A 72,089-nucleotide genomic window follows, 5' to 3' on the forward strand; every position below is an offset into this window, starting at 1 on the left:
ATACACAGGCTACTTGAATTCTGTAGTTTCCTTTACCTGTATCAAGAGGCAGTATTAGATCACTATAGGGACTATCCAACATTTTAAGTAATTGATTGCTCTTTGAATTACTGCGGGAACCATATGTAAAGATGTCACCAAAGGCATAACTAGAGACATACTCTGACTCAAATTATTGCAAAACATTACAAGAATTGGGTGAGGCTTCTAAGGAGGAGGGCTTCTAGGAAGTTAATTATGCAAAATTTACTGTGTTCTCGCTGCATGAGACACAGCACGCCAAGTAAACAAGAACAACATAAGAAGGAAACCCCTGAATCCCAGAGATGCTGTTGATGAGGCAGGTGCTCTGAACTGGGTCTCTGGAGAGAACACCTCCATTAAGTTTTATTCTGTGGACAGCGTCGAGGCATTAGCGTGAAAGATCTTACAGTGGAAATAATTTGCGATATTGAATAAAATGTCTAGGTTTCAGTCATGTCTGAGCTATGCAGCCCTGGATAAATGATTGGCACCTTGGTCTGGAGGGACAGTAGTATTTAAGCACATGCAATTGCAGGGAGTGATAAGTGGAGCCCAGACGGGGAAACTATAAAAGAGGAAATGGTATTGATTTGTAGCCCCTGCGGTCCTTGGCGGGACACGGTACTTCATTCCCTTTCATGGTGGGTGCGCGCAGGTTTCTCTTCAACAGGATACATGCTGTTTCCTGAACATGTCGACTTGACTTACTTCCTCTCCCTGCTCGCTGCAAACGAACACTTTAGTAAGTCTCTTAATGATAGTGCGCTTGGACCCAAACAGCTATTAGAACTCTTGACAGGAAATAACATTGGCTGTCATTCCCATGCAGCTGTCAGACCGACACTGCCTGAAGACATTTCTGTTCATGTCATGTCACTGTTCAAATGCGCTCAATAATTTCTCACTTTCTAATGATTAAAGTCTTAACTCCCAGTTAAACTCCAAGTCCTGGCTAAGCAAAGTGTAGCTTTCAGACAAGTAGCTCTCCTCTTATCTGGGTGTGTGTAAGAAGTACAGATTCTCTGGTCCACTCAGGCCCACGGAACTAGTAACTCAATTTAGTAAGATTTCTATCTTCTTCCTGTGCCAGCTTTGATAACATCTTTACTTTTTTTGTAAACTTGAAGCTTTAGTAGTAGAGTTGCCAGATTTGGCAAATAAAAATAAGAGACATCCAGTAAAAATGGAAAAGAATGAATAATGTTTTTAGAAGGTCTCAAATCCTTCATGGGGTATTTACCTTCACTTAAAAATTACCTGTATGCAATTGAAAATTTTCCTAGGTGGCCTGAATGCATTCTGGTTCGTCAGTTCATGAGGATAGAGTGTCAAAACAACAACGTTTTATTTCCTTCCAAGAGTACATTGCCTGCCCTAAGTCAGTGTTTAATTAATAGAGTTGAGCTTAAAGAGTATCTTCTCTGAGTTTTTGTTTTGTGTTTTTTCTACGTTATTTATTCCTATGAACTAGCGCAGAGGTCTTCCTACCATAAAAGACCAATAAACATTTGTTGGACGAATAAATGAAAATATCAAAAGTCATCTTCCAATTGTGGACTGGATTGTGTAAGCCTATTTTAATTAACAGACTTGGTTTTTTTTTCCTAATATTTAAAAATGTTTCGCTGGTACAGCTTTTCACAATTCCGCTGGCAGCGTTCAGGATTTGGTGGGAACAAAGTCATGGGCTCAGAGTGTACTCGTCGCCAACTGGGTCCATATGGTCATCGTTGATTGGGTAGAAAAAGGCACCAAAGAAGGATAGAAGACACCATAGCAATCCGGCTTCGGAGGCGCAGCGCAGGCGCACAGCCGGGCTCCGTCCTGCGCTCAAGAGCGGGAGGCGGAGCTCCGGGGCGCGTGCGCGGTGGCCTAGGCTGGGGAGGCGGAGCTCCCGGGCGTGTGCGCAGTGGCCTGAATCCGGAGGGGGCGGAGCCGAGGGGCGCGTGCGCGGCGGCCTGGGCGGCGGGCCCCTCCCTTGGCGGGGGCGCGCGGCGCGGAAGACCGCACGGAAAGGGGGAAGTCAGGTGGCCGCCGCCGCCACCAGCGCCACAGTTTGTCGCCAGAAGGAAGATGGCGGATCTGGAGGAGCAGCTGTCCGATGAGGAGAAGGTAGACGCCGCGGCGGGGAGGAGCAGGGCAGCCGGAAGCGAGGGCCGCGGCGCGAGGGCTGGAGTGAGCCCCGGGCGGGCTCCGGTGGTGGGCCGCACGCCTCCGCTTCCCGAGCGGGGGTCCGCCCGCCCGCCGAGCGAGGCCCGGCCGCTCCGCTCCTTGTAGGGTGTGTGCTCCGAAAATAGGAAGCGGAGCCTTGCGGGCGGGGGCGGGGCGGGGGCGGCGGGAGCCGGGCCTGGGGGTCCCGGTGCGGGGCCGGTCGAGGGCGGTGTGGCGCCGCCTGGCCTGGGGCTGTCACCGGGAGGCGGGCGGGCGGGAGGGGGGAAACGGCTCAGCCGACCCTCACTTTTCCCTGCAGTTTCTCCTCCCCAACGCGAAGTGCTTCCTGGTTCTTCAGGGTGTTTCCTTTCCTCTGGAGGACGCAGTCTCCACATCCCGCCCCTTTGCCGTCCCCTCTCTGTGCCGTCTTTTTCTTTATTAATTTTCTCATTATTACCTTTTTTTTTAATTGCTGTTCCCATGTTCCCCGGAAGGCAGTATTGTTCACAAAGACACCTCCCCCCATAGTTGTTTTCTGCTCAACTTGGCTGCTGCTCCCCTTGGGGCAGATTTGGTGACATCCCGTCTTCCTGATAGGACCAACTCTGTAGAGGGAGAGCAGAGCGGGTGCAACTCCTTTGACTGTGTGAAACGCTGTGACAGCAATGGGACCAGATGCACGGCTCAAGTTCTCGCATTTGTAATGCAAAATCCGATCACTGAACTAAGACTTTTGCCCATTTTTTTCTGTTGTTTTTTGGTTTTGTTTTGTTTGGCGACTGTGGAAACTTCATACCTGGGGCAAGGAATGTGAGAACTCTGTTAATTTCGAGTATTTCCTGGAAAAGCCTCATGACGGTTTTTCAAACTTGACTGACATCTGAGTGTGGTGCACTTTGGAAATGTCCGCTCTTAGTGCCTGGTTTTGTAAGTCGGCACGTCCATGTGGGACACATACTCAGTTCTAGCTGGGTGGCAATGGAACTCTAAGGGATATTTTCAGTTGGGACCCTCTATTTTTAGACTGTGGTGTTGCACCAAAATTAGAGTTCTGTCTCCTTATCCTTACGATTGTCCAGAAGTCAGCCTCATTTTGATTTTGAAAATGTTTTTTCTTTTGTGCTCCCTGGTGAAAGTGATGATAAATGAACAAAGTTGGGACAGCAGCATCCTTTGCCGTAAGCCCTAAAAGTTGCTGTGCAGTGTTTACATGTGCAACATTGACTAGTTGTAAGTTGCTAATTGAAAATATAACAGTGCAGTGCATGCAAAATTAAATGTTAGTTTTTAAAGGGATTTCTTAAATGTTTTGTTTACTTTTGTATGATTATTGGTAGCTCTGATGGCTAGTAAGATAGCCAAGGAGAGAATACTCCGGGTGGAGTTGATAGAGGTACCATGTTGTTGGAAATGCCCCAAAACTTCAAATGAAGCCATAAGATTCCCTGTTCTTGATACTCAGGGCACCAAGTTCCACAGAATACTGTGTAAGTTCATCTACTGGTATAATCTTGGGACAAATGAATGATAATTCTAATTTTAAATTTAGCATCATTTTTGTGGCTTGAGTAAGAATTTTCTGTTGTAATTTTACATACAGGATTTATAACAATATTTTTTAATCTAATAAAACAGAGGCCAAACTTTTAGGTTAAATTTAAATAACAAATAATTTGAAAATTTAGCATTCTTGTCCCTTTAGTTTCCCACTACACTTTACTATCTTAGGAAGAGGATGTTTCATGTGGGATCAGAAATAGAGAACTTAAAGGTGATATTTGAAGACTGGTACTTAAATCATGTTTCTTTGTCGTTGTTTCTTTGCCTGTGAGTTCAGGAGGGAGTTTTAAATACTTTTTACACTTTAGTTGTTTGTATTCTAGGCTTCTGGTCCTAAAGAAGAGGTGGTACTATGATGTATATAATACTGTACTTTGTATGTGCATACTACGTAAGATAAATATGTTGCATTTTCTGTTTTAACTTAAGTTTGAGGTAGTTTTATTATTACTGTTTACTTGTAAGTAAATTAAGGTTCTAAAAGCTTTTTGTAGCTTACATGGGGAGGGAGTGGCAGAGGTGAAATTTAAACCTAAGTTTGTCAGAATCCAAGGTTTGCCTGCATTAAATAGCATTATGTTCCCTTGAAGTTGGTTTTGAATTTGTTGACAGTTTATTTTTTTAAAGAAAGCAGTGGATCTTTGTAGTGTCAGGTTCTAAATTTGTGTTTATTATACTTGGTGTAAAGGCTAACTGGTAGACCTGGGGTTTCGTCATTTTTAATCAAGCTTGTTTTTATTTAACATGTGAACATTTTTATGCTACTGCTGTGTAGTTTCTTATTTGCCCCATGAAAGGAGGCATTTTAGAAATGAATCAAAGCTGGGTGTGGTAGAACAGATTTGTAATCTAAGTACTGAGGAGGCTCAGGCTGGAGGATCTCTCTAGTTCTGAGGCCAGCCTACAAAAAGCAGCAACAAAAAGAGATTAGCGGCTGTTGTGCATACCTGTAATCCCAGAACCCTAGAAGTTGGGCATGAGGAACAGGAGTACCCCAAGTTTCAGTAGCCTGATCTGAGTTCCAGGATAGTCACCCTGTCTCAAAAAAACAAACAAAGGGAAAAATATCTAGGACATTAGGTTTCCTTTTAAAATCATGTACAGTTGCTTTTCTTGTATGTATTGTGATTTTATGACCTTATTTCTTTCGGCTACAGTATTAATAGGAAGTAAATGTAGCTGAAAAAAGTGAAGTCCCTTAAAGCTATTCGTTTGTTGTAGTGTGACCCTGTAAATTTTACATAGTTAAAGAAACTCCAAGCCAAAACGTTTTTATGTTTTTCTTTCTTGGATCATTTGTTGTATAGTAAAGCACTTTTGTGAATTTGAAATTATATGAAATTATATGATACTGTGATGGAGAGCGCAATAAAGAGAACCATCCCAAACTCTCCTGAAGGAAGAAGTAATTGTTGAGGGTATTCTTCCTGGACCTCCAGCTTCACCAGTGATAACAGTAGTCCACTTCTCTAGCTTCAGCTTTTGGTACTGGGCTTTGGGTAGCCTGGAACTGTGCAGGAGAATGAGGATGACCTTGAATTTCTGCTCCTTCTCCTTCACCTTACTGCTAGGGTTGCAAGCATGCAGTCTACTGCTGGGTTTAGTGCTGGGGATGAAGGCAGGACTTTGTGTATGCTGGCCAAGCAGTTCTACCATCTAAGTCACATCTTCAGCCATCTCCAATTTAATTCTCTTTTTCTATTGTTATAGTCACTTAGGTCCTGTATTTCTATATTTCAGGGGTTTGTTTTGCTAATTTTTTTCTGCTTGCCCTGTATCTTTTTTTTTTTTTTTTTTTTTTGGTTTTTTTTTTTTTTTGGTTTTTCGAGACAGGGTTTCTCTGCAGCTTTAGAGCCTGTCCTGGAGCTAGCTCTTGTAGACCAGGCTGGTCTCGAACTCACAGAGATCCGCCTGCCTCTGCTTCCCCAGTGCTGGGATTAAAGGCGTGCGCCACCACCGCCCGGCTAGCTTGCCCTGTATCTTAAGCCAAAATTTTCTCACCTCTGTGGTCATGATCAAAAATGCCTTATACAATAATTTATTTCTTGTTCATAAAACATAATTTATTTTAGTATTTAGTTTACAATCTGTGGGTTGACCAGATTATCAGTTTGTAACAAAATTTCACTATTTAAGCAGTACAGTTAGGTCAGTAACAACAGTTAGGAAAGAAATAAAAGTTAAAGTTAAAAGAGCTAGAAATTGTGTCTTAGCTGGTCTTTCCCTTCTGCTATATTTGCTATGGGCAAGCTCTTCTTGTAGTTTCTAGATTGACCCCTCTGGTTGATTGTATCTAAACTACGCTTTTCTGTATTCTCTAAAAATACCAGTGCTTAAAGCTTGGTGTGGTGATATGCCTCTCTGACCCTGGCACTCAGACTCTAAGCCATCCTGGACTAACTAGAGGCCTTGTCGTTTTCCCTTTGAGTGACTGTGACACTTCTCCTGTGTACTGTTTAACCGTGCTCTGGTCTTTTTCTAACATCTAACATCTGACACCCTCAACACAGGCTTACATGTAGGCAAAACAACAATGAACATAAAAATAAGATTGAGGAATTTTACTCTTTGCTCAGTAAGTTTATCTCTTGGCCTTAGTTCCCCTGAACTTTGAGGACATAGTTGAAAATATGAATAGTACATGGCATACAGTTAAAACATACCTATGGCTTTTTATTCTCTTTAATGATTGGAGCTACTCCCAGGTCTTTACCATGTTTTAAAAGATAAAAATTGTATAGAGGGCTTGAGAAATGGCTCAGTGGTTAAGAGCACTGAGTGCTGTACCAGAGGACCTGTGTTCAATTCCCAGCACCTACATGGCAGCTCACAACTGCCCCAATTCCAGGATAGCTGACACCTTCAACACAGGCTTACATGTAGGCAAAACAACAATGAACATAAAAATAAGATTGAATCATTTGAGAAAAAAGGAATTTTACTCTTTGCTCAGATCATCTGGCTCATTTAATTTTTCTTGAACTCAGTAACACATTGTTGGTATTAAGTACACTTTTATTCAATCCTTTGTCTTTTCTTCCCTTTTCTATTAGAATCCCTTAGTACAGAAATGTCATCTCAAGCATCTGTCAGTACACTGCTTGTGATTAGTAAACTGTTCAGTGGGTGAATGAATGAATAATCCATACATCACATAATTGAGGGGAAGCCTGTATCGTGAAGAGTAAAAGCATATAACCCCAGGCTTTGCCGTGGAAAGCTAGCTATCCAAATTTTCATTCCTAAGTATTGCCATTGGTTTTTAAAGACTTAAGGTACAGGTGTCTGAAGTTCAAATGCTAAATATAATTTATATATAAGCAACTAAAATATTTTCCCCTCCTACAATTGGAACTGGTTTCATAAGTCTTGTGTTTATACAAATAACATGGGCTGCTATATCTTATCATAGTGTAAAGTTAATAACTGGCTTAACCAGTAAGCTATTTTGGAAAGTATTCATTCTTAATTTCATTCTGTGGAACTAATTTCTACTTCAAGCAGGAATTTTTCATATCAGCTATAATAGGGATTTTTTACAGTTCATACAATGAGAAAAGTTTATAGTATATTTCAGGGCATTTAGTATATTTCAGGGCATTTGGGAGCCATTTTAAATAAAAAATAGAATCTTGCATTTCAGTGTAAAATCACAGGTCCAAAAATAGATTGCAAATTCTTTTAAGATTAAAAAGCATGATAACAGAACTTGACCTGTGGTTCATACTTAGGATTCATACTTTGATTTAAAGCCGGATCAATTACTGACGCTGTACTTACCACAAGAGATTCATGCTTATCAAAGAAAATGGCATCTTACTTTCTTGGGACCACTCATAACTTGTTCTGCAGTTGTCTTAGATGTAAAACAAAGAATTTTGCAAACTTATTATAATGTTTGTTTTGTATATTGATTTAGGGTTTTTTTTAGATTTACTTTATGTAGATGAATGTTTTGTCTTGTGTATGTATGTACACCAGGAGTGTGCCTGAATCTCAAAGAGGTTAGAAGAAGGCTTCAGATCCCAGCAACTGGAGTTATGTATTGTTGTGAATTACCTTGTGGGTGTTGGGAATTAAATCCAGGATCTCTGCTAGATCAAAAGTGATCTTAACCTTGGGTTTTTGTTTTGTTTTGTTTTTTGTTTTTTTTTTTTTGCTTTTCGAGACAGGGTTTCTCTGAAGCGTTGGAGCCTGTCCTGGAACTAGCTCTTGTAGACCAGGCTGGCCTCGAACTCACAGAGATCCACCTGCCTCTGCCTCCCGAGTGCTGGGATTAAAGGCATGCACCACCACTGCCTGGCTTAACCATGGTTTTAAACTTAGCTATCTCCAGCCTTGGCCCTCAGTTTCACAAATTTATTTTGAAAGATATATGATTTTTATTTTTATTTAACCATTAATGTAATAGCTAAGAACTTTGTTTTGTTGACATCTTTTTCTTTTATTAAAAATAGACCCCCCCCACACTCACATAATATCTCCTGATTTCCAGTTTCCCCTTCCTCTACTCCTCCCAGATCCTTCCTACCTCCCCTCCCACCTGGGTTCCCTCCCTTTCTCTCATTAGTAAACAAACAGGTTTCTAAGGAATAATAATAAAATAAAACAAAAGCTTACTCATCAGAACTGGGCAGACCAAATAAGGAAAAGAACCCTAGAGAAGGCACAAGAAACAGACCCACTCGTTTGCATCCTCAGGAATCACATAAAAACACTGAACTAGAAGCCGTAATATGTATATGAAGGACTTAGTACAGACCTTTGTAGGTTCTTCAGTCTCTGAGTTCATTGGAGTTTTGGTCATGTTGATTTAGAGGGCTTTGTTTTCTTGGTGTCCTCCATTTCTTCTGGCTGGTATACTTTTTCTGCCTCCTCTTCCTCAGGGTTCCTTGATCTCTGAGGAGAGGGATTCGATGAGATATCTAGGGCTGTTTTAAGGTCTCTCTCTGGGCAATGTCTGGCTGTGGGTCTCTAAATTTGTACCCATCTGTTGCAGAAGAAAGCGTCTCTGATGGTGGCTTTTATTGCATATTTTAGTTCACAGTGTTTCTGTTGGAAATTCACAAAAATAACTTTTGAAAGCTATCTTCATATTCATTTATTCATCAAATACAGGTTCATTGTCCCTTACCCAAAATGCATAGGACCAGAGGAGCTTAGATTTCAGTTTCCTAGATTTTGGAGTATTTGTACATAGATAATGAGGTATCTTCATTTACGAATCCAGTTCTGATAATGAAATGCATTTGTTTGATTGTACCTCGTCCATATAGCTTGAAATTAATTTTATACATATATACATACATAATTATGTGTGTGTGCACACGTGTGCCCAAGAAATAAATCTAGGGTGTCATTCATTCCTTAAGAGACATCAATCTTGTTTTCAGATAGGGTTTTTCACTGATACTTGTGCTGTGCTTTCTGACCAGGAATTCTCAGAGCCCTCTGTCTCTGCCTTCCCAGTGCTGCATCATAAAGCCTGGCTTTTTATATGGGTCCTAGAGATGGAACCCATGTCCTGTTTTACAGAGTATCTCTCCAGCCTCTTATATAATACATATTTTAAAAATATTGTGTCTATGTATGTGTGTCTGCATGAGTTTATATGCACCATGTACATGCAAGTGCCCATGGAGGTTGGTGGGAGTCAGACCCTTGAGAAGTGGAGTTACACTTGTAAGCAGTAAGCCACCTGATGTGTGTGCAGGAGACTGATCTGTTGACTGAGTTTTCTATCCTGCCCTGTTCCTGCAGTCATTAAGTCCCAAAGAAATCACACAGAGGTCTACATTAGTTATAAACTGATCGGCCATTAGCTCAGGCTTCTTATTAACTCTTATAGCTTATATTCGACCATTATTCTTGTCTGTGTTAGCCACGTGGCTCAGTGCCTTATTCAGTGAGGCAGTCACATCTTGCTGCTTCTGTGGCTAGGTCAGGACTGCAGATGAATGGGCTTCCTTCTCCCCAGAATTCTCCTGTTCTTGTTGACCCACCTCTACTTCCTGTCTGGTTGTCCTGCCTATACTTCCTGCCTGGCTACTGGCCAGTCAGCATTTATTTAAAATATAATTGACAGAATACAGAGCCTTGTCCCACAGCACTCTGATCTGCTGCAAGGGCAGTAACGTGCTCTTAACTGTTCAACTTACTATCTCTCCGCCCCTGTTAGACAATGTTTTTAACAAGTTTGTACATGAAATATAATTTTATGGTGTAAAATTTTCCATTGTGTTGTTAGTACTCAAAAAATACTATGTTAGAACATTTAAATTTTGGACTTTTGGATTAGGAATGATGAACCTGTATTTGGTTTGAAGGATAAGAGGAAGAGAAAACAGAAAAGGTGAAGTGCAGTCCTTGAAATCATGTTCTGTAGCCAGCAGAGTGTTCATATCAGATGTAAAGTAACTTTAGAAAGAGCTGTGCCCAGTGTTGTAGCAAGAAACAATTGAATTATCTGAGTGGGCGGTAGTGGTGCACGCCTTTAATCCTAGCAGCACCCAGGAGGCAGAGGCAGGTAGATTTCTGTGAGTTCCAGGATAGCCGGGGCTACAGAGAAACCGTGTCTCAAAAAAACAAAAAAGGAAAGAAAAGGAAAAAATGAATCTCTATATTCCAGGCACTTTACCATATATGGTCTCAATTATTATTAAGGAAAATTTAAAAATACAGTACTCTCCTTAACTATGCTCATTAAAATGAATTAGTTCATAAACATACAGTGATAATCATTTGGTTTTATGCCATTTAAATGACTTGAAGTTCAGAAAAGTTTTTTATTAGTATTTTACTCATAGCTGTCAATAAAGTATAGACAACTTTTAGAGACAACTTTAAATAGTGGCAAAATGCATTAAGGCCTAAAATTGAGTCCTTACCATTTGTGTCATGAACAGGGTAAACTAGTCTCCTTACTCTGCTCCCACAGAAGTCTGAGCCAAACTTCTGCCTTAATCACAGAAAAAAACACGCTTCCTGTGTATCTCTAAATAATGGGCTTCAGTTACCTACCAAACATCAGAGTTATTGAACAAGACAATTCTCCCTCCTGAACCAGGCATCACTCCCAGAGCCCCTGCTTAACCTTTGTGTGGCCCCCCCTACCTGGTGTGGTGGTCTTTTTGTGTGTTTATGTGTTCACAAGCCTACATGCATTGCTTCCTATGTTTAGCAGGAAATGGAGTTCTCATCAAAAGGACTAAAGTTAGCTGTCAAAAGTAAGTAAAACAAATCTTGATCAAGTGCAAAAGAAAGAAGTATAAAAATAAAAAAATGTACACAGTAATACATAGATCTTATTTTAAAAGTCAAATTTGCCACCTTGAAAAAAATGAACCTTTCATGTTACCCTAAGAACTTGATTTTCATTTATTGAAAGTGGACCCATTCATTGATTTTTTTTTAAGTGGGAAAAAAATGAATATATTGAAAAATATTGGTCCACTGGCAAGATGCCAAACTAATTTTGAAGACGTGTAGGTGGATGTTTCTTTCCCTCGGCCGCTCTCAAATAATCACTCAGAGGCTTAATCACTTAGTATTAAATTCTCTGCTGATAGCTCTGGCTTGTTACTACCTAACTCTCAGATTTAAATTAGCCCATATTTTTTTTATTTTTTATGTATACAATATTCTCTCTGTGTGTATGCCTAGAGGCCAGAAGAGAGCACCAGACCCCATTACAGATGGTTGTGAGCCACCATGTGGTTGCTGGGAATTGAACTCAGGACCTTTGGAAGAGCAGGCAACGCTCTTAACCTCTGAGCCATCTCTCCAGCCCCTAGCCCATATTTCTTATCTATGCTTTGCCACATGGCTCATGGCTTGTTACCTCATTTTCTATACATCTTGCTTCCTTGGAGGCTCCCTGGTATCTCCTCTGACTCCTTCCTTCTTCCTCCCAGAGTCCTCTGCATGATCTGTCAGCTTTTTATTAACCAACAAGAATAATACATTTGGGCTGGAGAGATGCATTGCCTGCTCTTCCAAAGGTCCTGAGTTCAATTCCCAGCAACCACATGGTGGCTCACAACCATCTGTAGTGGGGTCTGGTGCCCTTTTCTGACCTGCAGGCACGCACACAGACAGAATATTGTATAAATGAATGAATGAATGAATGAATGAATGAATGAATAATACATATTCACAGTGTACAAAAAGATTATTCTGCAGCAAAGAAGGGTGAAACTAGAGGCAGAACATCTTAACAGTCTAGAAACTGGATGGTCAGATCTCACTGGAATGGAGTTAGAGAAAGGGCGATTGAATTTGAACAAGAAACATTTGTTGATTGACTATGAGATGGGGTATAGAATGAAATGGTATCAGTGCTAGTATTTTATCAAGAACAGAAATAAGTGTGTTTAGGTGTGAGAGTTCAAGGTATCTGTGAGGGCACTTGAATGCCTGTTTCTAGTAAGTAGTTGTCTACCAAGAGATTTCTTTTGTTCCTAGAATAATCATTGAAAGATTATGCTCTGTTGGGAAGCAGTTCCATAAATAGATTTGGTCTTTTATTTTCATAACTGAAGAACAAAAACAATACTAAAAATATTGTCAAAAATAAATTATCTAGTGGTCAAGTTTTTATAAAAGTTGAAAAATACCTCATCTTATGTTTCACTTTTTAATAATTGACGTTTATGATCTGGGAACTCAATAACAGAATACTTTAGGCATTAAGTTTAATTGCCAGCACCAAAAATAATAAATTAACTAAATTTAGGTTTATGGGACTTTTTTTAAAATAGACTTTTCTAGAGTTTGTGTTGGTTTTGATAAAAAGCGAACTGCACATGGGTACCGTGGAGTGGAATTGGGTTCTAGCTTTCTCTTCTTGTGTTCTGTCACTTGGTGTTTGAACAGAGTCTGACTAGTAGAATGGGAAGGAGTATTGGTATATAGAAAATCACAGGTGTACATAGACATAAACCAGCTTCATAACCTGTAGGACACAAAGAAACTAACACGTGGTGTGAAATGTCTGTACTAGAGTATTTTTAAGAATACTGACCCTAAGATCGGTAAGGTGGCTCATCAGGTAAAGACACTTGTTGCCACCTCTCATAACTGCTTAAACTCAGGAATCCACAGTGGAAGTAAAGAACTGACTCCTGAAAGTTGTTCTGCACCCCCACATATGCTTTGTGGTGTGTACATACACGCATACACATACACAATAAACAAATGTTTAAAAATGCTAATATTATACTAACACATATTGTTTCATGACTTTTCTTGGGAAGGACATAAACAAATGTCTATTCAATCCAGATAGAACACAGATAATGAAGCAGTGAAGCAGTTGCACCCAAATGTAACTTGGTGTATCTGAGTTTATTGGTGTTGCTTATGGTGTAGTGAGGAGCTGCGGGCAGGCCTGCTTTTCGTCCTGCCCGGCTCCCAGCTGCCTGGCTAGCTTATGCCCGAAATAATTACACGGAAACTGTATTCTTTTAAACACTGCGTGGCCCATTAGTTCCAGCCTCTTATTAGCTAATTCTCACATCTCTTGCTTTAACCCATATCTAATAATCTACGTAACACCATGAGTGGTGTCTTACCAGGAACGATTCAGCATGTCTGACCTGGTGGCTGGCTTCATGGCGACTGTCCCAGAGAGGAGAGGTGGGGCAATTGTCTCTGAGAGGAGAGACAGGGCAATTGTCTGAGCCATCTACCTCACTTCCTTTTTCCTGTTCTGTCTACTCCACCTATCTAAATCTTGCCCTATCAAAAAGCCAAGGCAGTTTGTTTATTAAACAATGAGAATCCTCCATCATTATGGGAACATGGGTGACCCTTTGACAGCTGCAGTACCAAGTACTGCCACCCTAGCACGAGTGATGAAATTTACTAGACAGCTCTGTCGTGTGGCAGAGACTCTCATTTCCCTCATTGTAGACAGGAATCAGAAAAAAGGAAAAGCTGAAGAGACCAGGGCAAAATATAGCCTCCATGTATTCTCTTCTAGGAATCTTCCAGCTAGGCCCCACCTCCCAGTAATACCATCAAACCCTATTTCCATCGGGTGATTAATTAATTAATTAATCTTGAGGGAGAGGATTCAGTCACTTCTCCAGAATCCCCCAGAGGGCAACCAGGCCTTAAAACATGAGTCTGTGGGGAGCATTTCATACTCACACTGAAACATCTGGCCATTCTAAACAAATGAGAGTTCATTAGTATTTCTAGATTTTTTTTTTTTTTCAACACAAAGTGACTGCCAGGTTTGGGACAGACATAACCTGTATTAAAGCGTCAGCTGTTTGACAGGCAGCATTCAAAGTATCCTGACAAGGGAATGCACAGGTGTAGTGATGAGATGAGCAGGCTTGCTTTTCGTCCTGCGTGGCTCCCGCACAGCTAGCTTTACACCCGAAATAGCAACACACAAATTGTATTCATTTAAACACTGCTTGGCCCATTAGCTTTAGGCTCTTACTGGCTAACTCTCACATCTTGATTAACCCATTTCTATTAATGTGTGTAGCACCACGAGGTGGTGGCTTACCAGGAACATTGAACACATCTGACCTGGGGCTGGCTCTATGGCGTCTGCCTCACTGCCTTCTTCCTCTTAGCATTCTGTTCTGTCTTCCTTGCCTACCTATGTTCTGACCTATCAGGCCAAGCAGTTTTCTTTATTAATTAACAAATGAAAGCAACAGATAGATAGAAGACCCACCTACATCATACAGGCATAATCTTTCTCTGTTCTTTATTGTATTCCTAGGTAAATCTGTGGGAGATCTGGAGGATTTTAGAAGAGGACTTGGAAACTTAGCAATTTTTTGTGGTTGTTGCTTCTATAAATTTTGTTGTGTGCAATTTCATATGTGTATATATTGCATACTGGTTATTCTCTCCCCAACTCCTATATCTGTCCCTTCTTTGTTCTGTCTCATGTCCCACAGAATTTGACTAGAGCCATCTGTATGATCTTGGGTTTGGAACTTTCTATTAGAGTCTGTTAGACTCATCAGTGTATATACAGTTGGGTAGTATGTCTCTCCTCCTCCAGAATCTGTTAGATTGCAGCAGTTCAGCAGTGGTGAGGACCCATGATCCCCTTCCCCATCTGAAGCTGATTGTTGGGCAGGTTTAGCCAGCAGGCACAGCTGCTGTTAGTTCATGATTCAAAGCTGTGTTGTACTGAGAAGACATCATTCCAAGTACCTCTCCCTCTCTTCCAGCTCTGACATTGCCCCACCCCCTTCCACGGCCATTCTTTTTTCTCAGCATCTTCTACAGGCATGGGTCTCTGTGTTTGCTTCCACTCACTGAAAATTAAGGCTTGAGAACAATTTGTCTCTGATTATAAACATAAATATTTAGAAGGCAGTTTGGGGTCATGTCACTTTAGCTATACCATAGTGTAAGTTTCCACTAGAGCCTCAGGCTTCTTTGCCCATGGGTTTTTGGCTGTATTTACATTGCTAGCTATAAATATTCTTCTGTGGACCTCAGATAGAATCAGAGAGCTAGTGGTTGCACTTGTAACAGTCACCATTGTTCACCTGCTGCACTATCTCACTGGTACAGTAATTTTGTTGTTGTTGTTGTATTTTATGGGTATGGGTATTTTGCTTGCTTATCTGAACTAACACAGTATCTTGGGAAGATGGTATTTTCTTTCATTGTAGTAGACACATATTTGTTACTTTAGCATTTGGGAAATCCAAGTGTAAAGTTAAGAAACTTCACAAAGTCCAGATTTAAATATTTCAGGCATAGCTGGTATAATCCAGGTAGAATTTGAGCCTCTGTCTTCTCCCCTGGCCTCCTGGTCCTGTTGCTTTTCTTTAGGTCTACCATTCAGTTTGGATAGAAGAGCTCTTGTTATCTTTTGGTTACATAGTACAATAAAAGAGAAAAGTAAGTCCATTGAACAAAAAAATTAAATCACTTTTGCTCTCATAGTAAAAACTAAAATTGACAAATTCTAAGAGGTATATACCTTTGTTTAGAAACAAAAATTTTTAAAAGCTTAGCCACTAATTTGTATCATTAAAATATATTCTACTTGATATTAGTATTTTAATTCTGACAGCTCTGTATGTAATGTGTCATACAGAACATAACATTAAGAATGTTAAAAAGCGATTTCAAGTCTTAAGCTTATAAAATAAATATTTGATTATTTTTTAACATACATTTTTTAGTTAACTGTGGTCGTGTCTAAGACTTACATTTTATCTTTTAAAGATTTATTTATTTATTATGTATACAGTATTCTCAGTATTCTGTCTGCATGTGTGCCTGCTGGCCAGAAGAGGGCACCAGATTACTTTATGGATGGTTGTGAGCCACCATGTGGTTGCTGGGAATTGAACTCAGGACCTTTGGAAGAGCAGGCAGTGCTCTTAACCATTGAGCCATCTCTCCAACCCCTAAGACTTACATTTTAATGCTTCCTGACAGTTCTTTACCTGGGGAGGGAGGAGGTTAAACAGTTTACAATATCATAATAGATCTTAACAAGTACAGCATAGTAATTAGCATTGCCCTTGCCTTTTCTTCCCCCTTTTCTTCATTTTTAGGCTAACAGATATATTTGTTACTTTTCTGTTGCTGTGATGACCAAAGGAAACTTAAGGAAGAAAAGGTTTCTTTTGGCTTATGATTTCAGAGGGCTAGAGTCCATCATGGCCAGGCATAAGGAGCAGGAAGCTGGCTTATCACAAAGGGATCAGGGTGTGGCTATATGTTTCAAAGCCTATGATATACTTCCTATAGCAAGATCTTACCTCCTAATGGTGCCACCAGAAGGGGATCGAGTATTCAATATGTGATCTTGTGGGAGACATGCTTCATTCAGAACACCACAACATACAAAAAATGGGTTTTACCATGAAATAAAATCTTCCCCCAAAATCTGGTTCCCTTTATTCCCAGGTAATAAGAATCTGTATCTATCTGTATCCTGTTTCCCTAACAAACAGTTAATTTGCTTTTCGTAGGTATTGCTAAGCTGAAGCCTTGGAAATTCTCCATTATAATTTTTGAGCATTCCATAAATGTTAGGTTCATTTAATTGTTTTGAATCATCATCCATCTAACCAGACAGTATTTATGGACTGTTGACTGATCTTAGCAAGATACTAGAGGTTGAAGATAAAAGATGCCCAAAGTAGTGGTCTGCACTGAACATGGGTTCCTGGGGAAAGAGCCCTCAAAACAGTTCTGAGTACAGGGCACAAAGGGATAAACAAGGCGCAGGGATAGAGCAGAGGATTTCGGCAGTGCTGCTTAGAAAGGGTGCTGTGGTAGACAGCCCTTCAGCTAGGTCTCAGATAAACAGAAAAGACAAGACTTAGCACCAGTGGTTTTTTGGGGGGTGGGGGAAGTTATAACTCAGACTAGTAGTCAGTTTCTCCCCCCCCCCCCCGTGTGTGTGTGTGTGTGTGTGTGAGAGAGAGGGGGGGGGGATTGGGTGGAGATGTGAAGGAAGTTTATACAGTGAGATAAAATTCTGCTGTCTGCTTGACTATATGCACATTTATAAAGTCTTTAGGAACTGCTTTCGATTATGTGCAATGTATCTCAATATATGAAGAAAATTAGTTTATATATTTTTTTTAATAAAGGGGTGGTTGCCGGTGACAGTTTGTTGCCTATGGCAACCTACCAATTGCTGAATTTGGCAGAATTTAGGTCAAGGACTTAAGAACCTTTGTTTGCCTTGTAGAGGCATCTGGAGATAATTCTAGCCTGAGGAGGAGGAGGGGCTGTCTTGTGTGCCCCTAAAGGGTATCAGGGAAAGCAATTACTTCTTACACTAAGGCTGCACTTTTTTTTAAGATTTGTTTATTTATTATGTATACAACAATCCTTCCATGTATGCTTGCATTCTAGAAGAGGACACCAGATCTCATTATAGATGGTTGTGAGCCACCATGTGGTTGCTGGGAATTGAACTCAGAACCTCTGGAAGAGCAGTCAGTGCTATTAACTATTAACCTCTAAGCCATCTCTCCAGCCCCAAGGCTGCACTTTTTTGTGCGGTTTTTTCTGCCTAGGACTAGAAGGTGAGAAATGGGGTGTGTGTGTGTGTGTGTGTGTGTGTGTGTGTGTGTGTGTGTGTGTGTTTGTGTTTCCATCCTTCCCCTCTCCTATATTTCTCAGGAAAGTGAGCATTAGCTCCTCACCCAGCTTCCTCAGGATACATACACCTTGTCCCTGTCATTTTAATGAATTAGGTCCCACAAGGCTAAGCAGCTCTACCAGTAACTAAGTACGTAGCTGCCTCTCCCACTTGACGCATGCTTCTTTTGCTTGGCCTATATGTAGTAAACCTCACTTCACTGCCTTCCGAAGTCAGCAAGACAGACCACTTTGCTTGCATGATTATGGGTGAGGGGGCAGGAGCTTGGACAATTTACTGGAGGCTGCATCACTGAAGACAATGCTTCTTCCCCCAGCAATCATTAAGAGCCCACAGATGCTCAGGGAAGACTGAGTCCTCATTAGCTTCTCTCTCCATCTATGAAGGAATGTTTGTGTGCCCAGGTTTATGTAGCTCCTGGCAGGTAACACAGCTACTTGAGACTTCTGAGTATAGTGACCAGGCATGCCTGGAAGACAGTGATCTACAACACTCCACCCCTGGCTTTCTGTCCCGTCTTCAATATCCTCTGAGCCTGAAGGGAGTGGTACAGATGTCCCATTTAGAGCAGTACATCCAAGAGTACCTCTCAGCACTTTGGACACCTATGAATCTCTGTAGTAACAGCCATCCACAGCAAAAACAAAACACGAAAAACAAAAATAAAGCATCTCTGACCAAAACTGATAGCAGTACTTACTGATGGATGGATATAAATATTTAGAAGAAAATTTCACAGACACATCCTGCTTACATAATGTGCCTTTTAGTGATAACTCTTAAATGAAGAAATATATTTTTATTTTTTAAATGGGCATACACTAGCAGTATATTCCTTTACTTGAAAGACCTTTAACATGTGTAGACAGTTATAAACCCACTACCACAATCTGGCATTATTCAAATGCCCTCGTTTTCTTCCTTTCCTTTATTCATTCTCTTTCCCACCCTGTCCCAAACTCCTTTGCTGTAGAGACGACCCTGCTTCAGATGGTACTGCTCACAATTTTTTACCTTTGAGGGACAAGGGCAGTGCGAGCTCAGTGAAAATCCTGGTTTAGGTTTTGAATCTAGGGCTAGGAATTTGTGGTATGGTATGCTTTTAAGACTGGTTCCTACTTGCCAATTAATTACAGAGGTAGTAATAATGAACACTGAACACTATAGTGTACTGTGCTAGGGGTGCTATGTGGTTTGATGGGTAGGATTAATTAAATACTTAAAAATATTTTGACATAAAATGGGCATATTGGATGTGCAAGAGCATATGTACTAATAAGGTTGAATGTTGTATGCAAAAAGTCTTAGAGTATCACTAACCTTTTGAGTTTCTCTTTCAATCCAGTGCAGTACTTTAGAATTAATTCAACTTGTTTCATATATCTATAGTTCTTTTTTATTGCTAAGTAATTACATTATATAGATATACCACAGTTTATTTGTCCAGTGGATGTTTGAGCTATAAATTATTTCCAGTTTTGAATAATTTTGAATAAGTTTTGATGTGAATATAAGTTGCTTTTTATGTGGGGGTAATAATTTGGCATGATATTTTTATCTTTTAGGGGATTTGCCTAACTATATTAAAAGGGCCAAACGTTTTTTTTATTTTTCGTACAGCTTTACATTCTTATAAGTATTGTAAGGAGCTGCCGTTGTCTTCAACCCACACCAGCAATCTTTTTATCTTACCCTTTCTGTTTTGTGTGGGGTAGTATTTCCTGTTTTCTTTATCCGTTTTCTGATGAAGAATACCGAGTATGCTTTTTCACATATGTGCATGTCTTGTACGTATCCTATTTGGTGAAGTATCCATTCACATGTTTTTGCTTAGTTTTTTGTTTTGCTTTGTTTGTTGTTTTCTCCTGTTAAATCGTAAGTGTACTTTGTGTAGTCATGAATAGATTTGCTGATAAAGTTGTGTATTTGGATAAAGATTCTAAATGCTTAGGATCAGAAGTTTCTCAGCATCCAGGACATTCATATTTTGGAGTGTTTTCCTGCATTTATGTAGTTTTGAGTTAAATCAGTGTACCTACCTAATTTCATCTTTTCTCACGTATGGACTTCTTTAAGAGTTCTTTATTTGTTTTAAAAGAAGTAAAATTGTGTGAAAATGTTTATCTGTAGACATCTTTAAATTCTTAACTGTATTAAATTAGATATTTTACCTTTATTTAGTCTAATGTAATTATATTAAATGACTAAATAAGTAATAACAAACTGTGTTTGTAGAAATGTTATAGTCTTTAAAGAACTTTGAAATTTATATAATACTGATTTGGCTTTTTTGTTATTTTAGCAGAATGTATACCGTGTTATTTACGTCTTCATTTCTGTCTTAGGTACGTATAGCAGCAAAATTCATCATTCATGCCCCTCCTGGAGAATTTAATGAGGTTTTTAATGGTAAGTCATTAAAATCTTTAAAAACTTACTCGTGTGTGTGTGTGTGTGTGTGTGTGTGTGTGTGTAGGTAGGTAGGTAGAGGTCAAAGGACAATTTTACGTAAATTGGTTTCTGAGGATCTAGCTCAGATTGTCAGGCTACCACAGCAAGTACTTTTATACCTGAACCATTTGAACCCCCATGATATGCTTAATTTGTAATGCTAAAGCTTTATAAATTCTTCCTCTTCAGAGCTTTCTTTATAAGGAAATGATACCTACTGAAAGTCAGTAAAAATGGGAGTATTTATCTGTTCCTCACAAGATTATAAAAGGACAGAAGGCTTGTTGGTGCCCCTTGATCACAAACTGTAATTATGTTTTCTATAGGCCACACTCGTTTGAAATCTGTGACTGTGTTGTCAAACTAAGAAACATAGTCCTAAATATTTTCTGGGAATTTATAAGACCATTTTCTGCTGCAGTTTATCTTTAATTCTTTGGAGATGCTGTGCATCTGCCTACAGCAACTCTTTAAACTGACCTTTTTTTAAATTTCCTAATTAAAAATTAAAATTAAATTCCTAATTAAATTTCCTGTTACCTAATCAAAATCTTTTGCTTTTTAAGTACCATGGTGCATATTTGTAGTTTGGTCATTAGAATATTTTGATCTTATGTGTATTGGAAGTTTTAATGCTTCAATAAAACAAACTATTCCTTGCAATATTCATACAGAAAATAATAATACATAAAACATAATATTGTTTTGCAGATGTTCGATTATTGCTTAATAATGATAATCTTCTCAGGGAAGGAGCGGCACAGTAAGTATTTTATGTTTCCATAATTAAGGTGACTGGGAAAGAAAAGATGTTGTAAAGGTGACAATGAAGGTCTAGTTCTTGACATAGAATTTCTGAGATACAGTAAAGTTTGCACAACTATTTATATAAGTATTCACATTTACATGGATGTGTATATTAGACTGAGAAGTCACAGGGGTAGTTAGGGAAAAATATGAAATAAAATTCTCTTTTCTTTGTGTTTGCCACTGTTTTACATACTACGTAACATTGCTCATATATACTATGTACATGATACACAACATGCATATCTTTTAAAATCTTAACTTAAACTTTTAATTTCCTAATTAAAAATTAATATTAAATTCCTAACTAAATTTCCTGTTACCTAATCAAAATCTTTTGCTTTTTAAGTACCGTGGTGCATATTTGTAGATAGTTTGATCATTAGAATATTTTGATCTCTAAAGAAGTGATTGTCACTTGCTATTAAAAAACGTTTTAAAGCTTGTAAAGCCTAAGTTTAGGCGGCATCACCAAAATACTCCATATGTTCCCATGCCAGTTCTCTGGAGCAAATATATAAGCAGAAATGTGGGCTCCTCTTCAGTTGTTTTTGATACTGAATTTTTTTTATGCATTCATATCTCTTTCCTACATGTGCTTTTTTCTTCTTTTAGAAAAGATGTGGTTTCATCTTTTCTAGTCTGTCTGTCTTCCTTCCTTCCTTCCTTCCTTCCTTCCTTCCTTCCTTCCTTCTTTCTTTCTTTCTTTCTTTCTTTCTTTCTTTCTTTCTTTCTTTCTTTCTTTCTTTCGTCTCCCTCTTTTTGTAAGGGGACAAAGCAGAGCTATTGTTTTTTTAGTGGATAGAGTTGATGCCTTTTTACTAAAAGCCAAAATTTCGTTATCTGTCCAAGTAAAATCTGACTCGCTGAAAGAGCCTGTTACATTAAATCTAGAACACTATTGAAATACCTCCCAATACTCGTATTCAGCAGACAAAAGAATATCAGGCTTCACCATTATGAAATCGGTAAGCCTTGTAGGAATTTTTTTCATCAGATTCAGAATGTCCAGTATAAGACCATATGAAATAAAATAGAATACTAGAAACATATCAAAGGCCTTCAGAACCCAAAGAAAGAACACTTTAATTTCTATTTTGAAAAAAAAAAATGGGTTTATTTTATTATTAAGTGTGTGTGTGTGTGTGTGTGTGTGTGTGTGTGTGTGTGTGTGTGTATTGAATCTCTTGGAACTGTAGTTAGAGGCAGTTGTGAGCTGCCCAACATGGTTACTGGGAGCTACTTCAAGTTCAGTATATGCTCTTAACTACTGAGCTATCTCCCTAAGCCCTTTGACTGATTCTGAAATGCTGAATAAGGTACTTATTTTGAAAGGGACTTTGGAAGTCATCTAGTACAAATTTGGTTTTATAAGGTAAATGAAGTTCTTACTAGCTAATAATAGGATTGGAAAAAATCATATATTCTGATTGCCCTACTGTGAGTACCTTTTGCATTGCAGTGTACCATTTATTTAAAACCTGTCACATACTCTAGTTTTTCCAGTTTGCTCTTCTTCCTACTCCTGCCTCCAGGTTAAAGATACATGAGGTTTGATAATGTGGGCAGTAAGAGGCTTTAGGTTCACCTGCTACTAAATTGCTATTTACATTTCTTAAAGTATTCATTTTTTATTTGGTTGGTTGGTTTTGGTTTTTCAAGACAGAGTTTCTGTGTGTGACAGCCAGCCCTAGCTGTCCCGGAACTCACTTTGTAGACGAGGCTAGCTTAGAACTCTCAACAATCCGTCTGCCTCTGCCTCCCAAGTTCTGGGATTAAAGGTGTGCGCCACCACCGCCCAGTCTATATGCTTTAAAATACAAATTTTATTAGAAAACCTTAATTCTAAACTCTAAGTGATTGAATTTACAAACATAGCTTTGAAGTAACTAATTCAAGGGTGAGTGAGTGTCTTAGTTACGGTTGCATTGCGGTGATAACATAGCTGATATAAGCAACTTAGCTTTTGGTTTTGGAGAGTTCCAGTAAATGATGATACAGAAATCATGGTGGCAGAAGCTTATAACTGAGGCCATTCAAAGGATCAGGGGGATGAGTATAACTTTGAGAGCTATGACCCGGTAACCTACTTCCCCAAGCTTAGTCCTCGCTTCCTCAGACTCGCACAGCCTCCCACAGTAGCCACACCACCTGTGGAACAGGAGCCTTTTGTGGGCATTGCATATACAAAGTCTGACAGTCTGACCATATTCAGACTATTCTTAGGAATATTACTGGTGTGTTAAGAAAGTTGAAAGCAAGTAGCGGCTCTGACTTCCTGTCTGTGCACTTCTGTGTTTGCTTCCTTCGGGTTTTAAAGTGCTATGTTGGGACATTCAAGAGATGGCGATTTAATTTTACTTTGGTGTCTTTGTATTTATTTCTCTCCTATAATAGATAGAGTCTTAAAGTTTAAAACTCTCAATAGTGTTCTGTTAAGTGGAGACAATTTCCTAGATATACAGTAGTATCAATTTAGCAGAACACAAGTTGCAGTTCTGTATATAATTTTCCATACCTTGAGTCTTTTCTACACGTTACATAATTATCACATAAATAAAAGAGGCCTTCGTCTATATCTCCACCATTTCGTACTAAGTTTCTGCTGTAGGCTTTTCGATAGCCTTACAGCTCTTCTGTTTCTACTCACGCACTGCATGTTTGTGTGCACCGCTGCCACATTAGTCTTCAGAGGCACATCTGCCACTATGCTTTGCCTCTCAGAGTAATTCTTCTGTCCGATACCTTCCAGGGTTGGTGAGATGATTCAGTGAGTAATAGCGCTTCCTACCCATCTGTGTAAGCCTGGTGACCCAAGTTCAGTCTCCTGACCCCTTGTCCAGGTGGTAGGAGAGGACCAGCTCCATAGAGTTGTCACCTCCATACATGCAGCATGACAAGCCTCCTTCTGCCATCACAAGCAAGCATAATGATAATAAACAACCTAAAAGATCTTCCAGTGCAACTCTGTACAATCCAGTGAGCACCTGCTTAGTGCTTTCTGTGACATTGGACCGTTTCTATCCTTTATTCCTACCAGTCCCTCCAATTAAACCATTCTTCTCTTCCCTTCCTATTATCCCCTCTCTTCTCCCTATCCCTCTCTTTTTGTTATGTGTATGCATGTATGTATATTTAAATGTAATTGCCCATGTGTGTTTGTGTAGCCTGAGATTGACATGGGGTCTCTTTCTCTCTTGCTCTCCACGTTATGTTCTGAGACAGGGTGTTGCACTGAACCTGAACCTCACCCTTTTGGTTAGGCTTGCCGTCCAGTGAACCCCTGGGATCAGCCCATTTCTGTCTCCCAGCACCAGGATTGCAGACCGTGCTGTGTCTTTACGTGCTTCCTAGAGATTTGAATGCAGGTTCTTATGTATGTGCAGTAAACCCTTTTACCCTGAGCCATCTCCCCTGACCCATCTCTCACTTTCTAGAAGATAGAGCCTGCTTAATTTCTTAGTGTCACATTGATGAAATTATTCTAGGGGTGTTTTTGTTGTTGCTTTTACTGTTGCCTTGATATACTGTAATTCCTTGAAAATGCATTGGTAATTCTCGAATATTTCTAATTTTTGCTATGGCTAGGTGTTTTCATTAGGCATTTATTCTCTCTTGTTCTCAACTGTAAGACTTTTGTCAGTAGAAACTGTGATTATCACAGTACCTAGTATGTAGACTAATTTCTTAAATAATTGTATATGTACATTAAAAATTGGTGATCATTGCTTCCAGGTTCTTTTAATAAGTGGCTACTTATATATGCTGCTTGTATTTTATTTTGCTAAGTTAAAAGCTACATATCATTGCTTTCTTTTAAACAACCATATCTATAGTTTAGCTGTAGATAAGAAAGTTACAGCTTTATTAACCTTAACATGTACAGTATAGATTTACTGTCAGTTGATTTTGAAAAATATTAGTATGGTTTTGAATAATTGGACTTTTTCTTTTTTAGTGCATTTGCACAGTATAACTTGGACCAGTTTACACCGGTAAAAATTGAAGGCTATGAAGATCAGGTACGTGTCATACAATACAAATCACACTGCTTTTTATTTTAGTTATAAAAGTATCCTGAAAGAATTGTTAGATGGTATAATAGTCGTCATTTTAATCATAGACATTTACTGGCAAAATAATTGAAATGCTCATTTATCAGAAAATCACTTTAAGCATGAACCCAGCTGTAATGTCTTATAGCTGTTCTAGCTTTCATGAGGCTGAGATAGCAGGATCGCCATTAATTCAAGGAAAGCTTGAGTTACATAGTGAGTACCAAGATAGACTGAGCTACACTGAATAACTTTACATTCAAAACCATGAAATAGAAAGGTTCCTAGAAAATAATTGGATTATATCTACAAGTCTTTCTGTATTCTCTTTTCTAAAACAAAACCCACAAAAAGTCATTACCAATTTTTGTTGTTGTTCTTTAGAGCTGTCATAGTCCGTGACTTGTGATTCTATTGAGTCATAATTACATGGATTGCATCAACTGATGGGGACAATACAAGAAAAAAGATTGGAAGGAGTCTTTGGTTGCTTCTGTTTGACATTATTATATAGCTTAAGTTTTGTGGTTCAAGGGGAGAACTGTAAGACTAGACAGGTAACTAAAGGGAAAACGTACCTAGCTCTGCACGAATGCGAGTAGAGAGGTAGATGAGCAGTGGGGAGGGCTGGCTGCTCTTGCAGAAGACCCAAGTGTGGTTCCCAGCAGCCACTTCAGACAGGTCACGGCTATCTGTATCTTCTGCTTCAGAGGTTCTGCCGCCCTCTTTTGGTCTCCATCAGCATCTACACTCACATGGACAGACACACAAACATACATACACATAATTTAAAATATATTTTAAAGATATATATGATACTGTTACTTCATTTCTTCAGAGATTTTGGTACGTTGATTTTTTTTTTTAATTGGTTACCTTTACAAGCAATACTACATTGATTGTCTTTGTATTCTTGGTAACATTGACAATGATTGTCTTTAGATAAATCCGTAGAACATTTACTACATTAGAAAATGCATCTTTTAAAAATATTTACTGGCTTCTAAAGTCATTTTAACAAGCTAGCATAATTTCAGTACTTCAAACCAAAAAATGTCTTAAAAAGTAGTGTATACTAATTTCATACATTGAATGTAGTTTTAAGAACTTTAGTAGCAAACAGTGGGCCAGTACGGTGACTTAATGGGTAAAAGCACTTGCTGTGCAAGATTGATGACCTGATTTTGACCCCTAGAGCCCACAGTGCAATGAGTGGCCTGAGTCTCAAAAGCTGTCCTTTAAGCTAGGCATGGTGGCACATGGCTTTAATCCCAGACCTCATGAGGGGTGGATCTCTGAGTTTAAGGCTACCCTGGTCTGGCGAGTTTCAAGACAGAGTTGTTAACACAGAGAAACCCTGTCTCTGAAACAACAAAAACAAACAGAAAAATTATCTTGATATAATTGCTATTTGTCAGCTAAAGTTTAAAAAGTTAGCCAGGTGGTGGTGATATATGCTTTTTATCCCAGCAGAATCTCTGAGTTAGAGGCCATTCTGATCTACAGGATGAGTTCCAGGACAGCCAGGGTTACACAGAAAAGCCCTATCTCGAACCAAATAAACAAATGAATAAAGTTTAAAAAGTAAATAAGAACAGTGTTAAGGATTTACAACAATACTTTACCATTTTAATGGTGCTTTGCCCTTCTCTAGAGAAGAAAATGCTTGAAAACACTTGTAAATAAAGAAATGACATACCTGTAATGGATTGGTGGATTAAATTATGTTAACACTGTGGGATATTATGCAGCCATTAAATAGGATGGTGAAAGATAGCTGGTAGACTTGAAGCGATTTCTTTAGGTGTTGTGTTGAGAAAAAGTCCAGGTCTAAGTGGCTTAATAGAAGAACAGGACCATCAGAGCCGTATTATAGCCAAAAGACAAAGCTTTATTCATTCAGTCTGTGAACTGCCAGGCTGTCCCCAGGAGAAGGGCAAATGAGTTTGGGTTTTATAGGGTGCTTTTAATTGGGCAGGAGTATATCAGGACAGCATTAAGGAAAAGGAACTGCATGAAGTTTGGGTGGTGGGTTTTCCTCTGTGGTTAAGTTCTGAGGAGGCAAGGGATTAGCAGACTCCGAGGAAGTTTAGAATGTTCAGTTTCCCTCTCACCAATGAGACTGGGTTCCACGGGGTCAACCATCTTGGCGTTTTAGGTGATTTTCATCTGGGCCAGCCCAACAAGATGCATAAAAAGGTGTGTGTGTGTGTGTGTGTGTGTGTGTGTGTGTATGTATGTTTATCATTCTTTGAAAACAGTGACCCAAAACCATACATGTACATATTTATCTAACATAACATTTATTATCACAAAATATTTAGAAAAGCTAGATCTAGATCCTATGTTGTCAGCATGATTTACATCAAAGGGATGGGAAAGTCCTGTCACAGACTGGTACAGCTGCAGAAGAAAAAGGCTTTGTTTTGTTTTGTTCTTAAGTAAGACACAAAATAAAGGGGTTATTCATGTATTTTTAAATGTACATAAATGTATAAACTATATTTTATAGTTTTGGAAGTTAGTAGTAATAATTAGTTTATAAGAAACAAAAGCACATGCTGGAGAACAGAAAGAATGTGGGCACCAACAGAGAGGACTGGAGAGCTGCCTTACTGGATTGAAACCATCTCATTGATAGGGTCTTCGTATTTAGGAGCTCAGGCCTGCTCTCAGAAATAGTAAACTGTGGCTCATTGTGTGGGTAGGGGAATAGATGGGTGACTGGATAGCCAGTTCCCCTCTTAGAATCCAAAAATTGTAGTGAAAGAAGCTATAATGTACACTAATTGAGAATATCCCTGGTATCTTTGTGGCCTACTCTTTTAAAAGAATGTACTTGCACAGCATAGTTAAAGCAGTTGCTTACAATATAATTGTATGCTTTCAGAACAGGGCTTAAGCAAGTGTTTTTGACTGCGTATCCATGTTAATATTGTTTTCCTAATTTCATTTGAAAATTAAAGGTGTTGATAACAGAACATGGAGACTTGGGAAATGGAAAGTTTTTGGATCCAAAAAACAGAATTTGTTTCAAATTTGATCATTTAAGAAAAGAAGCAACTGATCCAAGGCCATATGAAGCAGAAAATGCGATTGAATCATGGAGAACGTCAGTAGAAACTGCACTGCGAGCTTACGTAAAAGAACATTACCCAAATGGGGTCTGCACTGTGAGTCCCTTCTGTTCCTCACACATAGGAGACAGTTTATGTAATTCCCTGAAATTTACAGTAATGTATAGAGCTAACAGCTATAAGTTCTTTTTTCTTCAAAGAATGTTTATCTTTCTAAAAATATATTCCCAAGGGATAGACTGATTTTGCATTAAATTCAGTTCAGTTAAATTGAGATTAAATTCGGTTCAGACACTGGATTAAAGAAGATGGTGGCACTGTCTGTAGTCTTCTGTTCATGTCTCATCAGCCTGAATTAACGTTTAATTTGGTTACAGAACTCTTAGAACAAATAAAAAAATTGGAAGTGGAATTATTTCAAGTATTTTATAGTTTAATTTCCCGTTTTAATGTTATTTGTTCATTGACTTAAACTTTTTATTTTTTCAGAATGAAATATAGTAGGAAATCTGAATTTTTTTGTTTTTGAACTTTCCTAGGATTGTTGTATTCAGATAGATTCTTTTTTTTTTTTTTTTTTTTTTTTTTGTTTTGTTTTTTTTGAGACAGGGTTTCCCTGTAGTTTCTAGAGCCTGTCCTGGAACTAGCTCTTGTAGACCAGGCTGGCCTTGAACTGAGAGATTCACCTGCCTCTGCCTCCTGAGTGCTGGGATTAAAGGCGTGCACCACCACCTCCTGGCTCAGATAGATTCTTTTGCACCTGAGTTTGGTCTTTTCCATAGCCATAGTGATATTTAGAAATGCAGATAAGATCCTGAAAAATCCCCCCCTTGGAATCCTTCAGACATTTAATGTGGATAGAGTTTAGGCATCTGAGCTTGTGAAGCCAGGTGGTCTTGGTTCTGTTTACTTATCTAACCTAAAATGACTATACATCATGGTTTATACTCACTTTCTACAGTACCTTTAAAGTTAGGCATTTGTGGCCCTTAGTCAACTCACTGTTCTTGTGTTCTTTGCCAATAGGTGTATGGCAAAAAAATAGATGGGCAACAGACCATTATTGCGTGCATAGAAAGCCATCAGTTCCAAGCAAAAAACTTTTGGTAAGTTAACATTTTGTGTACTTAATTTTAACATTGTTTATATTCCATGTAAATCAGTCACATGTGTGTGACTAAAAGCAATATAAACTTGATACATAAAACTACTGCCGTGTGAGAATTTGAAAGATAACTTGCTTCATAATGATCACCCCAGTCATTTGGAATGCGGTAAATCTGATGACAACATTCATCACAGATTATAGGAGAGCAGAGCAAGTTGGGACAGGAACAGGGGACAACCTATGTGAGCAGGTATGCTTGCAAACAGACCAAGTGGCAGGGCCATCTGCCCATGCAGAGAATGGGGTGCTCTGTATGAGCCACGACAGAAATGTTAAAATTAAAAAAAAAAAAAAAAAAAACAACAACAACAAAACAGAAAAAACTAAGGGCTTTAAACTTGGACTTTGGGTTAGATGGTTTTGTTGGAAATATAAGAAGTTACAATCATGCTTTATAACTGTGTACACAACAGTTTGTATCCACATTTATTGTCCCTATTAATCAGGTGTTTGAAAATTTCAATTTTTTTCTGAGATTATGCATTAAAAATTGAATGAAATCTTAGTTTCGGACCCTTTTTTGTTAATACATTATGAATATCAGAGTAAATATGATGAAAATGTTGTTTACTTTTCAAGTATGTTAAGTCTTGATTTATTAGCCAGGTTGTTTGGGGATACTCTTTAGGGTAAAATTACACAAGTGTCAGTGGCCCCAGTTAGACTAGCTAACCCAAGGCTCCTGCTCTATTACTTAGTCATGTCAGAAATAAATACCAGGTTCCATAAAGGTTAATCAAGCCGGGCCGCGGTGGCGCACGCCTTTAATCCCAGCACTCGGGAGGCAGAGGCAGGCGGATCTCTGTGAGTTTGAGGCCAGCCTGGTCTACAAGAGCTAGTTCCAGGACAGGCTCCAAAGCTACAGAGAAACCCTGTCTCGAAAAACCAAAAAAAAAAAGGGGGGGGGGGGTGGGGGGTTAATCAAAAATATTTGGAGGAATGCAGATCCATCATCCATATCTAAATATATGCCTAAATGACAGACTACAGCTTCCTAAGGATGATAACATGCAGAGGTTCTCTGTCTTATCGCCATAATCCTAAACTAGTGAATCTTTAAAAAGTGATTATTTATATTTTTGTGCCAGGAAATAAAAATAAAGTCAACTGTTGAGCTTGAACTACTAAATAAAAATTCTTAGTAATCTTTATTTATAAATCTTTTGGGAACTTATTACTAGCTTTCAAAAGTAAAACTCCTTTGAGCTTTACTATACAGGAAATGAATTAAATCTCTGGAGTTTTCTATTTCCATTATTTCATTTTACATACTGACTTCTTCTGTAAGTCATCACAGTGAATACTGTATCTTTGAAACTAAAAATGATTTTCACTTTGTAGAAAAAATAAATTTTAGGCTGGACTTGGTAGTAGATAGCTCTAATCCCAGCACTCAGGAGGCCAGGGCATGAGGATTGCAGGATTGCGGACTACCTGTGCTCACGGTGAAGATCCTGTTTTAAAACAAAGAGACACAGACACAACAGAAGGAGTCTGAAGAGCTCATTACACTTCACTTCAAATCATCACGTTCCTTTCCTCGTGTATGGCAGTATTTAGGAAGTTAATAAATATTAGGAACACACATTTATTTAATTATAGAATTAATAAAAGACTTAGTTAAATCTATGACATGTTTCCTATGTTGAGGAAAGGGTGTTGTTACTCAGTGCAGAATTACTTTTTGAAGAACCTTTTGAAATCATTCTCAAATTGTGGTGAGTTAGATTTCTACTTTTCTTCACATGGTCTAAGACAGTGTATGTATATTCTCAGAGTAATGCATGTATTTAGGACTCAGTGCTTTCTTGGTATAATGTCTTAATAAAGGAAATAACTTACTTTGGAAATGTGAAACAAAAATGATGAGATTTAGATTGTTGCAGCCGAGCTTCTTTGAATGTGCTTAGATAAGCCACTCAGAAACATGTGTTTTATTATATTATCTTTTGCTGCCTTAATAGTTTTCAGATGATGTGTATTGACTATAGATATGAGGATTTTGTTATTATATAGACACTTCTCCTGGAGTAAAAATACAGAAGTAATTTTATGGTGAATGGTCATGTAATGATCCATTAATAGAAACTTTTTTAAAAAAACTCAGAAAAGCATAATAAATGTCATTAATATACAAAGAAAATGTGTCTGAAAAAGATTTCTGTGCAAAGAGTGTCAGAAAAATAGGATGAAAACAGTAATACACAATTGGTTAATTGTGTGCTAATAGTTTCCTACTGTGAATGTGTTATTTTGTATACCTGTACCAAAAACCTTTTTGAAAGTCCTGCCATTTGTGTGAAATCTTAAACCTAATGTTGGAAAAGACAACTGTATCTACCCTTTCCAGATAACAAAACCTAACTGATTATTTGTTGTTACTTTGTGTCATTTAGAAAATGTAAAATAGCTCCATTTGTGTTTGGGGATAACCCATGATCCTTCAAAAGTTCAGTTATTTCTTCAATCACTTTAAGGGACTGGGAAGATAGCTCAGTTGATATTTAATGAGAATATGAGTTTGATCCCCACCATAGGGGTGATGGTTCTTTCTCAGAGCTGGGGAGGAGGAAACTGGTGGGCCTCTGGGGTTCTCTGATAATCCAACCTAGCGTACTTGGTGAGCTCTGAGTCAGTGAAAGATAGTGTCTCAGAAATCAGGGTGGATGCTTCCTTAGATGCAACATGGGAAGTTGACCTCTTGTCCCTACATGTGCCTGAATGCATATGTATCTTCCCTATGCAAAGTTATAAAAAGTAGTTTAAGACTCTCTTAAAGTGTTTTAGTGTCAGCAAGATGATGACTCAGCAGGTAAAGGCATCTGTTTGCTAAGCCTGGTGCTCTTAAATGTGTTTCCTTACACCCACATAAAAGAGGAAGAGAACCAACAAGTTTCCCTCTGATCTCCACGTGCATCAGGTGTCACATGAACACATACACATATGCACAAAATACATACATACATACATATATACATGTTAAAACAATTCTTATGTTTTAAATTATATTTTAAACTTTAGTTTTAGAATTGTGAATTATTTTCATTATGTATGTCTTTTCTTGGGCAAAGATTTAATGTGTCTTAAAACTAAACTTTGAATCTCTTGAATGTTTCAGTGGTTATAAAATCTGTGCCCAATGTCTTTCTCCTATTCTCTTACACATTGTAGCATTACATTTAAACATGAAGCAATATTGATTCAAAATATCTCCCTACCCTTATTTACAGCTGCTGTTTTTATTTTTAAGGAATGGTCGTTGGAGGTCAGAGTGGAAGTTTACAGTCACTCCTTCCACCACACAGGTGGTTGGCATCTTGAAAATTCAGGTATGAGATATAGAGATTATTATTTAAGGATCTTTGGAAGGTTCTGAACCAAGACACAGTTAAGCAGCTTATACTTTCATAGTACACCGTAACCTTTTGAGATTTTCTTTTAGCGCAATGGAAAAAACAAGTAGTGCTCCTTTTAGTCTTTTAATTCCCTAGTCATTAAATGTCCTCAAGGATAGCTGACAGTTTCTAAAACAGAGCTAAAATTAGATATTGCCATTTGGTCTCCTCTTCATACAGTTTGTTCAACTAAGCATTTGAGTTGAGTGTGTTCTTCTGTAATTTGAAATATATGGAGTTAGGTGAAGCATAATAATATATACATATCTTACTATATTACATATGACTTTTAAGTAACTTCCTGTTTGAAATGTACTAGAACTGAACTCTGGTTATTAATGTAAATTTCATTATTTATATAGAACATTTGATATAAGTAAGTGCTTGTTTGGATATTAATATTGCTATATAAGTTAAAGGAATGTGCTGGCTAATCTTTGTTTGGGTTCACGCATCACAGCATCGCCTATTGTGAAAATTAACTCTATGCTTAAAGCCGTAAAGGAGTCAGAGTACTGAAACATATCATCTGGCTTTGGTGTACACTCTAGTGTTGTGTTCTGCTGCTCTTATATGTTTTTGTGCCTGTTCTTTTAGGATTAGATTAGAAGTTGAGAGCATGAAGTTTGAAATCAGATTTCATGCATTTGAATCCTAACCAGTTATTGTTTGTGTGTGTGACTTCAGGAAGTTGTTTGATCTTATTTCCCTCTGTTGAAAACAGTTTAAATGTTTTTAGATTGTTTGAGAATTAGTTCATGTGTAAAATGCTTAGACGCAAAGAACTCTGCATAGCAGTTGTCGTTGTTAATGTTTTCCCTTTCAGTTTGGTCTCAGTAGCTCTTACCTGGACAATTAAATAACTTTCAAAAATGATGCCGCTGGTTGGACCTGCTTGTCCCAGTCTGCCTTCAATGCTTAGCATAGTGCTTAACATGTACTGCAAGTTTATTTTGTTAGTTTACTCCCTTACTTATGTTTCTATTGCTGTGCAAAGACACCATGACCAAGGCAATTTACAGGTGAAAGAATTTATTTGGGCTTACAGTTTCAGAGGGTGAATCCATGACCTCATGGCAGAGCATGGCTGCAAGCAGGCAACCGTGGTGCTAAGAGACCTGAGAGCTTACATCCCGATTCATCAGCACAAGGTGCTAACTGGGAATAGTGAGGCCTTTAAAACCTCCAAGGAGCTGGGTGGTAGTGGCACACACCTTTAATCTTAGCACTCGGAGGCAGAGGCAGGCAAATCTCTGAATTTGAGGCCAGCCTAGTCTACAAAGTAAATTCCAAGACAGCCAGAGATACATAGAGAAACCCTGTCTTGAAAAACCAAAAGTAAAATTAAATAAATTAAAATAAATTAAAAATAAATTAAATAAATTGAAAAGTGCCCCCAGAGACACAGTTCCTCCAAGAAGGCCACACCTTCTGGTCCTTCCCAAACATTTCTGCTAACTCAGGTCCAAGAATTCAGCTATATGTACCTATTGAGGCTGTTCTTATGCAAAGCCCACCATTATATCTCCTGATCTATTTTTTCCATTGCCTTTACTACAGATAATTTAAAATTTTAAATCTGTATTTGTCACTTTCAAGTTTAACACCATTTTTTAGTCCACACTAGAAATACTTATGACACGCAAGGCCCAAAGCTGACTAATATGTTATCTGTGTATTTATTTCTTCAACTATTCCATTATTCCTGCTTTCTGTGTAGTCCTGTTACAAAATACCACAATTCTATAATTTATCCCAAAGCCCTTTTTATTCCTTTCAGAGAATCTGCGAATGTGCTTGCTTGTGTTGCAGTGTAAGTTAGGAACTAAGTCTTTTTAAAGGCCATGTATTTACAATATTATATAGCATATTTATAGTAATGAGTTAGTTAATATTTACTGAGTAAATTCTTTCTAAGTTTGGGGGAAGTGATTGGTAAAAAAATATACAAAGAAGCAATATTTGGAGAAGAATATTGGTTTTGTTGTTTTAGGGTTTTTTTTCTTGTTTTCTTTTTTTGAGACAAGGTCTCTGTGCATTCCTGACTGCCCTGGAACTCTCTCTGTAGACCAGGCTAGTCTCGAACTCACAGAGATCCCCTGCCTTTGCCTCCCGAGTGTTGGGATTAAACGCATATGCTACCACGCCCTGCCAGAGGAGATCAGTTTTAGACATTTCAGATTTGGGCACCAATAGAGTGGCTTTGAGGTGAAATATCTAACTGTGACAGTTGTGTGTGTAAATAATAGCAGGAATGTTTAGTCTCCTTCTAGACCTAAGACTGATAGAGTTCAGAGGTCTAGAGCCCACTGGGAAAGTTTAAACATGAGCTGAAACTGGGCTGTTAATGTAAGTGGTGGTACCCTAAAAATCATATTTCTATAATGCTTGCTTTATTTTCTTTCTCTAACAGGTTCATTATTATGAAGATGGTAATGTTCAGCTAGTGAGTCATAAAGATATACAAGATTCCCTCACAGTGTCTGTAAGTAATCAGTTCCGAAATGACCATAAAATAACCTAATATTTCTGTAAAACAGCAACTTTACCATTGATTTTTAGTGATATTTCTCCTTCACATTAAAGAGATTTCAAGTAGATTACAGTTGGTGAGGAATTGCAATGCTGTACATTTTGGGCATCTTTGGGGTTAATTCTCTCTTTTTTTTTTTTTTAATATTTATTTATTTATTTATTTGTTTATTATGTATACAATATTCTGTCTGTGTGTATACCTGCAGGCCAGAAGAGGGCACCAGACCCCATTACAGATGGTTGTGAGCCACCATGTGGTTGCTGGGAATTGAACTCAGGACCTTTGGAAGAGCAGGCAGTGCTCTTAACCTCTGAGCCATCTCTCCAGCCCCTGGGGTTAATTCTCATATCTTTAAGTGTGTGTGTATCTATGAAGGTATATGTGCATGTGAGTGTGGACTCCAGAAGAGTGTGTTGCTCCCTTAGAGCTGGAATGGAGGATGTTTGTAGGACAACCAGCTTGTGACTTCATTCCTATGACCAGAACTCTGGTGTTCCTGATTGTGTAACAAGACCTCTTTTTATTTTTATTCTTATTTTTCAAACAGGGCCTCACTATGTAGCTCTGTCACTAGGTAGATCAGGCTGACCTCGAATTTATAGAGAACCATTGACCTCTGCCTCCTAGTGCTGGGATTAAAGGCATGTGCCACCATGTCTGACTGCAACAAGAGCTTTTAAGCTCTGAGCCATCTCTCCAGCCACATTGTTATCTTCTTTGCTTGTTAGAATCTTCATCTGCACTATTTATTAAGTAACTTAAACATGGCTTTAAAAATAGTGGGTTAGTGGCAGGTAGTGTGCTTGCATAACATCCAAAAAATTCCTGTGTCCAAGATCAGCAGTGAAGGAAAACAAGTAATAGTGGTTCAGTTTTTATTTACGTTTTCTTTTGTTTCAGAATGAGGTGCAGACAGCAAAAGAATTTATAAAGATTGTAGAAGCTGCAGAAAATGAATACCAGGTATGATTATCAAAAATATCTGTGTTCACTGAGGGCAGGTTCTGAAATTCAATAGCTACTTTAAAACAGCTTTTAAGTCCATCCATGTTGGGGTTTTTAATTTATTGTTAGACAGTGAAATGGACTGCTTAATATTATCCTGAGAACACCTTATGTTGTAAGAAGTTGCTTCTTTGGTTTGCTTTGAATGTCTAACTGCTGTTATTTGGGGTTTTGTTTTTTGTAGACTGCCATCAGTGAGAATTACCAGACAATGTCGGACACTACCTTCAAAGCCTTACGTCGACAGTTGCCAGTTACACGTACTAAGATCGACTGGAACAAGATCCTTAGCTACAAGATTGGCAAAGAGATGCAGAATGCATAAATGAAAGTTGCATGACCAGATTGTTTTAGTGTCTTTACGTTAAAAAAACAATTATTGCGAAAAGTATTCTGAACTGTCAGGCTGCCCAGTCAGATGGGCTGTTGCCACTTAAATCACTGTAATTGACTAGTTTGGTTAGAGCACAAAGCTTAGCTAATCCGCCATTGTTTTCATTGCTTTTGTTCAGAGTGTTGGAAATGAGTTTAGCGTGAGTCTTTTACTCTGTTCCTCCTTCCTTACAGTGAAGAGGTGATTCCTCTGGGTTATGTTTAAAGGGTTTTGAAATATTTCAAAAGTATTTTATTTACCAGGACCCTGAAATTGTCTTTGGCTTATGAAAGGGGCAACTTTTGATGTTAGCCCAGGTATTTTTAGTGGGGTCAGTAACAGACACTCTAGTTAAGGTGGTTGATGGACTTAGCCATATATGCTGCTAAAGAAATTGTCTACCTTTTCCTTTCACCTCTTCCACGTATGTCAGATTGAGATTAGAGGGAAAGCGTTTTCTATACCTGTTATGTTAAAACCTTCGCAGTAAGGTTATTTAGCTAGCTTAGTGTCTAACTAAACTTTTTAAAAACAAGGCCAAGGTCTGTTGCTGTTTTGAGATTCTGAAATTAAATGAGAATACTTATTTCAGAATGCATTTAATGCTTTTTTTCTTGTGACAGTTATGCAAATTAGCTTGAATTCCATATGTCCCTGAGTTATTTTTATCACAAAGCCACAAGTGTATTATAAGGCAGATTGTAATATATATATAATCCTGAACTCATGACCATGTCTCAGTTGATTCTCCCTCCCCTTGGATTGAAACTGAATTTCATTGTGACATTAAAATGGCAAAATTCGGTATTTATTTGAGTAAAAATGTCATTTGCCAGTGAATCATACACACTATTTTAAAATACTTTCTTTGTATATTGTCCTTTTTAACAAGTTGTAAGTTAGGAAATTTGGGCGTCCACATGGTGTGCAGCTGCATCTTTGGTTCTCCATCTTCCTATGCATCATGAGCATGTTTGTGATCCTTTAAAATATATCCACTGACGCCACAGGAGTTAAGCCTTGGTGAATTGCTATGAGGAGTTGGTGGAGTTGTGGTTTCATTCAGAAGTTTGCTGCTTACACTCGAGTGGAATCCATTCCTCATGTACTCCTGCAGACATCTGGGCCTGAAAATGTTTTTTTTTTTTTTTTAAAAAAAAAAAACACTTTTACTATGTATAATAAAATATTTCATTAGCTTGAATTGTATAGATTTTTAAAAATTCAATGAGAGCATGTTTAATTTCTTTTTAAAATTACTGTTGGGCTTCGAAAGCATTGCAAATATATGACATTGTCACAGTTTTGGCTAATTTTTTCTTTAGTTTTTAAGTTGGGGCATCAGGATTTCTAAGGAAAATGAACTGATAACATTAATTTTCTGTTCTGGTTTTTAAATTTGCTAAGTTGTATGAATTGAACTAACATGGGTTTATATCCATGGCATCCAGTTATTTTGTATTTTTCTGTTCTAGAGTCTAGAATATATTTTTGAAAATATATACAACCTTTTAAATTGGCATGTGAAACATGAAATTCCTCCAAAAATTCAGTCATGCCAAAATAGTGATTGTACAGTTTTAGAGTCTGAATATTTTGTTGACTTGAAAGAAGATTGAAACTGTGGGACACCTACAGCTTGAGGGCTGTTACAAGGGAGCTGTAGTGACGCAGCTGGTAAGTGCTGAGGAGATTGACGTGTGGAAGAGCCAGGAGAATCGGTGAACTTAGGAGGCTACTACAGTGGTCCAGGTGGAAGAAAACGCTGACTTGGACGGGGGTGGTAGCCGTGTAGTAGGAGCAAAGTTAGTGGTAGTGGCTGCGAGTGTGGGGGAGACACAAGATGTTTTCACCTTGTGGAAGTAGGGTTAGGCCAGCCAGTTTGGTGTTTAGACCCAGGAGGCTGACCAGGGGAGTTTGGTTTTAGATTTTATAGGAAATGGCTAGCAGTTACTGAAAGAAAACAAAATAAATGCTGTACATTGGAAGAATTAGCCTGGGAAATAGTTGCCAGATGAAAAGTCCCTTGGGGTGATAGGAATCGATGTGAATCAGCATTGGGTGTAGGCAGAGAGTCCATGAGTTGAATTTAAGCAAGATGCTTGCTTTGCCAAGATTGCATGACTCACCAACGAAAAGGAGGAAGGTTGTGGTGACGGTCTGGGATTTAAGCTATGTGACAAGGAAATGACCCAAGAGAAAATATAAGGAAAATAGTACCATCAACGAATCACAGCTGTTTGGAGTATGGGCTAGAACTGTGGTTCTCAAACCTCTATCTCCAAAAATATTTACATTATGATTAACATCAGAATTACAGTTTTGAAGTAGCAATGAAAGTAATTTTCTGGTTGGGGATCACCACAACATGAGGAACTGTATTAAAGGGTCGCAGCACTAGGAAGGTTGGGAACCACTGGCCATGAAGCAATTAACTGTCAATATATAAGTCATGGTTACTCTAGGATGCTAAAAATTGAGACAGGAGAGTTAGTGATTAACAAGTACTACAGAGGCAGTGAGCGGGAAGCACAGTGGGAACATAAGCAGCCATGGAATTGGAGGCGGAAGGACAGCAGTGAATATTGAAGCCAGGACTTGTTGGGTGTGTAGCACAAGCACTATTTTCACAGATTGTACAGATTCTTTGAACGTGTAGTGGGTATTTCTGCCACATCTTCAGACATGAGTTCTGTCTCATGTATGTGATAGCATGCATTCCTGAGGCTTTATTTTAGATTTTGGAAATGAACGTAGAAACAAAGCTTTAAAGAGTTCTGGCTTATGTTCTTAAGAATAAAATTCTTAGTAAAGTTTATCAAGAACACCTATAGATAGCAATATAAGATCTGAGTGGTTTCTGAGTTTAAAATAGTGTTTGATAACCACAGTGCAAGTTTTGAAGTAATGGAAGTTTTGAAACTTTCAACGGGTCTTATATACTGATTTTCCGTCGTGTGCGCTTGCCCACCATTGGGTGTTAACGATACCTTTAGCCCACAATACGCAGCGGCTAGCTTTATCATGTGTTCATGTGTAAATGTCCCAATGAAGACATGTATTTCTGTTAGCATGTTCTCTGACATCTCTAAGGAATATTACTTAAAGCCAGGATATTCTATAATCATGAAACCTATAGATTTGGAGGCTTAATTTTTAAAACAATATAAAGTTTTTGTTGGATTTTGGTGGTGGTGTTTTTGAGACAGGGTTTCTCTGTCTAGCACTGGCTGTCCTGGAATCCTGTCTACCACACTGGCCTCAAACTTGGAGATCTGCCTGCCTCTGCCTTCCTTGTCCTCCCAAGTGCTGGACTTAAAAAAGTGCACTCTAGCATGACTGGCTTTTTGAAATAGATTTTTTTTAAGGCAGACCCTTTCAAGATGGATAGGAATCTCAAAATTTAATGTTTTAAGCATTATGCAAAAGCTTTACAAGAACAGCCAGGATTGAGGGATACCTATTAAAGAATGAAAATTTATCAATTAAAATGACCAGTTAGACTTAAGAAAATGGAGAGAGATAGAGGTTAATGTCAAGTATTCAAGATTTAATCAGACTATGTAGAGATATTGTGGAGTCAGTCAACCACGAGACCTTTTTAAGGCTGTGGAATCCCTAATGTTTTGTGGCCTCTGGCACATTGCAGATATTCAGAGATGCTGGTGCTTACAGGGCACACTGCAGGGAATGGTGGTGGTTCTGCTAGTCCTTGGCCGGTTAAGAGGATTGCTGTACACTTGGAACCCATTTAGGAAGATGGGCCACAGATAATAATTAAGGGGTTGGAGCTGGGAAGTGGCTCTCTTACTAAAAGTGAATGCTACACAAGTTTAAGGACCTGAATTGAGATCCTTAGCAATCACATTATTTTAAAAAAAAAAAAAAGTAAATATTAAAGATGAGCCCAGGTGTCATCAGTGAAACAGGAGGACTGGTGGGACTTTCTGACCAGTCTCTGTGTAAGTGAGCTCCATGTTTAGTAAGAGACCTCAAAGAATGAGAAGGGCAGGGAGATGGCTGAATAAACGTTTGGTGTTTGATGCACAAATCTAAGAATCCACATAAAAATTTGGGCAGGCATGGCAGCCTCCTATAATCCTAATCCTTGAGAGGCAGAGACGGGGCCAACCATTGGCCAAGTAGCCAGCCAGATTATCTGAATTGACAAATTCCAGATCCAGTGAGAGACCAGCCTCAGTAAATGGAAAGTGGTAGACAACGCCCAATATCAGCTTCTGGTTAGCACGTGCACAACGAAGGTAGCTTTTGAAGATAGCCAGAGGGCAGCTTTCTCTGGAAAGGATGATTTGTACATTACTTGGCTGAATCCTCTGGGATCTTAGTAAAACATTCAAGTACAGGTAACAGGTTTCTCGTATGGATATGTCATAAACGCTCCGAAATATGAAATTAAGTGCACCAAACCGGATAGCAGCTGAGCTGTTCAGTCCTGCGAGCTGGGATAATCCTTCTCAGGTTGAGGGGCGAGGCCAACTCTCCCAGGCCTGTGGTGATTGGTAGGGTGAACCCTCCCAAGTGTAGGGTCAGCTCTTCCCTTTGGGGTAGGGCGAGCTTTCCTGAGCAAGGCAGACAGGAGGCAGCGCTCAGGGTCTATAATCCCAAGGCTGAGGAGGTTTATGTCTGCTCTCCTGTGAGGGGAACGGAGCAGGCCCTTGTACTTCAAAGCATTCTCATGGAATCCTGCAGGTAACACAGGCAACAGATACCCACACAGATTTCCGCCGCTACAGGACCGCAGACCCAGACATGATCATCAGCAGCAGTTTGGAGCTGGACGTCACCATGGCCACAGGCAGTTCAGGCCTTTCAGATCTGGATGGGCCCAACAGCAGCGATTTCCCAGGGCTCCAACCTGGCCCCATGTGGTGGTTCAGCAGGAGCCACGGACCTCAACACAAACTCTGGTCGTGGCAGGGCCATGGATAGACAAATGGTCCCCAGCCACGGCTTGGGCCCAGACGTCTCCATTGTGCCAGGCAGTACAGTCGGCCCTGATCTGTATAACCCCAGGGGTAGCGTGATGCTTGGGCTCGAACACCCAGGCTTTTTTTTCTGTTTATATATTTCCTTTTTTATTAGTTTTATTGAGCTCTACATTTTTCTCTGCTTCCTCCCTGCTTCTCCCCTCCCTCCTTCAACCCTCCCCCTAAGGTCCCCATGCTCCCAATTTACTCAGGAGATCTTGTCTTTTTCTACTTCCCATGTAGATTAGATCTATGTAAGTCTCTCTTAGTGTACTCATTGTTGTCTAAGTTCTCTGGGATTGAAACACCCAGTTCTTAAACAAATCTGAATACCCTAAAAGTCTTTATGAGCAAGCAGCACACGCTATCCCCTTCCTCTTGGGCATCATGTGTTGCTAACCTGCTAACTCCCAGCTGAATGTGCAGACACATTATGAATACACAGCTCTGACATATGTGAGGGGTTGGCACCTGAATCCCAAACACTAAAATACCCAGCAGCGGCAGCCTCTTAGGTAGTAATGCTCTAGTGGAAGACTAGCTCTTTGCAAATACACGCCCAGGGCTGATGGCACATGCCTTTAATCCCAGCACTCAGGAGGCAGAGGCAGGCGGATCTCTGAGTGCAAACAGACCACAAAATACTAGTGGTTCTTATGATCCAGTATTGCAAGGAAAAAATGAGTAAAAAAAATCCCTGCTCATATATACTCACTTTACAAAGAAAACGGAAGTTGATGTAAAAGACAAATTCTCATCGCCAGGCGGTGGCACACACCTTTAATCCCAGCATTTGGGAAGCAGGCAGATGGATCTCTGTTCATTTGAGGCCAGCTTGGTCTGTACAACAAGTTCCAGGACAGCCAGCACTACACAGAAACCCTGGCTCAAAAAAACTAAACAAACAAACAAACCCAGAACATAAATTCTCTACAGGAAGCTGAGCATAGTGGTAGATGCCCATAATCCCAGCACTTGGGCAGTTGAGTTGAGGGAGAGGAGTTCAACATCCTACTTAGCTACAAGAGTGTTGTAGGCTGGCATGGGTCTCCATAATAACCCAGAGTACAGCATTCAAATTTTGTGTCTTATACCTTTTATTTTTCATTTAAAATATCAGAACATGCTGACGTGTTTGAAACTACATGAACAGAAATATATATATAAATCATTCCAGGTAAGGTAGCAAGATGCCATAGGATGGGCTGGGAAGAAAGTCTGCAACACTGAGCTGAGTGTGGTGCCCTTAGTCTAATAGGAGCACTTGGGAAGTGGAGGCAGAAAGGTCAGTTTAACATCAGCCTTGGCTACAAAGCAAGCATGAGGCTAGCCTACACCAAATAAGACCCTATCTCTAAAGGTATTTGCCTTTAATCCCAGCACTGAGGAAGGTTAGGGAGGTGGGTCTCTGTGAAGTGGCAACCTGGGACACATGCCGAGTTCCAGGCCAACCAGGGATACATAGTGAGACCCTATTTTTTTTTAAGTTTATTAATATCTCTTGGAAGAAACTTTTTATAGTAATATAATTTTATGTTACAGGAATTAGTCTAGGTGATAAAAAGCATGAGAGTGATAGAAACTTAAGTGTAACAGCAGAAAAAGAAGGAAAAAAGAACTGGTAAATCCCAGTAACTTCAAAATACTTTAAATGTGATAATAACCAAAGGGGACTACATTGTGTCTGGAATGCACTGAGTGTTCTTGTTAGGAAATCTGGCAAAGTAGGGTACTGCGTTAGCATTTTGGATAGGAAAAACATGGCCCTTCATAAATGCCTCTTGCATATAGTAAAGCTTAGTGCACGTTCTGATTCTTAAGGCAACCTCTCCAATCAACAGCAAAGCCAATTATTATTTAAATGACGCCGAAGCAGTAGGCTAGAAGCAGTAGGCTAGTAAGACAGAGGGGAATAGTTAATTGGGCCTGTACTTTATTCCATACACCAAATTAAAGTTGGGTTAAATATATAAAATTTAATGCTAGTTTCAAATCAAAGTATTTTAAGAATCCATATAATAAATTCAGAATCCATATAATAAAAAAAGTCCTTTGGTTTCATAAAAATCAAGGTCTCTTACATGACTTAACAAAGTCAGAATAAATGAACCAGAGAAGAAAATATTTGCAGCTTAATTAACAGATGGCTACTTTTCCTAAAACCAAACAAGATCCTGTGACTCAAAATTGGAGTTCCTTTTGACACTTAAATCTTTTTTTTTACATGGCTAATTGTGCAAGTCTTGGGCTAATTGGACTTAACTGAGAAATAAACACTTCTTGCTTATGCTGCTGCTATTTGGACAGAAGCAGGGTCCTGCAGACAAGAAAACATGGCACCAGCTAAAAACATGTGTCTAGTTGTGTACATGTCTCACCTGTGCCGCTAGACAAATCGGCACAATTGTAGCTCAATCCTAATCAGTCTTATTAATAAAAACCCGAGTCAGATATCAAGGGTGATAGCTGAAAGATCAGAGAAGCAGAACTACAGCCACTAAAGAGACTTCTTACCTCTCCAAGTACTCAGATGGAAGGGAGTATCCTACCTCTCCAAGTCCCCAGACCGAATGGGATATCCTATCTCTCTAAGTCCTCAGATGAATGCACTGAGTTCCTGTCTCCACCTCTCTTATCTCCATCTCCCTAGTGCTGGGGTTAAAGAGTGAGCCACCACTGCCTTGCTCTGATTCTCTTTTAGAGGATTGATTTTGTGTAGCCCAGGGTGGCCTTGAACTCACAGAGTTTCATCTGCCTCTGTCTCTGGGATTAAAGGTGTGTGCCACCACTACCTGGCCTCTATGGTTAACTAGTGGCTTAGCTCCACCCTCTGATCTCCAAGCAAGCTTTATTTATCAGAAATAAACAAAATGTCACCACATACAGTGGTACCTTTTAATTCCTGTGCAGATAGGAAGTCATCTCTGGATCACTCTCTGAATTGTTCAAAGAAACATCTAAACTTATTTTAATTTGTAAAATCAAATCTTTCAAGGATTGTCATATACCGATTACTGATCCAAACGTTAGAGCCAGGCTGAACTACTGAACCGGGCTGTTAGAACTGTTCATCCCTCACTTCCTTCACTTGTCACCTACAGGCTTCATATCCAAAGCGATACCATCTATAATACCTAATATTGAAGGGAAATGCAGTAAGCATCGGCTCAGACCCAAGTCCGTTGTCTCCGTTTTCTAGTACCGTGTAACAAATGACCTCAAGGCCAGTGTCCTGACACAAGTTTACGTCCATCGCCATGGATCTAGTGGTGTGCTGTTAGCAGGATCTTCTCTTTGTGGTGTTTCTAGGCAGAAAGAAAGGGACTGTCTGGGGGCTGCAGTCTCAGCTGAGACTTGAATTCCTCTCACAAGTTCATGGGATTGTTAGCAAAATTCAGTCTCTTGGGGATACAGGAACAGTGTGACTATCATATTTATTGCCCAATTACAAAGTAAGTTGAAGAGGAAAAAGGCTTTTAATAATTATATTGAAATACCAAAAATAAATGGGAACTGTCTTGGGGAAACTGATGTGGGATCACACAAATAAACTATAGTGAACTTTGAAAGCGGAGAGTCCATGATAGTCGGGGATATCATGGACAGGGGAGAAGTCCCCAGGAACAATGGACAAGTTCTTCCCAGAACACAGCTGCTCTATGACCCTAACCAAAGAGCTGCATTGCCAGAGTAGGGAAACCCTAAAATTCTTAAAGACATGATTTCTTTTAGTTTTCACTGGCACGTATCCATTGAATGTATTTGGCATACAGTGTGGTATTTCGAGACATGTATGTAATGTGTCATGTTCGAATTAGGGTAACAGGCATGTCTGTCATTTCAAACATCATTTCTCTGTTCTGGGGAACATTTACATTTAAAATCCTCCCTGCCATCTGTTTTGAAATATCCCATTAACTGTCAACCATAAATCCTGCTGTGCAGTGGGTCGTGCTTCCTCTTCTCCTGCACCCCAACAGGACCAACCAATATGCTTTCTTCATCACTTTCTATTGCTGTGGAGAGACACCAGGACCAAGTCAACTCTTCTAAGAGGAAGCACTTCATTGGGAGCTTGCTTACACTTTCTAAGGGTTGTCCATTATCATCTTGGCAGGGGGCATTGCGACACACACAGCCATGGAGCAGTGGCTGAAAGCTACTTCCTGATCAGGAGGGAGAGAGGCAGAGAGAGAGAGAGAGAGAGAGAGAGAGAGACAGAGACAGAGACAGAGACAGAGACAGAGACAGAGACAGAGACAGAGAGACAGAGAGAGGGAGGGAGGGAGAGAGAAGGGACAGACTGGGCTTGACATGGGCTTTTAAAACCTCAAAACCGGCCGGGCGGTGGTGGCGCACGCCTTTAATCCCAGCACTCGGGAGGCAGAGGCAGGCGGATCTCTGAGTTCGAGGCCAGCCTGGTCTACAAGAGCTAGCTCCAGGACAGGCTCTAGAAACTACAGGGAAACCCTGTCTCGAAAAACAAAACAAAACAAAAAAAAACCAAAATAAATAAATAAATAAATAAGACCTCAAAACACACCCCCAATGACACACTTCCTCCTACAAGGCCACCCCTCCTAACCCTTCAAATCCTTTCAAATGGTACCACTCACTGGTGAAAGCATTCGGATAAGCCAAAGGGGCCATTCCAAACCATCACAGATGTCATGCCCTTTCTATTTTATTTCATTATGAATTGTAATCCTATTCCTCCACCTTTACTCTGCATGGTGTGGGGGGCTTCTACATTAATACTTTTTATTTTCCTGGTGAAGAGACGTGTACTCACCAGGCATCTTAGACTTTGAGTCTGGGTCTTGGGGGGCAGTGGGGGTGAACACACCATCAGTGTGTGTCAGGAAGGGTGGATCACAGAGGTCAGATGGGTATTCTGTGGCACGGACTGGTAACAACCCCTGTGAAATCTGTCTGCCCTTGCAGAACAGAGATACTTTCCATTTTGCTTGCAAGCTACGGGTGGCTATGTGCCAGTGAAGGGTGGGTAAGGAAGGTGGGGGTAGCATAGGGCAGCTTTGGGGGTCACCCCCACAAGTCAGAGCCTTATTATTGCCTATCATATACAGGTTGTGTCCCGCAGACTGCATGAAACTTTAGCGTTGTCTTTTCTCATGAGGTTCTGGCACAAATGGCACTTGAACCTCGCCTTTTCCTATCTGAACTTTCGCACCAGCTGAGCCCATCTACCTGGATTTGGAACAGGCAGGCCTGAATTTCCTGTTTTAAGTCACTGTTTTCTTTCTTGCCTTATGTATCTTAAACTATTTTTAAAAATAGAATCTCACTCTCTCCTCACCCCATCCCATCTGATAATTAAGAGGAAAAAATGAAAAACCCACCTAATGGAATTTAAGATTTTGCTAGTGAAAGATAGACTACAGGAGTGTGATCAGAGGAAACCTTGCTGGAGTCTGTTTTCTCCTTTCTCCAGGTGACTTTGGGGAATTGACCTCTGGTCATGACTTTTGGTGACAAGCACCTTTCCTCGCTGAGTCATGGGGGGGGGCACATTGAACATCTTCCATTACAAAATGTCTTAAGTATTTGTTGTGGTTTGAATAAGAATGGCCCTCACAAGCTCCTATGTTTGAGTGCTTGGTCCTCAGTTAGTAGAAATGTTTGGGAAGGATTAGGAGGTGTGGCTTTGCTGGAGGAGGTGTGTCACTGGAGGTAGGCATTTGGGTTTCAAAAGACCACTCCAGGCCCCCCTCTCTATCTCTCTCTCTTTCTCTCTCTACATTTCTCTCTCCCCCACTATCCCTCCCTGCCTCTCTCCCTCTCTTCCCCTCTCTCTGCCTGTAACTCACAGATTAGGGTATAAAGATCTAAGCTACTCATTCAATGTCATGTCTGTCTGTTTCCAGACATCATGGACTAACCCTCCAAAGCAGCAAGCTGACCCCAATGAAATACTTTCTTTTACAACGGTTTTCTTGGTCATGAGGGCTTTTTAGCAATAGAACAGTAACCAAAACAATATTTTACAGAGTATCCACTGAACCCCTTAGGGGTTTCACACTTTTTCTCTTCTGCCTTTTACCTATTAATTTTATTTTTGAAGCTCCTATTGCTAAAGATGCCATTCATGGCTTCACTAAGAGTTTCAAAGTTCTGCGTTAAAGAAAAAGCAGTTTGTGGTTATAAACATATATTTGAGTGGGCTGATGAGCTGGTTCTGAAAATTCCAGCAGGGAAATGAAGCCGGTGCAATTCATGAGACATGCCAGCAGGTGTCGCTGTCCCCATTCCAGGCTGATCGGATGTGAGTGCCGCGGACTAGGACGCCCGCCAGGAGGTCCTGTAGATACCCAGGCTGAATACCTGAGCCTGTCGTAACTTGGCTGCTGTTCAGCACAAGGGCTTTTTTTCCCACAGCACTTGAAGAGAAGGCCCTGTGGATGTGGAAATACCTAGTAATACCTCCACAAATATTTGTAGAAAGTTTGAAAATAGGTTCTTACCTGCTTTAAAGTTAATTCACTTTTGGGAACTTACGATCCCTCTCGTCAGAAAAATGCATTCATGTGTGAACGTTACCTCCCTTTCTTCTTCCTTCCTTCCCCCTTTTTGCTTATTCTTACAATACCCACTCACCTCACAAGTTTGGGTCTCAAGGGCTTCATATTCCAATCTTCCTAGCCTGAGTCATTCTCAAATATTTTTTTAAAGATTTATTTATTTATTATGTATACAACATTCTGCCTCGATGTATGCCCGCACGCCAGAGGGCACCAGATCTCAGTACAGATGGTTGTGAGCCACCATGTGGTTGCTGGGAATTGAACTCAGGACCTCCAGAAGAGCAGCCAGTGCTCTTAACCTCTGAGCCATCTCTCCAGCCCCATTCTCAAATATTTTAAGGGAGAAAATTTAGCATGTCTCCACTGTGAAACTTTCAGCATGGTTTACTTATTTAGCAAGCCTTTTCCGGGTTTCTTTTGGCTCCAAACCTGTGGGAAGGCAAGAGCATTTGCACAGCAGGGGTCTTTGTTAGCTGGGGAAGAGAGACGTGCTGTACTTGTCAACCACACAATGTCAGCAAGGGTTGAGGGTGTGACACAGCTGACAAGGAGCTGGTCCAGCTCCCACAGAGCCCTGGGTGCAGTTCCCAGCCAAGCATAAGACGTCCATGGTGGTGCACACTTGTACTCCAACACTCAGGGAGCTGAGGCTGGAGGATCAGTGAGTTCATATTCTTTCCTGGCTACATAGAAGGTTGGAGGCTAAGCAGGGCGGTGGGGGTGGTGTACACCTTTAACCCCAGCGCTTGGGAGGCAGAGGCGGGTGGATCTCTGTGAATTCGAGGCCAGCCTGGTCTACAGAGTGAGTGCCAGGACGGGCTCCAAAGCTACAGAGAAACCCCTTCTCTAAAAACAAAACAAGACAAACAAACAAACAAAACAAAATAAGAAAGTTGGAGGTTAGCCTGGGCAAGAGACACTCAGAACAAACAAACAAAGCAAGAGCCAGGAAGTGGTAAGTGTGAAAGAAAACAAACTAGACCCCCAGTCAGAATGCTGACAACTGACAGTAGGGTGCCAACCCCACTGGAGACATTTTCAGTACTACCCTTACCTAAGAGAATGTGATGGAAGAAGGGGCAGGAAATTCTAAGATCCAGAGGACCTTTGAGATAGAGTCCTCTAGACATGGCAGGAATGCTGTATTCATGAAATCTCAACAATATCGTTGGCTAAATAAGACTAACACACTGACAGTACCAATTCACATTCCAACATGCCTGCGGCACTCTCTCAAGGCCCCACCCCTAGGTGAAGAGGTACAGGCAATTAGTGGCTACTGAGAGAATGAGAAACTGTCCTTATACTACGACAACCCCTGATAGATTATCTGTTCGCCAATGGTCGGTCCTAAGCACATGAACACACAAGCAACATTAAATGGACTCAGTGGGTTGTGTTTATGCATGTATGTATGTGTGTGTATGTAGGTATGTATGTGTATGGATGGATGGATATGTATGTATGGATGGGTGTGTATATATATTTAACAATAATAATTGAAGAAATCAATACTTTCAGAGGGTGTTGGGGAACACAGGAGGAATTGGAGGAGAGAGAGCAGTAGAAATGATGTAAATATAGTACTCATAGATGAGATTCTCAAAAATTAAAACATTTAAGTTAAAAAAGAGAGTCTGGCCATTCAGGTCATGCCATGACTAAATAAGAAACAGGCTTGGGGTGCAGAGATGGCTCAGTGGTTAAAAGCGCTTGCTATTTTGCTGAGGACAAAGGTTGGCTTCTCAGCCCACATGGCAGCTCACAGCTATCTGTAACTCTAGTTCTAGGGAATCCGATGCCCTCTCCTGGTATCCTTGGGCACAAGGCATGCACATGGTGCACATTCATCCATGCAAGCAAAATACTCACATCCACAAAATAATAAATCTAAAAAAGGAAAGAAGCAGGATATGTGCAAAGTCACTCGGAAAGTTAGATTTTTCTTATTCAAAACTAAGTTAGAGATTTTCTTTGAACACGATGAAGATGCCTAGGAAGGATCTGTCTATACCACCATTACTGTCTGTTTTGTCCCTTCCCTTCATCCTCCTAGTGCCCACGTATCCTAAGTTGTAGGCGCCACTGGGCGGGGCTCTTTGTTTTCTTTTATTCATCAGTGTAGCTCATGCACATAGACTTCTAAACTGTACTCAACAAATCCTGAAGAACAAATGAACCATCTGGAACAGAAAACAGTATAATTACATTATATAAAGTAAGTAAAATATAAATGATTGCTGTTTAAATTGTGTATTAGCATTTTTTGCTATAACAAAATACTTGAGTCTAGGAGGCTCACAATTGTAGAGAACAGAAGTCCGGGAAGTGTGGTACTGTCTCTAGCAAGGGTCTCATGGCAGATGGCTTGATGTGGAGATGCCTTTGAGAGTTATTACATGAAAAGACAGGAACCTGAGAGTAGAGAAGGGCAGGTCTTTGTTTCCTACAATAACTTGTAAGAACTAAGTCAAGGAGTGGATAGATTGCTCAGTGGTTAAGGGGCCTTGCTGCCCTTGCAGAGGGCTGGGATTTGTTTTCTAGCAACCACACTGAGTAATTTATAACTCCAGCTCCAAGGGATCCAGTGCTCTCTTCTGACTCCTGTAAGTACATGCACACACATGTATGAACACATGCACACGCATGTTATCATGAATGCATGTGCACACATACAAACAAACATAAACAGATGCAAACAAAAATAAAATATGTCTTTCAAAAAGGAGTTAAGGTAGGTTCTTCCAGGAATTACTTTATAAAACAATCCCTACTAATCTTGCCTCTTGAAGGTTCCATAACACCTTCACAATAGGGCTTCCTTGGGTTCAAGGTTTCATACAATGGACCCTTGGACATAACCAAATCAAATCCAAACTATAGCAAAATATTAAAATAGATCATTTCATGCAGAAGAGATGAATACTTCTGTTATGATTTCGGTGCAAAATATCCCCCAGAAGATCGTGTGTTTGTACAGTAGGCCCCTACCTGGCTGTGCTGGTTTAGAAGGCTCTGTGACCTTTACAAGGTGAGGTCCGGCTGAAAGAAGTCAGTCATGGGTGGGCTGGCCTTAAGCTTTATAGTTAACCCTTCTGGGTATTTCCAAGCTGCCTGAGATCCTGCCACCACTGCTGAAAGCTGTTGCCACCGTCCTTCCTCCACCATGATGAGTCACAACTAGCCTTCCCTGGAGCTGTCTTGTTAGCCATTTGGCCACAGTGGTGCTTAAGTGGTGAATTCTACTGCTGTCTGTAAGTGATAGACGTCCTCGGCAAGGCTCATTCTCCTGCACCATTTCCCTTGTCTTATTTGCCTCTCTGCTTAGCCTTTTCTTTCTCTGTCCCTTTCTTCAAGTCTAGATCCCCCTATACCTTATGCCCTCACACAAAGACTATCTGTCCTTTTGTCTTGCTTTGCTTTCTGCTGCTGTGATTAAACACTGACCAAAAGCAGCTCAGGGAGGAAACAGTTTATTTGGCTTACAGGTTGCAGTCTGTCACCGAGAGAAAGCACAGTAGGAATCCACGTCAGGAACCTGAAGACCTGGAACTGAAGCAGAGACCACAGAGGATGTCTGCTTACTGGTTTGTTTTCTATGGTTTGCTCATCTTGCTCCTTACCACCCACAGTGGGCTTCCCTCCATCGTTAGTAAGGAGAATGATGCATCAACCATAATCAAGATAATGAACACCAGTCATGAAAGAGTATATAAAGCTAATTGCGTTTCCAGTTTTAACTCTGTTATTTTTGATTTTGTTTTCATGGTGTATAAATATATAAAAATGTAATTGACAGTAAAAGTAGAAAACCCAGTGTGAAGCTGCATTTTTTTTCAGGATGCATGCCCTAACCACACAGATGTTCATGGAGAAGTACAGACTTGGAGTCTGGCTAATCTTTCCAGGTAAAGCTTTTTATTTGCATGTTTTATTTTTTTTATTTTTCCAGATAGGGTTTCTCTGTGTAACTACTCTGGCTTTCCTGGAACTCACTTTGTATACCAGGCTGGCCTTGAACTCACAGAGATCCACTTGCCTCTGCCTCCCGAGTGTTGGGATTAGAGGTGTGCACCACCTTCCTAACTTATTTGCAAAGGTTCTTTACAATAAATTTTTAAGTAAAAAGAGAAATAAAGGGGCTGGAGAGTTGGCTCAGAGGCTAAGAGCACTGCCTGTTCTTCCAGAGGTCCTGAGTTCAAGTCCCAGTAACTATCAAATATCTAATGCCCTGATGTACAGTGATCTGGTGCCCTCTTCTGGCATGCAGACATACATGTTACACATAATAAATAAGTGCATTTTAAAAAGAGAGAACTAGAAAAGTCCCACAGAGACACATATAGGGTAATCTGGTAGTCAGTTCCTCAATTGAGGTTTCCTCTTCCTAGATGTCCAGCCTGTATCAAGTTAAGAAAAAACAACCAGCACACCTGTGGCGGTTTGAGTGAGTGGTTCCCTGTAAGTCTTGTGCATTTGAATCCCTGGTCTCCATTGGTGACTATCTGGGGACTAGAAGGTGTGACCTCGCAGGAGGAAATCTGTCATTGAGGGCGGGCTTCCAGGTTTCAAGGCTCACACCGTTTTGAACTAGCTCTTCTTGTTTGTGGATGGAAATGTGAGCTCTCAGATGTTGCTGGGGTACCAGGCCTGCCTACTGCCATGCTCCCTGCTGTGGTGATGATGGGCTCTCCTTCTGTAAGGTGTCCTGGACACAGTGTCAAATCACAACAATGGGAAAGTGACTAATGTAAACCCCCTCCAGCTTTCTAAGTATGAATTTTTCTCTTTAAAATTCCTTGCACTCTCTGTCTAAATGCGTGCTCTAAATGGTGCCTGTGTGTGCATTCATTTGTGTATGCCTGTGCGTGCATATGTATCACAGTGCATAAAAGAAGGCAGGGGGCAATTTGTGGGAGTGGGTTCTACATGTTGGTTCTTGGGGTTGCACTCAGGTGGTCATGCGTGGTGACCGCCTACGGCCTTACGTCACTGAGCCGCTTGACCAGCCTTGCGTTGTGCCACTTGTCAGCTGTATCATTGCTATTTTAGGAGTATTCTGATGAACCGGCACTTCATTTACCCTTACAGCTAGAACAACAAAATGCATTTTAAACAACAATTCTCAAAACACCAAACACGAGGAACAGTGACTGACAGTGGAGGCTGGGAATCAAATGAGTTGAGCCCTTTGGAGAGATGGAGTCTACGGCTAGCAGAAGCCATGTACTGGAGTCAAGTTGAGGGACTGAGAAGATTAAGATGATAACCGGAGTTCCTGAGAAAGAGACTGTGGTCACACACACAGGATGCTTTTTAACCACGAGAGCACGGTGCTGTGAAGGGGAGCGCCACACAGGGGATGTCCATGGACCATTAGTGAACAGATGGAGACTGGAGAGCAAAGGTCAGCTTCCACTGGAGGATGTGCAATGCTGGCAATGCACTCTGCTCTGCAGGGTCGGACGATTTCATCTTGTAAATGTTGGGATTTTGTAAACAATAGATAGACGTATGCATGATGCCTATCAAAGCTTGTTCTAGAATTAGCTGCCTCAAATGGCAACATTACTATTGCTGTACAAGAACTTGGCAAGAATGAACTAAGCTAACATGTACGTTCTCCATATCGCTAATCCTTAAAGTGGGGTGCAGAGCTCAACTTGATGTTTGTGTTCAAGTTTTATGTTTATTTTTAACATAATTTCTTTATTGATTCTTTGGGAATTTTATGTCATGCACCCCAATTCTGCCCATCTTCCAGTTCCCCCATACTTGTCCTTCACCCTTGCTGTGTTTCCCCAAAAGAAAATTTTAAGAATTTAAAACCAAACCAAACCGAACAAACAGAAAACAAACAAACAAAAAATCCTCCTGGCTCCTCTGTCTTTCCCATCTCTCCATCACCTCTGTGTTCGTCTTGGTGGTATTGGGAGCCGTGGTGTATCACACAATAGAGTCTTTTGCCCCTCAGCCTTACTTGCAAATGTTCACTACAATGAGTCACTGGTCTGGTTCAAGGTCTCTGGTTTCTGGTACACCATCATCACCAAACCCTCACAGGAATTCTTCTCGATATCCTGTTGCCGCCCTGAGTCACAGAGATCCTGTGGGGAGTATTCCACAGGATCAGTCCCTTTATGCGCTCTAGCAGGACATAGATGGGGTAGATGTCAGGGTGGGCCAATCCAAGACCCTGGCTATGGGCCCGGGTGGCAGTGGCAGTGAACTGGTTAGTCCAGGCCACTGGGGCTGCTCCCCACCCCCTTCAGGTAAGGAGTAGACCTGGCTCTTCTATGCCTGTGCCAACAGGGCCACTTTTCCCACATTCATGGTGAGAGGTGGAGCCATCTCTCTTGCAGTAGTGTCCAGCAAGGGGTAGGACCAGCTTTCCCAGGGCCAGTGAAGGGCAGAGTGGGCTCACCACACTTGATTCCTGTGGTCCCCTGTGGTGACACGGGCCACAGACATTACCACAGACCCCAAATGCAGTAGGACCACATGGCCCTTGGCAGCAACTCAGGCCAGGATGACACCATGGCTTTAAATGGCAGCAAAGGACACTCATATCAGGTTGGCTCAGGTGGTGGCCCGACCCTCTGACATCAACAAGACCACAGGGTGTGGCCCAGACCCTTGATTTTGTGTGACCTTTGGTGGCAACCCAGGCCTTGGATGTCAACACAGACCCTGGCTGCTGTGGGACCATGTCTGGACATGGTCCTCAGCTGTAGCTCTGACCTGGATGTCACCATGGACCTGCATGGCAGCGTAGTCCACTCAGATGTCTATGGCTGCAGCAGCATGGCCCTCAGACTCCAACAAGGCCACAGGTTTATATTCAAAGCCTAGGCTTCCATGTGGCCTTTGGTGGCAACACAGGATGGAGACCTCGCCACAGATCTCTGCTGTGGTAGGATCACTGAATCAGACATGGTCCTCAGCAGAGGCTGGGCCCGGATGTCACTGTGGCCCTAGGTGACAGGGCAGGCCACTCAGATCAGCATGATGGCAGTGACCGTGTGACCCTTGGGCACTAGCATAGCCCAGGAGGCAGCCTAGACTCTGGGCATCCAAATGGTCTTTGATGGTAACAGGAGTCATGGACATCAACACAGATGCTGGCTGCAGTACGGCCATGGACACAGACATGGCCCACAGCAGCAGCTCTGGCCTGGTGGTCACCATGCCACTAGGTAGTAGCACAGGCCACTCAGATCTGTATGGCCCTGGATGCAACACGACCCTTGAGCACTAACATGGTCTCAGGTGGCTGACCAGACTCTGGGCACACAGCCCTCAACTGCAATCAGAGTCATGGACGTCAACTCAGACCCTGGCTGCTGTAGGGCCATGGCTATGTTCAGATTTTAAATATCTATGTATTTATTTTTACTGTGCACTTAGTATGTTTGATATTTTGGAACATACTAACTTTGGAACATAAATGAAATAATATGCATACTTTGGAAGTTACTTTAGATCTCTTTTCTTGCTGGCCAATATATATATAAATATTTTAAGGTTTATATATCAGGTTATATAATAGTTATATCATTCCCCCTTCCATTTCTTCCCCCAAACTCTCCCGTATACTCACTTGACCTCTTTAAATCCATGGCCTCTTTTCCTTTAATTGTTTTGTGTGTGTGTGTGTGTTTCTGTTTTTTTTAAAGATTTATTTATTATGTATACAACATTCCTTCCATGTATGCTTACATGCCAGAAGAGGGCACCGGATCTCATTATAGATGGTTATGAGCCACCATGTGGTTGCTGGGAATTGAACTCAGGACCTCTGGAAGAGCAGTCAATGCTCTTAACCTCTGAGCCATCTCTCCAGACCTGTGTGTGTGTTTCTAAATATATAAATACAACATGCTCATTACATTTAATATTATTTATGTTTTCAGGGTTGACCATTTGGTATTGGATAATCAATTGGTATGTTCTTTCCTAGGGAAGACAGTTTCTCCCCTTCTTGCTGTCCAAAGTTGGGACATCAATGTTGCCTATTTATTTAATTCCATTTACTTATTAAGTCCTCCTATTAATCACAATTAAGTTCACAGAATATCTACTTTATTCTGAATTTACTTTTATCTTTTCCATCTGTAAACTTTTGAAATTGAGCTAGTTTGTGGACAAGATTAAAATGGCAATCTGAAGTTTTGTAAAGCGTAGTTTGCCCAAGGTTTTGAGTTTCTTTCCCATGCTTAAAACAAACAAGCAAAAGTATCTCATTCTATAGCTGTGGTTGTCATGGCACCTGTTATATAGTTCAGAAAGGTCTCAAATTTTTAGAATGCCGTCGTCCAAAGGTCTTGGGACTAGAGCTGTGTACCACCATGCCCACGGCTTATACCTTCTTACTAAACCTGAGCTTGGCGCTGTTACATTCGTGTGCCACATGGCGATGCTTTCGTTCACTTTAGGTCACAGGTGCAATGAGGATCCCAGAAGGTCATACCTCTTAGCGCTCATAGCCATTTTAGTGGCTCCATGGTGTTAGCACCATAATGAGATTGCTCAGCAAAGCACATTTCTCAAAACAAGTCTTGTCATTAAGTTGCCCAGGACTGCAGTTCCTCTCTAGGGTATTAATAAAGCAATAACAAAATGAATAAGTACTAAATATTGAAAGAGCAAAGCATACTTTTTTTTGGCTTTTTGCTCTCTACAGATACATTCTCTTGTGACTTTTTAATTGAAGAGATATAGTATATCCACAATTTTTTGTTCTAACCTAACCTGCATGATGGAATTAAATTTGTCACCTTATTAAAGTTTGTTACATGGCCCTTGAGCCCTAAGCTATAGTGATATCTGGAAATATGTCAGGTGCCTTGTTATATTTTATGGCTTTGATATTTGGTATCAAATAGCACTTGAAAGAATAACTTCACTGACATAAATTATGTTTGCTTAAACAGCTGAGAACAAATTTGGAAAATAGACAAGAGCTGAGCACAGTGGTGCATGCCTTTAATCCCAGTGGGCAGGTCGATCTTTGTGAGTTCCAGGCTCAACAGGGGTAGATATCAAGACTCAATCTCAAACAAACAGAAGTAGACAAGAGAAAGAAATAGAGTTCCAAAGTAGTTGAGGAGAGAAAATCCATCTGGAGGTAAAGAAAATAGCTTTCCTCATGCCTCCAGACTTGTCTTAAAACTTGAAAGAAAGAAAACACAGAGATTTTTTTTTTTTTAGCCCAGCTATGACTGGGGTTTCCCAGACATGAGACTTTCAGTTTTACAAATGGGCAAGTTCCAGGGAAGCAGGATGAGTTGGCCATACAGCCTTCTACCTTCTTCAAGAATCCCCTTTGACAAGACAGTACAGGGTGTTTTTATTTGGGGCTCTAATGTGACAGACGAGGCTGGGTGGTTGGTTCCACTTCTGTCAGAATTCTCTCAATGACGTGGAACTAGTGAACGTATGTGTTGCATACTTCTCCCTCAAACTGAATTTTGTGTGCGTGTGCGGGTGTTGATTATTGGTGTCTTCCTGGATCATTCTCTGCCTTATCATCACTATTTTTACAGGGTCTTTCACTGACCCTGAAACTCCACCAGCAAGATAGCCCAGTCCTGAGCTCAAAGATTGCCTGCCTTTGACCCCCAATGCCACCCAGGGCTGAGTTCATAGATGTGCACCACTGTGCTTGTCATTTGTTTGGTTGCTAGGAATCAAGATGTAGGTTGCCACGTTTGTGTAGCAACCTCTATACTTGAAACATCTCTCTTGTCCTCTCAAGCTACCGTGTCTCTCCTGCTGTGAAAATGTATTGGGTCCTTAACTGAAAACCATACAGGGCTTCTATTTGTGAAGTACAGAGAATATTCTTGCAGAGAGATGAAGAAATCAAGCCACTACCTTATCCTTTACTGCCCTCCAACTCAATATACTCATTCCAGTTCTGCTTATTATACCACATGTGTGGTAGCTCCATAAAGTGATTAAGAAAGGAAAATGGGCCAAGGAACAATCATGTAACACATGCTTGACAACCAGGTGGCCCATATCTCTAACACCAGCACTTGAAGGCTAAGGAAAGATGTTGAGTTGCAAAACAAGTACCTTTTTTAAAAAAATTAATGTGTATTAAGCAATGAATATAAGCAACAGAAGTGCAAAATGTTAAATTTAGATTATAGAACTACTCTAGTTTGTCCAAGCTATCCTTGACAAGTTAATTCAAGCTGTCTTGTTTGTATGTATGTAGATATCTTCAGCTCGTACTTGTTACAACTGACAAAACTGTACTGTAAACTGGTTTTATGATGATAATTTTGAGGGGAAGAAAAAACTGAAGGGAAGTAACAGCTTCAGTTATAACCCATAGTCAATAACTTCCATTAGCCACAAGGACACAAAAGCCATTAAAGTTTAATATGCATTCAGTATTCAGTTTAGCTACGATGCAATGGCGTTGTAATACAGGGAAAAATGAAAACCCAAATGAGTTTTCTGAGACATTGTGGAGAAGAGAGGCTACAACTCACACTGGAAATACAATTAACTTAGGTAATGTGAAGTCAAATTATTTAATACTTTCTTAATTTTTTTTTTAAAATTTTGACGTGTGTGTGTGTGTGTGTGTGTGTGTGTGTGTGTGTGTGTGCGCGCGCGCTTGTGTATGCTAATGTGTATAGGTGCCTGTGCAGGCTAGAAGGTGTGTCATATCCCCTAGAGTTAGGGTTACAGACAGTTGTGAGCCACCTAATGTGAGGTGGCTGCTGGGAACTGAACTTAGGAACTCTTGGGAGCAGTAAATGCTTTTAACTAGTGAACCACCTTCCCAGCCTGAAATATACTTTGAGACAAAAAAAAAAATAATGTGACTTCCCCCTGCCTCTACTTAAAAAATATTAGGTTAATAATGATCATAAAATTCTGCGGGAATTTACTAAATACTGTAGTCCATATTGGAAATGAAAACATAATAAATGTAATGTGCCAAGTAGAGAGCTGTACACCCTATTTAGAATGATAGAACCGGTTTGCAGAAATTAAAGAATAAATGCTGTGTTAGTAAAAACAGATGTGAGCTAGTAGGTTTTCTTAAATCTACTGATAATTCTCAAACATTATCCTAATCTTCTGTCTGACTTCCAGTGCAAAAATGTTATTGAATTGGGTATTTACATGTGTCAGAAGGGCATGACCATGAAACCTGAAGTGTGTAGCTGTGATTCTGGCCCTTGAAATCCGAGCCAGTTGTGGACCCAAATTATGTAGTTTTTAAAATAAAGCCACAAGGTCACTGATGATATTTTGAAAGTGGATTATTTCGGGCTATTGAGTTGGCTTAGCAGGTAAAGAAGGTTTCTACCAAGCAGGATGACCTGAGTTTCATACCCAGAACCTGTCTGGAGGAAGGAAAGAAGTAACTTCTTCAAGATGTGTTCTAACCTACACACAGACACACACACACACATGCACACACAAATAAACTAAAAATCTTGAGTTTGGGCGTCAAGAATAAAATATGATCACATTAGCAATATACCATTTACTGTGCAATGGAAACACTAAGCTGCATCTTCCAAGAGGAGAGAGACTGAATGTCATGGTAGGAACAGACAGAGTATTTGAAGAGTGTGGACTAGTTGTTGCTGTCATGATGTGTTTTAGAAGCAAGAGATGTGTCAGAATGCCAAAGGGTTCACACTTCTGATCTCTTAGGGTGGTGTGTGTGTGTGTGTGTGTGTGTGTGTGTGTGCTGTACAGCTCACTCATCTGACCTCCTCTTTCAATTATGTTTGTAGGGTGTAAACGAGAAGGCGGTGCTGACTTCTCTATTTCTTTTCAGTAGAATTTCATGGTTTGGCTTTTCCTTGAAAATGAGGAATCACCCTGCCTTGGCAGTTGTAGGTTTCTGGAAAGGAAATAGGGTTTATTTATTGCCTTCATAATACTTATAATACCAAGCTCTGATTGTTCTAGAATGTTTTGTGTTACTGTCATGAGAATTTTTCTGTCTATATAAAAGCCACTAATATAAGAGATGAGACTGAGTGCTTGGTCCCACATTTGAAAACAAACCAGGAATTCTGATGAATGATCATTCCTGAGCCCTGGCTTGTCAGTAAAGAATTTTGCATAGAAATTAAGATATCTTTGTTAGGAATGGGGAAACAAATGGTAAAGACTTCGGCTCATCATGTAATTTTCTTTTTTTTTCTTTTTTTTATAATTTTCTTATTAATTACATTTATTCATTTATCTTACACATTGACCACAGTTCCCCTTCCCTTCTCCCCCACCCCCACCCCAATCCTCTCCTCTATTTCTCTTCAGAATGGAGCAGGCCTCCCATTGTAGCAACAAAGCATGTCGTAGCAAGCTGAGGTAGAACAAAGCTCCTAGATAGGGCAAAGTAACCCAATATGAGGAATAAGTTTCCTAAAACCAGTCAAAACATTAGGTAGCATCTGCTCTCACTGCTAGGAGTCCCACAAGTAGACCAAGCTACATAACTGTCACACATATGTAGACAGCCTAGGTCAGTCCCATGCAGGCTCCATGGCTGTTAGTCCAGACTCTGTGAGTTCCTGTGAGTCCAGGTTAATTGATTTTGTGGGTTCCCTTGTGATGTCCTTGACACCACCCCATCGAGCCCTGCTCATGCCATCCTTCATACCTCTCTTCGGCAGGAGCTCTGCCCAGTGCTTGGCTGTGGGTCTGCATCAGTTTCCATTAGTTACTGGATGAAGACTCTCTGATGACAACTGGGATTGTCACCAATCCATGAGTATAGCAGAATGCCACCAGGCATCATAATGCTGACAATGTTTTTCTCCAGTCGTGTTTGGTTCTATCCTAGGTCTCTGGGTTCTGGCATTCCAGGCAATGTCAGGGGCGGGTTCAGTCCCGTAGTCTGGGTCTGAGGCCGGACCACTCCAACAATCTCTACACCACCCTTATCACCCCACTACCACCACCAAATCCCCACACATAGGCAGGACCGACTGTAGGTCAAAGGTTATGTAGATAGGCTAGTGTCCCATTCTCTCCACTGGAAGTCCTTCTTGGTCACAGGAGATGGTCAGTTCAGGCTAAGCATCCACCAATGCTATTCTTAACTGGGGCTATCTTTGTAGATCCCTGGGAATTTCTCTTGCATCAGGTTTCTACCTGGCCCCAAAATGCCCCCTCCCGGTTTCCTGTCATCTCTTTCAGTACTTTACCCCTTCATCTACTCTCCAACCTGATCCCTCAGATTCCACATGCCCCAGCCCACCTGTTCCCAGTCCATCTGCCCCCAGCCCACCTGTTCCCAGTCCACCTGCCCCTAGCCCACCTGTTTCCAGTCCACCTGCCCCCTGTCCACCTGCCCCCAGTCCACCTGCCCCCAGTCCACCTGCCCCCAGTTCACCTGCCCCCAGCCCACCTGTTCCTAGTCCACCTGCCCACAGCCCACCTGCTCCCAGTTCACCTGCTCCCAGCCCACCTGTTTCCAGTCCATCTGCCCCCAGCCCACCTGTTCCCAGTCCACCTGCCCCCAGCCCACCTGTTCCCAGTCCACCTGCCCCCAGCCCACCTGTCCTCAGTTCACCTGCCCCCAGTCCATCCATAAGATCTCTTTTCTTTCCTTCCCCCAGGAAACCACCATGTAATTTCAAAATCAGCCACTGTGACTCATTCGTTCTCTGTTAAGCTTATATGCATATATTGGTTATGAACATGCATTCTCTCTATGTACGGGATTGTATATTAAAGTTGGTCTCCCCAGGCCTTATGCTACCTGAAAAATCCTTTCAACTCTATATGGACAGCTGAAATTTCATCTCTCTAATACTCCATGGAAGAGGATGTTGGCTTGGAGAAGTTCTTGTTTAAAAACAAAGCTGGAGTTGTCCTTACTGAGTTCTCTGTAGATCACTAAACAAGAACAGCCATCCTCATGGATTGTTATGGACACATTAGCGAACAATTAATTCATTAACCCCACTAACAAACAATGGTCAAGATTTTTAAAACAAAATCAAAATATCAAAACGGTATTTCTGGTGTTTAAATATTATATGAACTCTGAAAATGACTTATAAAAGTAGACTTATAAAAGTAGACTTATAAAAGTAGACTTTAGTATTGTGGGTTGTCAATCTTCCTAATGCTGTTCCACATGTTGTGATGACCCCCAACCCTAAAATTATTTTACTGCTACTTCATGACTGTAATTTTGCTACTGTTATAAATCATAACGTAAGTATCTGATATGCATGATATCTGATATGTTACCCTTTGGGGACCGCAACCCACAGGTTGAGAATCGCTGCTTTTGTTTGTATGTTTGTTTTGTTTTGTTGTCGAGACAGGGCTTCTTTGTGTAGCCCTGGTTGTCCTGGAACTCACTCTGTAGACCAGGCTGAACTCGAATTCAGAGATCTGCCTGCCTCTGCATCCTGGTGCTGTATCTTTTAGAAAAAGATCAGTATTCTGATGAACTGATAGAAATGATGTGTCAAAGGAGGTCCATCAATGCTATCCCTGAAACAAAGCAGCCAATAGGCAGTTTTACAAGATGCCTCGCTGTGAAGCATAGCCAGAAAAATGTTTGACAAGCAGTGGTACAGAACAGTTGGCAAAGTATCCTGCTTACGGTGCTGTATACCATCTAGATTTCCTACGTTAGGTAGATAACGGGGAGGTCATGGTAAAATTGGTGGTAGGAGCCCACTGTCTGGTTCCCCATGTCTGGTTCTCCATGCAAAGCAATCAAGCTGCAACAGAAGGTTATGGCTGGGGAACAAACAGAACTGATCTGAATCTTGATGTCTTTGTGCCCAGTTGAAAATGGAAAGGAAAAAGGAGAAGTCGACTTACTAGGGAATTATTCATATATTCTACAGTATGAGAAGTTCCTTGCAGGGCTCTCTTGCAACCCAGAGAACCGGAGAGATGGTGGCACAGCTCATTCTAATTTCAAAGGTCATGGCCCAAACTCAGGAAGGGAACCCATGCTACAAGTTACAGTTGGAGGCTGAAGGCCCGAGGGTGGCACTGGCCCTGGAGTCCGGGAAACCTGGTGTGGCCAAGGACAATAGAAGAGGCAAGGAAGGCCTCTATTCTGGGAGATGAGTACATTCTTTTCTAGTTTTAACCTCTCCAGGTCCCTGAATGCTATTTACACACACTGAAGGTGAATATTCTCCATTGAATGTACCCAGGCTCCTTTATCAGTCTCTTCTGGAAATACCCTCACAGACAATCCCCTAGATAGACTAACTTTTCATTAGTGCAATTGAATGGCCACCTGAAACTGTCATGCTTAATTCCATCAATTGTATCTCAGCATTTTTAAAATCCCCACTTGCATGTGGATTGGTCGTTTTCTCTAATGTGTACAATGCCAGGCGACCACAGTAGCTAATTAGTGTTGCTATCAGGCCCTGCAAAATGAGACTCAGTCCCAGGTACTCAGTATTTGGCCATACTCCACCCTTGCTTTAGTGGCCAAAGTGTGTAGCAGACCGCACTCTCTTACTTTTATTATTATTATTATTATTATTATTATCATTTTAAAGCACAGAGGCATGTCACTTCCTGCCACCACTTCTGGCAGCACACCAGGGGAGGCGCTGGAGAGTAGCAGAGGCTAGACCGGCCCTTTAGAAACAACTATGTGGAAAGTAGTAGCTTAAGTGAGCCATATTCATATCCCTTCACAGAGGTTAATTAACTGAAAAAATCAGTAGTTCCCCTAATTCTTCACTTATGTGAAATTCAGCCAGCGATACCGTCTTCTGTGAGTTGCAGAGCTTCTGTGGGTTCCTTTAGCATCACATAAAGTACATTCATGTTCTTCTGTTCTACGAAGACTCTAGGCATCTTCGATAGATTTAAAAAAAAAATCACACGGCACTGTGCTGGCATAAGTGACTATGCCAAAGCACGTATGAAGCAATTCTCTGTTCTCGGAGCCTGCATTTCAATATAGAAGAAGAGTGGAGCCAACAGTAGCAGAGAACGAGACTGGAACTAGAAAACGTGGCCGTTCCATTACGTAAACAGGTCCCGCATGTGAAAATTCATTCAGCTTGTTTTACTATGGAGGAAACGACGAGTGCTCGTAGGAGCAGAAAGGTGTGACACCTCTCCACAGCCATTGTAAGGGGGCATGGCCAACACCCCCTAAAACAGGCTGGCAAGAGGAAAGCGTGATGAATACACTTTAGCCACCGCGTTCCATGACACAGCAGCTGCCAGAGAGGAAGACTAAAAGACCCCGAGAAAACTCTTTGGGCTCAGGTGTGCGATAGAGAGGCTGGGGTGGGGGTGGCGTCCACGTTCTTACTGGCTGAGGGGAAGTGGACATTCTTAGCCTCTTCCTGACCTTCCTCCTTTCCGAGGTTTATGATGCAGAATGTCCTAGAATGAGGGGAAGGGAGAAATGATCTTCCTAGGTTTTAAGGCTTGGTCTGCGGAGGATGCCCTCTAGTCTCTACAACTCACCTTGGAGAAGAGGAATTTTGGCTTCTGGGAGTTGGCTTTGCTTTGGAGGACAAGCAAGGGGTGAAAGAATGGGAGCGCAGAGACACTTTGCTTCTGAGGCCTTTATGGTTTCCTACTACTCGAATCACTTAGCTCTGAGGCCCAAAGTGTCACAGTTTAAAGGAGTGCATTCTGAGCCTGAACGTAAAATTTGTAATAAAATACTCTGTTCGGTGATGAATTTTAATGTCTTGGTTATAGTTGGAACAGCCTGTACTTGCTTTATTAACATAAATACATTAAAAGCCATATCATTTATGGACAGAAACAGACTTGGATATGTCATCTAAAGCCTTGTATGAAATACACTAATTAATTCAGCCATGGGAAAAAGCACACAATTTTCTTTTTTTCTTCAGTAGGTTCAGATGAAGAATGTCACTTATCCTAGGGAATTGCTTATCTGAAAAAAAAAACAACAAAACAAAAAATCAAGGGAAAATTGTTTGACTGGCAATCACTCAAAAAATACGAGGATAAAAAATATGTATGTTGTCCATTTCTTTGGAAAGCCCTTCATAGTGCTGCTAGAAAACAAAATATAATAGCAAGTGGAATAAAGGCAAACAAGATTTCCCTTCAGGCCTACTGATCAGGAGTGCAGCTCTGCTATCTATCTCTTCTGGGTTTTATTGATGCCTTTAAGCCAGCGTCCTGAGAGAAACAGATCCTTCAGACCCTGCATCCCGGATCTCTCGATTGCAACTGAATTCTGGCTCCCCTGCAGCGCTTTGTACCTCAGTTTCCCTCCGTATATAATCGGGGTCCTGGCAACTGTTGCAGGCTCTCACCCAGACCTTACAAAGTCTGGAACCCGCCCGGCTCTCGGAAGCGCACTACACGCGCGAGCTGTTACGTCAGTGGTTTCCTCGGCGGCGGCGGCCGGGCTGCCCTCCTAAAATACTAGGATAAGAAGTATAAATGGCCCGGGAGGGTGCAGGCACCGGGCCCACGTGACCGCTCCACGAAGGCCACCGGCGGGGGCTCGGTGCGCAGGCCGCGCGGTTTCCCGCCGCACCCCGGGCGAGCGGGCGAGCGCGCTCGGGGGCGCGGGGCCCTTGCGGCGGCGGCGGCGGCGGCGGCGGCGGCGGCTCGAGCGGTGCCTCGGGCCGGTGAATCATCCCGGCAGCCAGCGAGCGCCGCGGCGGGCCGCAGCAGCGCCGGAAGATGGCCGAGGCGGCGGCGGGCTTCCTGGAGCAGCTCAAGTCCTGCTTCTTGTGGTCGTGGACCTATCTGTGGACCGTGTGGTTCTTCATCGTGCTCTTCCTGGTCTACATCCTGCGGGTGCCGCTGAGGATCAACGACAACCTGAGCACAGGTCAGGCCGGGGCCCGGCCGCCCTTCCCCCGCCCCGGAAAGTTAGTGCAAGTCGCTCGCTCGGGGTCGCGGCCGGCGGGGGCGCGCGTGCGCGGGGACGCGCTGCTTCAGGTGGCGGCCCGAGCCCCGCGGCCTTGGCGGGCCCTCGGCGCCTAGGGGCGGGCGGCGCGCGGCCACCCCACGCGCGAGGGTGTCCGGGCGGCCCCTGGCTGGTCCCCGCCGAACCCCGTGAGCTCCCGAGCTTCACCCGGGGCTCGAGCGTCCGAACTGCGGCGACAGGCGTCCTGCTCCCCGCTGCGCGGAGAAGGCCCACGCGTGGCCCGGGCTGTGGGCGCACGCTCTCCGGGTCGCGAGTGGAGCCTTGGCCCGCGGGGTGTCGCTGTGAGATGGATCGGGAGGGCATGTCCGTAGGTCCTTCCAGGAGCAGGGATGACGTGTCAGGTCACCCAACGGAATGTCCAGGGGACACGCGAACGCGCAGTGATCTGGGATTTCTGACGTCCCCGGTTGAAGTTTTTATGTTCTCTGCTGAGCTCGCTCTAAAGTGCGATGGGCTAAACAAGTGTGCATGTGGCGGTTAGGGTCTTGATAAACTTGCACCCAGACAACCCAGTTGTTAAAAACCATGCCAAACTAGGGCTAAGAACAGCCCAGAGACAATTCAGAAACAAAAAGTACTTTGAAGGACCACGTATAGCCCTTCAAGTTTGCAAATTATTGTGGATTCAAGGGAGATACACCTTTTTCCCCTCACAGTACTCTGGGAAGTCTGTACCGTTCTGGCTTATTTGCAGAAATCGATACACATGCACATATATGTGTCTTCTGTCGTTTAATTTACATGCTCTGCCAGACCAAGGTTGAAAATGCGTTTCCTATGACATAGCTGTGGGTGGGGATGAGTGGGAGGTAGACCCTTTTAGATGCTTGCCACAATGCACTTGTTTTGTTTGGACATAATCTTTTAACACTTAAACCTCCTTTAATGCGATCAAATTACTATGCTTCTTTCATAGTAGCCTTTCGATGGTCTCCCTGGGAGGCAGACAGGATTCGGCATATAGAATCATCTCGTTCTTCAATAGATGCTCATCTTTTTTTGGGCTCTGATTATTGCAAGCATCTTGCTTTTCAGGCTTTTTAATCTGTCCGCATGGCTGCTTGTCACATTATTGCTTTCCTTGCTTTAGGACAGCAGTTCTCAACCTGTGAGTCGAGAATCTTTTGCCAGTCAAACATCAGATATCTTGCATATCAGACATTTACATTATGATTCATACCAACAAAATTACAGTTATGAAGCAGCAATGAAATAATTTTAGGGTTGGGGTCGGCACAGCATGAGGAACTGTAGTAAAGGGTTGCAGCATTAGGAAGGGTGAGAATCACTGCTGTAGGGTAAGGCATTTTTGTATGTCTCTATTGACTAGTGACCAGACTCAAAGGCCTATTCTTTAAACAAGTTTAAATAGGTTTATCATTGACTTATTAGAAAATTGGTTGTAGAATTTTAAAAAACATTTTGCATAATACACGTTGATAATTATTTTAGAACACTCATTTGTATACCACGTTTGCTTAAACTAGCTCAAGTAGTCATGCATATAGATATGTGAACATGTGCAGAGAACCACATACTAACAGTTTATACAGAACAGACAGGAAGCAAGATACCTATTAAGAAGAGGGATGGTTTTTCAGGAAGATAGTTGGAGTTTCACCCCACACCCAGGCAGCACTAGACCGCACAGATGGTTTGCATAGCGACAATTGTAATTGAGCCTCGGGAGGAAATTTGCTGTCTGGCTTGGGTCTTCCTAGACTCTCTATGGAATCTCCTTCTGTGATACAGGACCTCAGTTTGTCCTGGGGATTTTGCACTTTCTTGTCATAAAGGGAGACAAAAAGAGAAACAAACAGAGAATACGCACCTCTCTGCTATTTCTGTGAGAATACAGCAAACGAGGGAAGACTTTAGCACGGATCTTCAGACAGCCAACTGTGGCAGTGAGCCACCACAGCTAAGATTAGGGTTTTCAAAGGCAATGGCAGACATTGGATGGCATTTTTCTTCCCTTTTCAGTAAAAGTGAGAAGTTCTTGTAGGAAGACTGCCAGAAGATTCCTGTCAACTTGTTTCCCTCCATTCCTTGCCAATTTCTCTTTCCCATGGAAACAACTTTCTATAATGAAAGAACTTGCGGGCTAGCTTGCACACCTCCAAGCAACTGCCCCCTGTGGTCCAGCTGGCCTCTGAAGGATCTTTAAATGGGACTCTCTTCATTGATTTGTTGTTGTTCTTTTTGTTTTTCTTTTTTGTTTTTTAACCTATTGATAACATAGATAGGTCATATTTGGTTCTACCTTAGGTCTCTGGGCAATCCAGTCTCTGGTTCCTGGCCATCCAGCAATATGATGGCTCTCTGGTTGGCTACTCCCACAAATTCAGTGCCACCATTGCTCCGGCACATCTGACAGGCAGCACTGATTGTTGATCAGAGGTTTTGTGGCTAGGATGGTGTCCACGTTTCTCTTCTTGTAGCCTGCAGAGTACCTTCCCACACAAAAGGGACTAATTAGAAGGTAGGGGTTAAGGCTTCATGCGGGCACCAACTGGACCTCTCCTTGTTCAGTGAGCTGTGTGGACGTAGAGCAATGGGGCTCTACTGTCAGGTTTTGGAGAGCAGCGCTCTGTCCTAGCATCAGCCCCGGCTGTTTGGGAATCTCCACAAGACCCCCTCAGTCAATAACTCAATTCAGTGTCACCCAGTCCCACCACTGGACTTGCCTGGCAACAAAAGATGGCAGTTGAGGCTCTGTATTCCCCATTTCTAGGAGTTCTCACTAGGATCTCCCTCATAGATTCCAGGAAGGTTTGATTGTGTTAGGCTTCCACACTGCTCACCAAAGCCTCTCAATTCTGGCTATCTCTCCCTATACTCTCTTTCTTCATCCCATCTCCCCTCCACCTGATCCCTCCCTCTCTCATCCCCACCAAATCCACCCTATTCTATTTCTCCTTCCCAGGGAGACCTATGTATTTCTACCCAAATCTCTCCTCTTTATTTAAACTCTCTGGGTCTATGGCATCCACCGTCTGGGGCATAGATCCACATAAGGCTTAAGAAAAATAAAAGAGGGCTTCTAAACTGAGAAAAAATGGGAGCCAAATGCAGCCTCTTGGTAGTTGTGTTTTTGGGGGTGGGGAATGGGCTCTGTTTGCTGCTGTCAAGCAGGGGCATCATGGCTCCTTTAAGAGAGGTCTTCCTGATTCAGCATTGGCAGCAAAAAAACCCACGCAGTTTCCAAAGGTGGCTTCCTGATTTGTGCTAGTTGCAGGAACAGCTCTGGCTTTTGCAGGAGGCTGAGCACTTAAATGGAGTCTGTGAGCAGTGTGTTACAAATTGCTTAATGGTAACACAGACACGCTGTGACCCTGGAGCTGGGGCAGTGTGCATAGCTATCAGAGGCAGATATGTGTCCTCCATGTTGGACATGGTCGGAGCCAACAGGCAGTGCCATGGAGTTGGTCGTAGCCATGCCCATTTAGCATTTTTTTTTTAAATCACTCCTGGTCAGAAAAGATAACAGATACCCGCACAATCAAGACAGATCCAGATGGAAAAGATCCAGATGGGTCATGGTGTTGGATAAATGTATGGGGGCTTGGGAGAGAGAAGAAATAGTTATAAAAAGAACTAAGTGAATTTTTTAAAAAAATAAATAAAATAAAATCTTTAAAGAGACAGAGTACAGCCAGCCATAGATTAAAGGAGTAAAAAAAAAGCCATGTAAAGATGGAAAATACACAGAGAGTCTAGATTATTTATGTATATTATTGTGTTTTCTTTGGATTTTTTGACTATGCATAAGTTAAGTACAGAGAGACATTTCATTGTATGGGCTGCTAAGCTAAACCAACATATATCCTTTATAGATAGCTTGACTTCAAAACTTGGGTCTAAAAATAAGTTGCTTTGGAAAAGAAGGTTCTGCTTTTGTTTCCACAGAGGATGAGAATCTGTGAATTCCTTCCAGACTAATGTGATTTGATAGGCCAAGACCCTCTGAAAGATCTTCGTAAACCCCTAAAATTACTTTGCCCATCAAAAAACAGGAAGCAGTTTGGAGAGAACTATGCTCAAATTCCCAAATATTGTTTATAAATGTTTATTTACATTTAAAGGGAGATATGCTATAGATATGAATACTTTGTATTGGTATGGATCTTGGTCTATTGACACAGATTTAAGATCAGTTTTGTTATGTGTATGTTTCTGCTCTTGACTAAGGTATTATGTTTGTGCAGCTCATTTAAATATGTAATATATAATTAAGAAATAAAGGTTAATAGATAGTCATCTATAATAGTCAAGCTTATAGTCCTGATTAGGCTTTTTAGATATACAGAGATATATTTCAGATGGATAGTTATTCTTTAAACCTTTTAAAGACTAACAGAAGCCGGGCGGTGGTGGCGCACGCCTTTAATCCCAGCACTCGGGAGGCAGAGGCAGGCAGATCTCTGTGAGTTCAAGGCCAGCCTGGTCTACAAGAGCTAGTTCCAGGGCAGGCTCTAAAAAAGCTGCAGAGAAACCCTGTCTTGAGAAAACCAAAATAAGAAAAAAGAAAAAAAAATAAAGACTAACAGAATATGACATTTAAAATGTTTTAAGGACTTAGGACTTTTCGTGACAATGAGACACATCTGCTTCTGGCAGCACCAATTTCTTCAAGAGGAAGATGGGCATTGAAGATGCTCCTTATGGAGTTTGTTAGTCATTTGGGCAAGAAACTGCTCTTGCCCCGACTGCTTGATATTATGCTGTATGAACTGTGCATGCAGGACCCACAGAGAAATGACTGCTGAACTTGCCAAAGATGAGATGGTCCTTTGGGGGTTCCTGCTTCATGAAAGAGTCTGACAGGCATTCTGTAGGACACAGAAGAAAGTGACTGACAAACTGCCAATATAGGCAGAACTGTCTTTGAAATTTCCTGTTTCATGGAAAAGTTTGCTAGATACTATGAGCTGAAGATGGATGCCAAAGTGTTTCAGAGTAACTTTGGGTGACCATGCAGCAAGATGTCTTTGTCAATTCTAGAGTTTTGAAAGTTTCTTACAATGCACTTCCTGTTAACTTAGGTAATATTATATCTTTCTGAAGTCTTTGATGAAGTTAAAGAAAGACAGTTTTATAATTTTAAAAGATAGATTAGATATAAAACTTTAGACTCATAAGGATAGGGTAAATTATAGAGTGTTTTCTTTAATTTGCTAAGTATAGATGGACTAAATATTATAACTATAATTCTTGTTTGATAACTGTTTTGTTATAAGTAATTTTACTATGTTAAAGTTAAAACCTTCCTTTTTATTTAGACAGAAAAGGGAGGTAATGTGGGATTCCTCTCTGTATGCAGTGAATACCATTGGTTAATAAAGAAGCTGTTTTGGGTCGGTAGTAGAGCAGAATAGGGTAAGGCGGGAATTCCAAGAAGATAGATGTAGAGAGAGAGTAGGCAGAGTCAATGTGATGCCATATGGCTGCTGGAGGAGACAGGCACTGGAACTTTGCCTGGTAAGTCACAGCCAATTTGGCAATACACAGATCAATAGAAATAGATTAATTTAAGATATAAGAGCTAGCTAGCAATACACTTAAGTGATTGGCCAAGCAGTGATTTAATTAATATAGTTTCTGAGTGATTATTTAGGGTTTGGGTGGCCAGGAAACAAACAAGCAGCCTCTACCAGCATTCACCAGTCACTTGTGTTATTAATCTTAGCCATACAGCCATGTGGCTAAGATCAAAGTAGCTTTGATTTGCATTTTCCTGGTGGCTAAGGATATTGAAAATTTCTTTAAGTGTTTCTCAGACATTTGAAATTCCATGTTGAGAATTCTCTGTTTAAACCTGTATTCCATTATTAACTTGGATTGTTTGGTTTATTGATATCTTTGATTTCTTGAGTTCTTCATATATTTTGGATATTAGCCCTGTATTAGATGTGTAGTTGATA

General features: G+C 41.0%; 3 protein-coding genes across 4 annotated transcripts in view; 2 read left to right on the plus strand and 1 right to left on the minus strand.

Annotated features, from left to right (window-relative positions):
* Window positions 1–1,970: 1,970 nt before the first annotated feature.
* On the plus strand, window positions 1,971–38,020 carry Capza2 (capping actin protein of muscle Z-line subunit alpha 2). Its single transcript, XM_038320185.2, has 10 exons — window positions 1,971–2,136; window positions 20,197–20,260; window positions 21,014–21,065; window positions 25,068–25,131; window positions 28,131–28,337; window positions 29,268–29,347; window positions 32,660–32,738; window positions 35,218–35,289; window positions 36,241–36,303; window positions 36,530–38,020. Exons 1-10 carry the CDS (start codon window positions 2,098–2,100, stop codon window positions 36,668–36,670), a joined length of 861 nt encoding a protein of 286 aa, XP_038176113.1. The 5' UTR covers window positions 1,971–2,097; the 3' UTR covers window positions 36,671–38,020.
* Window positions 38,021–55,461: 17,441 nt separating this feature from the next.
* On the minus strand, window positions 55,462–61,828 carry LOC121677099 (acanthoscurrin-2-like). Its single transcript, XM_042054569.1, has 2 exons — window positions 61,442–61,828; window positions 55,462–55,551 (listed from the first exon to the last, which is right to left on the minus strand). Exons 1-2 carry the CDS (start codon window positions 61,826–61,828, stop codon window positions 55,462–55,464), a joined length of 477 nt encoding a protein of 158 aa, XP_041910503.1.
* Window positions 61,829–65,837: 4,009 nt separating this feature from the next.
* St7 (suppression of tumorigenicity 7) overlaps window positions 65,838–72,089 on the plus strand; it is a 232,166-nt gene continuing 225,914 nt past the window's right edge. For both annotated transcript variants that reach the window (XM_038318939.2, XM_038318940.2), the window contains exon 1: window positions 65,838–66,066. In XM_038318939.2, the coding sequence (XP_038174867.1) occupies window positions 65,916–66,066 (151 nt within the window). In that variant the 5' untranslated portion in view covers window positions 65,838–65,915. The remainder of the gene's footprint in view (window positions 66,067–72,089) is intronic.

Source organism: Arvicola amphibius, chromosome 2, assembly GCF_903992535.2.
Source record: "Arvicola amphibius chromosome 2, mArvAmp1.2, whole genome shotgun sequence".
Taxonomy (NCBI): Eukaryota; Metazoa; Chordata; class Mammalia; order Rodentia; family Cricetidae; genus Arvicola; species Arvicola amphibius.

Bases quoted from the DNA above. Each gene is read 5' to 3' on its own strand.
- Capza2 (XM_038320185.2), top strand. From the start codon at position 2,098: ATGGCGGATCTGGAGGAGCAGCTGTCCGATGAGGAGAAG. The intron at 21,066-25,067 runs GTAAGTATTTTA...TTTCTTTTTTAG, and splicing joins CTCAGGGAAGGAGCGGCACA to TGCATTTGCACAGTATAACT. The intron at 36,304-36,529 runs GTATGATTATCA...TGTTTTTTGTAG, and splicing joins CTGCAGAAAATGAATACCAG to ACTGCCATCAGTGAGAATTA.
- LOC121677099 (XM_042054569.1), bottom strand. From the start codon at position 61,828: ATGGATGGACTGGGGGCAGGTGAACTGAGGACAGGTGGGCTGGGGGCA. The intron at 55,552-61,441 runs GTAAAGTACTGA...CTCTGATTGCAG, and splicing joins GTTGGAGAGTAGATGAAGGG to TTGAGGGCTGTGTGCCCAGA.